This window comes from Anthonomus grandis, unplaced genomic scaffold (assembly GCF_022605725.1).
Source record: "Anthonomus grandis grandis unplaced genomic scaffold, icAntGran1.3 ctg00000507.1, whole genome shotgun sequence".
In the NCBI taxonomy this organism is placed as follows: Eukaryota; Metazoa; Arthropoda; class Insecta; order Coleoptera; family Curculionidae; genus Anthonomus; species Anthonomus grandis.
Genome location: NW_026088521.1, coordinates 1 through 70,143, shown reverse-complemented (window position 1 = coordinate 70,143; position 70,143 = coordinate 1). Strand labels below are relative to the sequence as shown.

At 31.5% G+C, this 70,143-nt stretch overlaps 2 long non-coding RNA genes across 2 annotated transcripts; both read left to right on the top strand.

Annotated features, from left to right (window-relative positions):
* Positions 1 to 800: 800 nt before the first annotated feature.
* Positions 801 to 2,165, top strand: LOC126749708 (uncharacterized). The gene is made up of 3 exons (XR_007665263.1): positions 801 to 1,681; positions 1,842 to 1,979; positions 2,050 to 2,165. It is a non-coding gene; the product is annotated as an uncharacterized LOC126749708 (long non-coding RNA).
* An 18,632-nt stretch (positions 2,166 to 20,797) lies between these two features.
* On the top strand, positions 20,798 to 22,660 carry LOC126749707 (uncharacterized). Its single transcript, XR_007665262.1, has 4 exons — positions 20,798 to 21,237; positions 21,400 to 21,541; positions 21,612 to 21,745; positions 21,802 to 22,660. It is a non-coding gene; the product is annotated as an uncharacterized LOC126749707 (long non-coding RNA).
* Positions 22,661 to 70,143: the final 47,483 nt, after the last annotated feature.

Here is a 70,143-nt window from a genome sequence, read left to right as displayed (position 1 = left end):
ACACATCTCGTGAGAGTATTGTCGGGAACATTACCGTTTAGGCCCCACAGCCGTTTAAGTCCGCGAGGTACCGCGCAAAAAGTTCAAAATTCATTCACAGAAAAATCCGACTTCTAAAGGGTTTATCTTAAAAAGCGCCCTTTGGGAGCAGGTTTCCGTGGAGGTCTTTGATGTCAATGAGTTTCATAAAATTCGGCTCAGTCAATTTTCCCCCACCCGCCAAAGATCCTGTTTTCGCGAAAAAAAGCAGTTTTTTGCCACGCCCGCCCCTTCGGGGCGGCGTGGCCAAAAAAAATGTACACCATCACGTAGCCTCAACCTTCCCACATAAAACGGTGAAAACCAGAAAAAAAAATTCGCCATAGGAGCAAAGTTATTAACGTTTATGTGACGCAGGGTCCGAAAATCCCTCAATTTAGCAGGATGCGTTCTTACAATACGCGAAGCGTATTGTAACAAGTAGACGCTTCGCGTCTACTTTGGTCCGTGGGGACCAGTAGAAATTTTTTAAATTTTTGTCAGTACTACAAAAAAAAATCTCCACAATTATCCAAGGAGTGCCCTAAACACGCAGTGGGGAAGAGACCTGCCGTATCCTCATAAGGCTCTGAGTTCAAATCTTAGCCTCGGCATGGTGCTCTACCCAACTTTTTCTTTTTTTAGTACTTGGAAAACATTAACATCTATAATAAATCCAAAAATCTCATCCATTATTCTCTAAGAGACCAACATACAAAATTGACGAAAAACAAAGAAAAACACAAAGTCACGGTCTCACAACATGTAATTAAACGGGCTACACGTGTTTCGCTCTAGTTAGAGCATCATCAGGCCTTTAGAAGCCATCCACACACTTATGCTGTAACTGATGATGCTCTAACTAGAGCGAAACACGTGTAGCCCGTTTAATTACATGTTGTGAGACCGTGACTTTGTGTTTTTCTTTGTTTTTCGTCAATCTATAGTAAATACAGAGAGAAAAGGAAAGGTCTTATTATATATTATAATCAGAAATAAATTTCATTGAAATATTACTTACTTATTTCTGGGTATCATGCTTCAGAGAACCATGATGTGTTACAATACGCTCCGCTCTTTAATTTTAGTTTAGTAGAAAATATTCTCAAAACCTGCATATATCAAAATTATGTCAAGGTTCTAAAATGAATCGGTAATAAAATCGTAAACCAGATCAACATTGGAAATAATTTAAAAAATTTGCTTTGGTCCGATTGAAAAAAGTACTATACTAGCAAATAGTTACATCTATTCTGTAGCAATAAAAGTTATAAAATTTTGTCTATTATTAATTTTAATCTTATAAAGTGTATCGTTTAACTCTTAGCCATTATTTACAATTTAATTGTTAATTATGCCTAAAAAAAACGAATTAACAACTTTGGTATTGTTTGGAAGGTAAACAGCTTAATTCCTTTATGTAAAGCCACCTTAACATGTTTTTGCATAATTCTGACTCACGTTGGTTGCTATCGGGCTTAAGCCATAAAAATCGAAGAAAAAAAGAAGAAGACGAAGAGACTTTCACTTGTCATTTCAATGTCACTTTCCGGCCCACAAGCATAAACGCCACCGGCAACGGAAGTTCCCAAAATCCAAACAAATGTTGGAAGATATTTTTAAGTCTCCACATCTTTCTTACTTTCCTATATGAAAATAAAATGTAAGTATCACAATTACACACATACAAGTTTTTTTTTTTAATTCAGTTTCATAATTACCAATTTTTAGTGAATAATCCTGAAATTTATGAAAATACATACATTTTAAGGTTATGTCATAATGTTTTGATTGTTATATTTGATTTGTTTTTGTTATTTTAGTGGACTACACCAACAAAGGTTATGTGTTTTGCACCAGATTGAAAGCATCATAGCGAAAAACGGACCTGTCATATCTTTAAATTTTCAAAAGAGCCCCTGGAAAAAGAAAAATGAATATCTTTGCCAAGGAATACTAAGGTATTTTTACTAAATCTTTCATTTTTTTTAATACCTAAATGAGGTAATCTATAAATTTTGTTCCTTGTAGGCAAATGGATAAAAAACCTTCAGTCCATGCATTGGTATGTAATTGTTGACAAAAATACAATGAATGGCCTCACTACTTTTCCACATGCAAAGAGGTTAACCAAGGAGAAATTAAAGGAAATTGTCAAAAACCTAGGTAAGTCTATACTTCCAACTTATCTTTATTTTTTTCAAAGCTTGATTTTTTTTCAAGGTAAATACAGAATTGCTTAGTACAAACATATCTATACCGATTTCAAGTTCGTCCACTTCTTTGGAGCATGGTACTTCAAACAGAGACACTGTCAACAATTTTGTAGAAGGTGAGCCGGTGTCAAATTCCAGTAAGGGACATGATTTCAATTTTGCACCAACAGCAGAGCTAAAATTCATTTTGCCGCAAAAAACTGGAGGATGTGAAAGAAAAAAGTACAGAAGTTAAAATTAAGTTTTTTCATATGAGCACATAAAAAATAATCATGACAAAGTTCAGTTGTATACAGGTTTGACATGTAATAAATATTTTTGTAATCTTATTAAGTTAATTAGTTTTATACATTATTTAAATAATAATTGTATACTTCACATAGAATATGCAGAAATTATATGTACATATATAAATTTTTTTATTAAGATAAGGATAACATGTATTAAAGCATAACACATAATATAGACACACACGTAATATCTTCATTAAAAATTATGATTGTATGTTATGTAGCATTAGAGCCTAAAAACATTAAGGAGAATAAAGGTCGTTATTGGCAAATGACAATATTATTTTCACTATTTCCTACATTTTTGGTGAAGGGAATAGGCTCTGCCCTAAAAAGCCAGGTTAAACCAAGAGCAAAAAAGTTTAGGTCTCATGAGTGTAAGTAAAGTAAACCTTTCTATTAAAAAGGCCATCCAAGATAAAAAAAAATATACTAAAAATATTAATGTTAATTCTTTAGCGACATCTAGGGTGGATATGCTGAATCAACTCATCAATTAATTCACTGTCGTACTGATGAAAGTTATGGCGTATTCACCAAAGTATGCAGATAATCGCTGATTTCAAAATAATTTTATTTGCGTTTTCAAATTATGCTTAAAATTCAAAACTTCTTTTTTTACCTTAAAGGCCATGCAAAACTTAGTAGAAAAGTTTATTAAGTAAATTTTCCACGATTTATACGTGCCACAAGATAAAGGGAAAAGAGGGTCCCATTTATTAGGGTATTGGGATAAGACAACTAGGTTTTTATGTCGATTTTTTTTATTTTCCATTTTTATTTTGAAAAGCAATTGTAATAAAATATAAAAAGAATTAACAGGAAAAGAATCGGTAATAAAAGAAACTATTAACGAATTGAATCGAAGCTATAGAAGCCGAGATATTAGTAAAAATGTGGGAAAAACAAAAGAAAACTGGTTTTTTCCCACGGTACAATTTTTTTTTTTTTTTTAATGATTATTGACAAATTTTAAAGTAAGCCCTAAACTAACAATTTCCAGTAAAAAAACTCAATAAAAAAAAAAATTTTTTTTTTGGTCGAAAATCGAAAGGGGTATACCCACGAAAAATTTCGAAAAAATGATTTTTATTTTTTTCTGAATTAACTGTGAGTCTGAGAACTTTTTGTTTCAAACAAAAGTTCTCGGGAATATTACGAGGTATCCGTATGTCAAAAACGAATCGGTTCTAGCTATCATAGAATCGGAGAAACTTGAAAAAAACTGTAAAACATAAATATCGAATTATCAAGAGCCCTATGGAAAAATATCAATTTTTTATTTTTCTATCCTGCACTACTTCAGAGTACCTTTAAAAAAGGTTATTACCAATTTGACTCTAAAATGAACAGAAACCCTATTTCTTTGCAATTTTCGATTTTCGAACAAAATCCGGGGTCAAAATGACCATTTTTTCAAAATATGCTCTGAATTTAAAATTTCTTTTTTCTGGTTAAAGACCATTCAAAAACTAGTAAAAAAGCTCAATAGCAAAATTTTCCACGATTTAAAGGAGTGCCACAATATAAAGAGAAAGATTAGGTCCCATAAGAATTCATGTTTGGGGATAAGAATACCGGGTTTTTTCGTGGATTTTTTTGATTTTTCAGTTTTATTTTTGAGAGCCAATAGTAATAAAGTATTAAAAGAATTGACAGGAGAAGAATAAGAAATAAAAGAAACCATAAACGAATTGAATCGAAGCTATAGAAGCCGAGATATAAGTAAAAATGTGGGAAAAACAAAAGAAAACGTCCTTTTTCCCATCGTACAATTTTTTTTTCCTAAAATGATTAATGGCAAATTTTAAAGTAAGCCCTAAACTAACAATTTCCAGTAAAAAAACTCAATAAAAAAAAAATTTTTTTTTTGGTCGAAAATCGAAAGGGGTATACCCACGAAAAATTTCGAAAAAATGATTTTTATTTTTTTCTGAATTAACTGTGAGTCTGAGAACTTTTTGTTTCAAACAAAAGTTCTCGGGATTATTACGGGATATCCGTATGTCAAAACGAATCGGTTCTAGCTATCATAGAATCGGAGAAAATTGAAAAAAACTGTAAAACATAAATATCGAATTATCAAGAGCCCTATGGAAAAATATCAATTTTTTATTTTTCTATCCTGCACTACTTCAGAGTACCTTTAAAAAAGATTATTACCGATTTGACTCTAAAATGAACAGAAACCCTATTTCTTCGCAATTTTCGATTTTCGAACAAAATCCGGGGTCAAAATGACCATTTTTTCAAAATATGCTCCGAATTCAAAATTTCCTTTTTCTGGTTAAAGACCATTCAAAAACTAGTAAAAAAGCTTTATGACAAATTTTTCCACGATTCATACGAGTGCCACAATATAAATAGAAATATTAGGTCCCATAAGAATTCATGTTTGGGGATAAGAAAACCGGGTTTTTTCGTGGATTTTTTTGATTTTTCAGTTTTATTTTTGAAAGCCAATAGTAATAAAATATCAAAAGAATTGACAGGAGAAGAATAAGAAATAAAAGAAACCATAAACGAATTGAATCGAAGCTATAGAAGCCGAGATATAAGTAAAAATGTGGGAAAAATAAAAGAAAACTTCCTTTTTCCCACCGTACAATTTTTTTTTCCTAAAATGATTATTGGCAAATTTTTCAAGTAGGCCCTAAACTAACAATTTCCAGTAAAAAAACCCATTAAAAAAATAATTTTTTTTTTGGTCGAAAATCGAAAGGGGTATACTCACGAAAATTTTCGTAAAATGATTTTTATTTTTTCTAAATTAACTGTAACTCTGACAACTTTTTGTTTTAAATAAAAGTTCTCAGGAATATTACGAGGTATCCGTATGTCAAAACGAATCGATTCTAGCTATCATAGAATCGGAGAAAATTGAAAAAAACTGTAAAACATAAATATCGAATTATCAAGAGCCCTATGGAAAAATATCAATTTTTTATTTTTCTATCCTGCACTACTTCAGAGTACCTTTAAAAAGGGTTATTACCAATTTGACTCTAAAATGAACAGAAACCCTATTTCTTCGCAATTTTCGATTTTCGAACAAAATCCGGGGTCAAAATGACCATTTTTTTCAAAATATGCTCCGAATTCAAAATTTCCTTTTTCTGGTTAAAGACCATTCAAAAACTAGTAAAAAAGCTTTATGACAAATTTTTCCACGATTCATACGAGTGCCACAATATAAATAGAAATATTAGGTCCCATAAGAATTCATGTTTGGGGATAAGAAAACCGGGTTTTTTCGTGGATTTTTTTGATTTTTCAGTTTTATTTTTGAAAGCCAATAGTAATAAAATATCAAAAGAATTGACAGGAGAAGAATAAGAAATAAAAGAAACCATAAACGAATTGAATCGAAGCTATAGAAGCCGAGATATAAGTAAAAATGTGGGAAAAATAAAAGAAAACTTCCTTTTTCCCACCGTACAATTTTTTTTTCCTAAAATGATTATTGGCAAATTTTCAAGTAGGCCCTAAACTAACAATTTCCAGTAAAAAAACCCATTAAAAAAATAATTTTTTTTTTGGTCGAAAATCGAAAGGGGTATACTCACGAAAATTTTCGTAAAAATGATTTTTATTTTTTTCTAAATTAACTGTAACTCTGACAACTTTTTGTTTTAAATAAAAGTTCTCAGGAATATTACGAGGTATCCGTATGTCAAAACGAATCGATTCTAGCTATCATAGAATCGGAGAAAATTGAAAAAAACTGTAAAACATAAATATCGAATTATCAAGAGCCCTATGGAAAAATATCAATTTTTTATTTTTCTATCCTGCACTACTTCAGAGTACCTTTAAAAAAGGTTATTACCAATTTGACTCTAAAATGAACAGAAACCCTATTTCTTTGCAATTTTCGATTTTCGAACAAAATCCGGGGTCAAAATGACCATTTTTTCAAAATATGCTTCGAATTCAAAATTTCTTTTTTCTGGTTAAAGACCATTCAAAAACTAGTAAAAAAGCTTTATGATAAATTTTTCCACGATTCATACGAGTGCCACAATATAAATAGAAAGATTAGGTCCCATAAGAAGCAATGTATTAGGATAAGAAAAAGTGGTTTGTTCCTTGTTTTTTTTTTAATTTTTATTTTAAAAGCAATTATAATAAAATAAAAAAAATTTAAAGAAAAGAAAACGAATAAAAAATTTATCAACTTATTGAATTGAAGCTATAAAAGCCGTGATATCAGTAATATAGTAAAATAATACAAAAAATACACCTTTTTTTGACAAAGCATCAATGTCTTTTTTTTCTAAATTGATAAACTATTTATATAAATTTATTACCAATTTAGCAACCCCCACTAAAAGATTCCTAACTAAAATAAAACTATTATTACTATTATTTTTTTTCCAGATATTTATACCTTGTCTTAACCTTTATGCTGCTATTACTATTATTATAAATATTATCTTTCTTGTAAATGTCCTTAAACCTTAAAACACCCTTTATAATACGATTACTATAAATATAAATAATATTTTCCTTATGAAAGCACTAAAACCCTAAAATATGCTGACGATTAATATTACTATTATTATAAATATTATTTTCCTTATAAATGCCTTAAAACCTTAAAACCCCCCGTATAATTCTATTTATATATTATTATTATTATCCTCATAAATGTTCCATAATATCAATACCCTCTGTATATTTCAAATATATATTTATTAATATTTATATTCGTTTTATTTATCCTAGTAATTTATCAAGAAACCGCGTAAAATTGTCCCCATAATACTAATAATATTCATTAATAAAATAACTCATGACGTCACGAGACGAACACGACGCGTTTATAATTGTTGCCAGACATCCTCCATCCTTCTCTCAAACCGCTTTTCCTACTCTAACTCGTAGCGTAAACGGGCCGAATTTGCCGCCACAATACCCCGAAAACCCCGCGCTTACGTCATCAGACCATATGCGGCTCGATAGTGACGTCATCCCTATGCCTTTACATTGGGTCAATTTGGTGCTGGACCGCCAACGTTATTGTACCATGAGCTGGCTCCCTGTGTCTCGAGGGTATGACTGGTTGATTGGAACGGCTTATTTTTGGGGGTTTTTCTTAAATAACAGCGGGCCCCCGGAAAATGGTAACATTTGAAGAAAAACGGTTTTTAGTGGATTATAGCCAGATAGTGTCCGGTGGTTTCAGAAAAAAAATGGTTGTCGTAGGTGTCATAGGTATGCCGGTATTAAGCGACAAAGTTAAAAAAAGGTGTAGAGCAAAAACTACTCTACGTAGAAGGTTGTAGAGTATGTCGAAAAATAGGATTTAAATAGTTCTTAAAACGCTGAAAGTTTGAAGTTTCTAGGTGCCGCCAATAAAGAGTTATTAAGAAAAATAGAAAAAATCGGTCAAAAAAAGGCTCAAAAAGGGGTTTATATTTGTTAACACAGCTCACCCTGTATAATACGTAGCACCATGAATAATACCTCTATTTAATCCTAAAGGATTAAGCTTTCAAACGGTGTTAACAAAAAAAATTAAAAAAATTTTTTAGAAGTAGAAAAAAATTTATTTCTCGAAAAATTCACTTTTTTTTTTTCGAAAAAAAAAATTTTAAGTTTGAGCTCGTTTATCTCGGAAGGAGTTTCTTTTGGAAAAAAATAGTTTTAATAAAAAAGAAAGCTACATTTACGTAGAAAAGGTCTGTTTTGTTCGCATTACCGGGAACTTTACCGTTTAGGCCCCACAGCCGTTTAAGTCCGCGAGGTACCGCGCAAAAAGTTCAAAATTCATTCACAGAAAAATCCGACTTCTAAAGGGTTTATCTTAAAAAGCGCCCTTTAGGAGCTGCTTTATATAAAGGCCTTTAACGTCAATGACTTTCAGAAAAATCGGCCCGGTCAGTTTTCCACAACGACTTAATCAAATTTTTTTCGTCAAAAAACCGTTTTTTGCCACGCCCACCCCTTCGGGGTGGGCGTGGCGAAAAATTTTTTTCACCGTTATATACTCTCATCCTTCCTACATATAACGGTAAAAACCCGAAAGAAAAATTCGCCATAGAAAAAAAGTTATTAGCGTTTTTGTGTCGAAAGTCGGAACCTCCGCCAATTTTTGTCGGTGCGTTCTTACAATACGCGAAGCGTATTGTAACAAGTAGACGCTTCGCGTCTACTTTGGTCCGTGGGGACCAGTTGAAATTTTTAAAATTTTTGTCAGTACTACAAAAAAAAATCTCCACAATTATCCAAGGAGTGCCCTAAACACGCAGTGGGGAAGAGACCTGCTGTATCCTCATAAGGCTCTGAGTTCAAACCTTAGCCTCGGCATGGTGCTCTACCCAACTTTTTCTTTTTTTAGTACTTCGAAAAAATAAACATCTATAGTAAATACAGAGAGAAAAGGGAAGGTCTCATTATCTATTATAATCAGAAATAAATTTTATTGAAATATTACTTACTTATTTCTGGGTATCATGCTTCATTTCTGGGTATCATGCTTCAGAGAACCATGATGTGTTACAATACGCTCCGCTCTCAAGTACTCGTATACCAAAATTCAATGATACCTTCTTAGTTTATTATAATGCGCCATCTATGGTAAATACGCTAAAACAGAGTCCTCAATTATAATACACTGTTGTACTGACGAACGTTATGGCGTATTCGCCATAGTATGCAGATAATTTCATTTACGTTTTTAAATTATGCTCCAAATTCAAAATGTATTTTTTTACCTTAAAGGCCATTCAAAATTAAGTAAAAAAGTTTTATAAATAAATTTTCCACGATTTATCCGTGTCACAAGATAAAGGAAAAAGAGGGTCCCATTTATTAGAGTATTGGAAAAAGACAACCGTGTTTTTATGTCGATTTTTTTTATTTTTCAAATTTATTTTTAAAAGCTTATAGTAAATAAGATATAAAAAGAATTGACATGAGGAGAATAAGGAATAAAAGTAACCAAAAACGAAATGAATCGAAACTATAGAAGCCGAGATATAAGTAAAAATGTGGGAAAAACAAAAGAAAACTGTTTTTTTCCCGCCGTACCATTTTTTTTTCCTTAAATGATTATTGGCAAATTTCAAAGTAAGCCCTAAACTAACAATTTCTATTAAAAAAACCCAATAAAAAAATAATTTTTTTTTTGGTCAAAAATCGAAAGGGGTATACCCACGAAAAATTTCGAAAAAATGGTTTTTATTTTTTTCTAAATTAACTGTAACTCTGACAACTTTTTGTTTCAAATAAAAGTTCTCAGGCATATCACGAGGTATGCGTATGTCAAAATAAATCGGTTGTAGCTATCATAGAATCGGGGAAAATTGAAAAAAACTATAAAACATAAATATTGAATTATCATGAGCCCTATGGAAAAATTTTAATTTTTTATTTTTCTATCCTATACTACTTCAGAGTACCTTTAAAAAAGATTATTACCGATTTGACTCTAAAACGAACGGAAAACCTATTTCTTTGCATTTTTCGATTTTCGAACAAAATCCGGGTCAAAATGAGCATTTTTTCAAAATATGCTCCGAATTCAAAATTTCTTTTTTCTACTTAAAGACGACTTAAAAAGTAGTAAAAAAGCTTTATGATAAATTTTTCCACGATTCATACGAGTGGCACAATATAAATAGAAAGATTAGGTCCCATAAGAATTGATGTTTGGGGATAAGAAAATCGGGTTTTTTCGTGGATTTTTGTAATTTTTTAGTTTTATTTTTGAAAGCCAATACTAATTAAATATGAAAGGAGTAGACAGATGAAGAAAAAGGAGTAAAAAAACCATCAGTGAATTAAGTCGAAGCTATAGAAACCGAGATATTAATAAAAAGGTGGAAAAAACAAAAGAAAACTCGTTTTTTCCCATGGTACCATTTTTTTTTCCTAAAATAATTATTGGCAAATTTTAAAGTAAACCCTAAACTAATAATTTCCAGTAAAAAAACTCAATAAAAAAATAATTTTTTTTTGGTCAAAAATCGAAAGGGGTATACCCACGAAAAATTTCGAAAAAATGGTTTTTATTTTTTTCTAAATTAACTGTAACTCTGACAACTTTTTGTTTCGAATAAAAGTTCTCAGGAATTTTATGAGGTATCCGCATGTCAAAATAAATCGGTTCTAGCTATCATAGAATCGGAGAAAATTGAAAAAAACTGTAAAACATAAATATCGAAATATCAAGAGCCCTATGGAAAAATGTAAATTTTTTATTTTTCTATCCTACACTACTTCAGAGTACCTTTAAAAAAGGTTATTACCAATTTGACTCTAAAATGAACAGAAACCCTATTTCTTTGCAATTTTCGATTTTCGAACCAAATCCGGGGTCAAAATGACTATTTTTTCAAAATATGCTCCGAATTCAAAAATTCTTTTTTCTAGCTAATGTCCATTCAAAAACTAGTGAAAAAGCCTTATGACAAAATTTTCCACGATTTATACGAGTGTCACAATATAAAGAGAAACATTAGGTCCCATAAGAATTCATGTTTGGAAATAAGAAAACCGGGTTTCTTCGTGGATTTTTTTTATTTTTTAGGTTAATTTTTGAAAGTTAATAGTAATAAGATATCAAAAGAATTGACAGAAGAAGAATAAGAAAAAAAAATAAATAATCAACGAATTGAATCGAAGCTATAGAAGCCGAGATATAAGTAAAAATGTGGGAAAAACAAAAGAAAACTGTTTTTTTTTCCCCGTACAATTTTTTTTTCCTAAAATGATTATTGGCCGATTTTAAAGTAAGCCCTAAACTAACAATTTCCAGTAAAAAAACTCAATAAAAAAATAATTTTTTTTTTGGTCAAAAATCGAAAGGGGTATACCCACGAAAAATTTCGAAAAAATGGTTTTTATTTTTTTATAAATAAACTATAACTCTGACAACTTTTTGTAATAAATAAAAGTTCTTGGGTATATTAAGAGGTATTGGCCTGTCAAAACGAATTGGTTCTAGCTATTATAGAATCGGAGAAAATTGAATAAAACTGTAAAACATAAATATCGAATTATCAAGAGTCCTATGGAAAAATGTCAATTTTTTATTTTTCTATCTTGCACTACTCCAGAGTACCTTTAAAAATGGTTATTACCAATTTGACTCTAAAATGAACAGAAACCCTATTTCTTTGCAATTTTCGATTTTCGAACAAAATCCGGGGTCAAAATGACCATTTTTTCAAAATATGCTCCGAATTCAAAATTTCTTTTTTCTGGTTAAAGACCATTCAAAAACTAGTAAAAAAGCTTTATGACAAATTTTTCCACGATCCATACGAGTGCCACAATATAAATAGAAAGATTAGGTCCCATAAGAATTCATGTTTCGGGATAAGAAAACCGGGTTTTTTCGTGGATTTTTTTGATTTTTCAGTTTTATTTTTGAGAACCAATAGTAACTGGATATAAAAAGAATTGACAGGAGAAGAATGAGGAATAAAAGAAACCATAAACGAATTGAATCAAAGCTACAGAACCCGCGATACTATAGTAAAAATGTGGGAAAAACAAAAGAAAACTGGTTTTTTCCCACCGTACAATTTTTTTTCCTAAAACGATTATTGGCAAATTTTAAACTAAGCCCTAAACTAACAATTTCCAGTAAAAAAGCCCAATAAAAAAATAATTTTTTTTTTGGTCGAAAATCGAAAGGGGTATACCCACGAAAAATTTCGAAAAAATGGTTTTTATTTTTTTATAACTAAACTATAACTCTGATAACTTTTTGTATTAAATAAAAGTTCTTGGGTATATTAAGAGGTATTCGCCTGTCAAAACGAATTGGTTCTAGCTATTATAGAATCGGAGAAAATTGAAAAAAACTGTAAAACATAAATATCGAATTATCAAGAGCCCTATGGCAAAATTTTAATTTTTTATTTTCCTATCCTGTACTACTTTAGAGTACCTTTAAAAAAGATTATTACCGATTTGACTCTAAAATGAACGGAAAACCTATTTCTTTGCATTTTTCGATTTTCGAACAAAATCCGGGTCAAAATGACCATTTTTTCAAAATATGCTCCGAATTCAAAATTTCTTTTTTCTGGTTAAAGACCATTCAAAAACTAGTAAAAAAGCTTTATGACAAATTTTTCCACGATTCATACGAGTGTCACAATCTAAAGAGGAAGATCAGGTCCCATAAGAAGCAATGTATTAGGATAGGAAAAAGTGGTTTGTTTCTTGTTTTTTTTTTTTTAATTTTTATTTTAAAAGGCAATTATAATAAAATAAAAAAAATTTAAAGAAAAAAAAAACGAATAAAAAAATTTATCAACTTATTGAATTGAAGCTATGAAAGCCGTGATCTCAATAATATAGTAAAAAAAATATAAAAATACACCTTTTTTTGACACCGCATCAATGTCTTTTTTTTCTAAGTTGATAAACTATTAATATAAATTTATTACCAATTTAGCAACCCCCACTAAAAGAACCCTAACTTAAATAAAACTATTATTACTATTATTTTTTTTCCAGATATTTATACCTTGTCCTAACCTTTATGCTGCTATTACTATTATTATAAATATTATCTTTCTTGTCAATGTCCTTAAACCTTAAAACACCCTTTATAATATGATTAATATAATTATAAGTAATATTTTCCTTATAAATGCCTTAAAACCTTAAAACCCCCCGTATAATTCTATTTCCATACTATTATTATCCTCATAAATGTTCCGTAATATCAATACCCTCTGTATATTTCAAATATATATTTCTTAATATTTATATTCATTTTATTTATCCTAGTAATTTATCAAGAAACCGCGTAAAATTGTCCCCATAATACTAATAATATTCATTAATAAAATAACTCATGACGTCACGAGACGAACACGACGCGTTTATAATTGTTGCCAGACATCCTCCATCCTTCTCTCAAACCGCTTTTCCTACTCTAACTCGTAGCGCAAACGGGGCCGAATTTGCCGCCACAATACCCCGAAAACCCCGCGCTTACGTCATCTGGCCATGTGCGACTCGATAATGACGTCGTCCGTATGCCTTTACATTGGGTCAATTTGGTGCTGGACCGCCACCGTTATTGTACCATGAGCTGGCTCCCTGTGTCTCGAGGGTATGACTGGTTGATTGGAACGGCTTATTTTTGGGGGTTTTTCTTAAATAACAGCGGGCCCCCGGAAAATGGTAACATTTGAAGAAAAACGGTTTTTAGTGGATTATAGCCAGATAGTGTCCGGTGATTTCAGAAAAAAAATGGTTTCCGTAGGTGTCATAGGTATGCCGGTATAAAGCGTCAAAGTTAAAAAAAGGTGTAGAGCAAAAACTGCTCTACGTAGAAGACTGTAGACTATGTCGAAAAATAGGATTTAAAAAGTTCTTAAAATGCTGAAAGTTTGAAATTTCTAGGTGCCGCCAATAAAGAGTTATTAAGAAAAGTAGAAAAAAACGGTCAAAAAAAGGCTCAAAAAGGGGTTTATATTTGTTAACACAGCTCACCCCGTATAATACGTAGCACCATGAATAATACATCTATTTAATTCTAAAGGATTAAGCTTTCAAACGGTGTAAACAAAAAAAATTAAAAAAATTTTTTAGAAGTAGAAAAAAATTTATTTCTCGAAAAATTCACTTTTTTTTTTTTCGAAAAAAAAAAATTTTAAGTTTGAGCTCGTTTATCTCGGAAGGAATTTCTTTTGGAAAAAAATAGTTAAAATAAAAAAGAAAGCTACATTTACGTAGAAAAGGGCTGTTTTATTCGCATTATCGGGAACATTACCGTTTAGGCCCCACGGCCATTTAAGTCCGCGAGGAACCGCGCAAAAAGTTCAAAATTCATTCACAGAAAAATCCGACTTCTAAAGGGTTTATCTTAAAAAGCGCCCTTTAGGAGCTGCTTTATATAAAGGCCTTTAACGTCAATGAGTTTCAGAAAAATCGGCCCGGTCAGTTTTCCACAACGACTTAATCAAATTTTTTTTGTCGAAAAACCGTTTTTTGCCACGCCCACCCCTTCGGGGTGGGCGTGGCGAAAAAATTTTTTCACCGTTATATACTCTCATCCTTCCTACATATAACGGTAAAAACCGGAAAAAAAAATTTGCGATAGAACCAAAGTTATTAGCGTTTATGTGACGCAGGGTCCGAAAATCCCTCAATTTAGCTGGATGCGTTCTTACAATACGCGAAGCGTATTGTAACAAGTAGACGCTTCGCGTCTACTTTGGTCCGTGGGGACCAGTTGAAATTTTTAAAATTTTTGTCAGTACTACAAAAAAAAATCTCCACAATTATCCAAGGAGTGCCCTAAACACGCAGTGGGGAAGAGACCTGCTGTATCCTCATAAGGCTCTGAGTTCAAACCTTAGCCTCGGCATGGTGCTCTACCCAACTTTTTCTTTTTTTAGTACTTCGAAAAAATAAACATCTATAGTAAATACAGAGAGAAAAGGGAAGGTCTCATTATCTATTATAATCAGAAATAAATTTTATTGAAATATTACTTACTTATTTCTGGGTATCATGCTTCATTTCTGGGTATCATGCTTCAGAGAACCATGATGTGTTACAATACGCTCCGCTCTCAAGTACTCGTATACCAAAATTCAATGATACCTTCTTAGTTTATTATAATGCGCCATCTATGGTAAATACGCTAAAACAGAGTCCTCAATTATAATACACTGTTGTACTGACGAACGTTATGGCGTATTCGCCATAGTATGCAGATAATTTCATTTACGTTTTTAAATTATGCTCCAAATTCAAAATGTATTTTTTTACCTTAAAGGCCATTCAAAATTAAGTAAAAAAGTTTTATAAATAAATTTTCCACGATTTATCCGTGTCACAAGATAAAGGAAAAAGAGGGTCCCATTTATTAGAGTATTGGAAAAAGACAACCGTGTTTTTATGTCGATTTTTTTTATTTTTCAAATTTATTTTTAAAAGCTTATAGTAAATAAGATATAAAAAGAATTGACATGAGGAGAATAAGGAATAAAAGTAACCAAAAACGAAATGAATCGAAACTATAGAAGCCGAGATATAAGTAAAAATGTGGGAAAAACAAAAGAAAACTGTTTTTTTCCCGCCGTACCATTTTTTTTTCCTTAAATGATTATTGGCAAATTTCAAAGTAAGCCCTAAACTAACAATTTCTATTAAAAAAACCCAATAAAAAAATAATTTTTTTTTTGGTCAAAAATCGAAAGGGGTATACCCACGAAAAATTTCGAAAAAATGGTTTTTATTTTTTTCTAAATTAACTGTAACTCTGACAACTTTTTGTTTCAAATAAAAGTTCTCAGGCATATCACGAGGTATGCGTATGTCAAAATAAATCGGTTGTAGCTATCATAGAATCGGGGAAAATTGAAAAAAACTATAAAACATAAATATTGAATTATCATGAGCCCTATGGAAAAATTTTAATTTTTTATTTTTCTATCCTATACTACTTCAGAGTACCTTTAAAAAAGATTATTACCGATTTGACTCTAAAACGAACGGAAAACCTATTTCTTTGCATTTTTCGATTTTCGAACAAAATCCGGGTCAAAATGAGCATTTTTTCAAAATATGCTCCGAATTCAAAATTTCTTTTTTCTACTTAAAGACGACTTAAAAAGTAGTAAAAAAGCTTTATGATAAATTTTTCCACGATTCATACGAGTGGCACAATATAAATAGAAAGATTAGGTCCCATAAGAATTGATGTTTGGGGATAAGAAAATCGGGTTTTTTCGTGGATTTTTGTAATTTTTTAGTTTTATTTTTGAAAGCCAATACTAATTAAATATGAAAGGAGTAGACAGATGAAGAAAAAGGAGTAAAAAAACCATCAGTGAATTAAGTCGAAGCTATAGAAACCGAGATATTAATAAAAAGGTGGAAAAAACAAAAGAAAACTCGTTTTTTCCCATGGTACCATTTTTTTTTCCTAAAATAATTATTGGCAAATTTTAAAGTAAACCCTAAACTAATAATTTCCAGTAAAAAAACTCAATAAAAAAATAATTTTTTTTTGGTCAAAAATCGAAAGGGGTATACCCACGAAAAATTTCGAAAAAATGGTTTTTATTTTTTTCTAAATTAACTGTAACTCTGACAACTTTTTGTTTCGAATAAAAGTTCTCAGGAATTTTATGAGGTATCCGCATGTCAAAATAAATCGGTTCTAGCTATCATAGAATCGGAGAAAATTGAAAAAAACTGTAAAACATAAATATCGAAATATCAAGAGCCCTATGGAAAAATGTAAATTTTTTATTTTTCTATCCTACACTACTTCAGAGTACCTTTAAAAAAGGTTATTACCAATTTGACTCTAAAATGAACAGAAACCCTATTTCTTTGCAATTTTCGATTTTCGAACCAAATCCGGGGTCAAAATGACTATTTTTTCAAAATATGCTCCGAATTCAAAAATTCTTTTTTCTAGCTAATGTCCATTCAAAAACTAGTGAAAAAGCCTTATGACAAAATTTTCCACGATTTATACGAGTGTCACAATATAAAGAGAAACATTAGGTCCCATAAGAATTCATGTTTGGAAATAAGAAAACCGGGTTTCTTCGTGGATTTTTTTTATTTTTTAGGTTAATTTTTGAAAGTTAATAGTAATAAGATATCAAAAGAATTGACAGAAGAAGAATAAGAAAAAAAAATAAATAATCAACGAATTGAATCGAAGCTATAGAAGCCGAGATATAAGTAAAAATGTGGGAAAAACAAAAGAAAACTGTTTTTTTTTCCCCGTACAATTTTTTTTTCCTAAAATGATTATTGGCCGATTTTAAAGTAAGCCCTAAACTAACAATTTCCAGTAAAAAAACTCAATAAAAAAATAATTTTTTTTTTGGTCAAAAATCGAAAGGGGTATACCCACGAAAAATTTCGAAAAAATGGTTTTTATTTTTTTATAAATAAACTATAACTCTGACAACTTTTTGTAATAAATAAAAGTTCTTGGGTATATTAAGAGGTATTGGCCTGTCAAAACGAATTGGTTCTAGCTATTATAGAATCGGAGAAAATTGAATAAAACTGTAAAACATAAATATCGAATTATCAAGAGTCCTATGGAAAAATGTCAATTTTTTATTTTTCTATCTTGCACTACTCCAGAGTACCTTTAAAAATGGTTATTACCAATTTGACTCTAAAATGAACAGAAACCCTATTTCTTTGCAATTTTCGATTTTCGAACAAAATCCGGGGTCAAAATGACCATTTTTTCAAAATATGCTCCAAATTCAAAATTTCTTTTTTCTGGTTAAAGACCATTCAAAAACTAGTAAAAAAGCTTTATGACGAATTTTTCCACGATTCATACGAGTGTCACAATCTAAAGAGGAAGATCAGGTCCCATAAGAAGCAATGTATTAGGATAGGAAAAAGTGGTTTGTTTCTTGTTTTTTTTTAAATTTTTATTTTAAAAGGCAATTATAATAAAATAAAAAAAATTTAAGGAAAAAAAAACGAATAAAAAAATTTATCAACTTATTGAATTGAAGCTATGAAAGCCGTGATCTCAATAATATAGTAAAAAAATATAAAAATACAACTTTTTTTGACACCGCATCAATGTCTTTTTTTTCTAAATTGATAAACTATTAATATAAATTTATTATCAATTTAGCAACCCCCACTAAAAGAACCCTACTAAAATAAAACTATTATCACTATTATTTTTTTTCCAGATATTTATACCTTGTCCTAACCTTTATAATACGATTACTATAATTATAAATAATATTTTCCTTATGAAAGCACCAAAACCTCAAAACATGCTGAAGATTAATATTACTTTTATTATAAATAATATTCTACTTATTAATGCACTTAAACTTTAAAACACCCTGTAGATTAATATTACTATTATTATAAATATTATTCTCCTTATAAACGCCTTAAAACCTTAACGCCCCCGGTATATTCCGATTACTATTAAGACAAATAATATTTTCCTTATTTATGCCCTCAACCTTAAAACCCCCCGTATAATTACTATTTTTATACTATTATTATTATCCGCATAAATATCCCGTAATATCAATACCCTCTGTATATTACAAATATATATTTATTCATATTCATTTAATTTATCCTAGTAATTTATCAAGAAACCGCGTAAAATTGTCCCCATAAAACTAATAATATTCATTAATAAAATAACTCATGACGTCACGAGACGAACACGACGCGTTTATAATTGTTGCCAGACATCCTCCATCCTTCTCTCAAACCGCTTTTCCTACTCTAACTCGTAGCGCAAACGGGGCCGAATTTGCCGCCACAATACCGAAAACCCCGCGGTTACGTCATCTGGCCATGTGCGACTCGATAATGACGTCGTCCGTATGCTTTTACATTGGGGCAATTTGGTGCTGGACCGCCAACTATTTTGTACCATGCGTTGGCTCCCGTGGTGTCGACGGTATGATTGGTTGATTGGAACGGCTTATTTTTGGGGGTTTTTCTTAAATAACAGCGCATTGCGGGAAAACGGTAACATTTGAAGAAAAACGGTTTTTAGTGGATTATAGCCAGATAGTGTCCGGTGATTTCAGAAAAAAAATGGTTTTCGTAGGTGTCATAGGTATGCCGGTATAAAGCGTCAAAGTTAAAAAAAGGTGTAGAGCAAAAACTGCTCTACGTAGAAGGTTGTAGAGTACGCCGAAAAATAGGATTTAAAAAGTTCTTAAAACGCTGAAAGTTTGAAGTCTCTAGGTGCCGCCGATAAAGAGTTATTAAGAAAAATAGAAAAAATCGGTCAAAAAAAGGCTCAAAAAGGGGTTTATATTTGTTAACACAGCTCACCCTGTATAATACGTAGCGTCATGAGTAATACCTCTATTTAATCCTAAAGGATTAAGCTTTCAAACGGCGTTACCAAAAAAAATTTAAAAATTTTTTTAGAAGTAGAAAAAAATTAATTTCTCGAAAAATTCACTTTTTTTTTTTTTGAAAAAAAAAATTTTAAGTTTGAGCTCGTTTATCTCGGAAGGAGTTTCTTTTGGAAAAAAATAGTTTTAATAAAAAAGAAAGCTACATTTACGTAGAAAAGGGCTGTTTTATTCGCATTATCGGGAACATTACCTTTTAGGCCCCACAGCCGTTTAAGTCCGCGAGGTACCGCGCAAAAAGTTCAAAATTCATTCACAGAAAAATCCGACTTCTAAAGGGTTTATCTTAAAAAGCGCCCTTTGGGAGCAGGTTTCCGTGGAGGTCTTTGATGTAAATGAGTTTCATAAAATTCGGCTCAGTCAATTTTCCCCCACCCGCCAAAGATCCTGTTTTCGCGAAAAAAGCAGTTTTTTGCCACGCCCGCCCCTTCGGGGCGGCGTGGCCAAAAAAAATTTACATCATCACATAGCTTCAACTTTCCTACATAACACAGTGAAAACCAGAAAAAAAAATACACCATAGAACAAAAGTTATTAGCGTTTATGTGTCGCAAGTCGGAACCTCCACCATTTTTTTCCGGTGCGTTCTTACAATACGCGAAGCGTATTGTAACAAGTAGACGCTTCGCGTCTACTTTGGTCCGTGGGGACCAGTAGAAATTTTTAAAATTTTTGTCAGTACTAAAAAAAAAATCTCGACAATTATCCAAGGAGTGCCCTAAACACGCAGTGGGGAAGAGACCTGCCGTATCCTCATAAGGCTCTGAGTTCAAATCTTTGCCTCGGCATGGTGCTCTACCCAACTTTTTCTTTTTTTAGTACTTCGAAAAAATTAACATCTATAGTAAATCCAAAAATCTCATCCATTATTCTCTAAGAGACCAACATACAAAATTGACGAAAAACAAAGAAAAACACAAAGTCACGGTCTCACAACATGTAATTAAACGGGCTACACGTGTTTCGCTCTAGTTAGAGCATCATCAGGCCTTTAGAAGCCATCCACACACTTATGCTGTAACTGATGATGCTCTAACTAGAGCGAAACACGTGTAGCCCGTTTAATTACATGTTGTGAGACCGTGACTTTGTGTTTTTCTTTGTTTTTCGTCAATCTATAGTAAATACAGAGAGAAAAGGAAAGGTCTTATTATATATTATAATCAGAAATAAATTTCATTGAAATATTACTTACTTATTTCTGGGTATCATGCTTCAGAGAACCATGATGTGTTACAATACGCTCCGCTCTTTAATTTTAGTTTAGTAGAAAATATTCTCAAAACCTGCATATATCAAAATTATGTCAGGGTTCTAAAATGAATCGGTAATAAAATCGTAAACCAGATCAACATTGGAAATAATTTAAAAAATTTGCTTTGGTCCGATTGAAAAAAGTACTATACTACCAAATAGTTACATCTATTCTGTAGCAATAAAAGTTATAAAATTCTGTCTATTATTAATTTTAATATTAAAAAGTGTATCGTTTAACTCTTAGCCATTATTTACAATTTAATTGTTAATTATGCCTAAAAAAACGAATTAACAACTTTGGTATTGTTTGGAAGGTAAACAGCTTAATTCCTTTATGTAAAGCCACCTTAACATGTTTTTGCATAATTCTGACTCACCTTGGTTGCTATCGGGCTTAAGCCATAAAAATCGAAGAAAAAAAGAAGAAGACGAAGAGACTTTCACTTGTCTTATCAATGTCACTTTCCGGCCCACAAGCATAAACGCCACCGGCAACGGAAGTTCCCAAAATCCAAACAAATGTTGGAAGATATTTTTAAGTCTCCGCATCTTTCTTACTTTCCTATATGAAAATAAAATGTAAGTATCACAATTACACACATACAAGTTTTTTTTTTTTAATTCAGTTTCATAATTACCAATTTTTAGTGAATAATCCTGAAATTTATGAAAATACATACATTTTAAGGTTATGTCATAATGTTTTGATTGTTATATTTGATTTTGTTTTTGTTATTTTAGTGGACTACACCAACAAAGGTTATGTGTTTTGCACGAGATTGAAAGCATCATAGCGAAAAACGGACCTGTCATATCTTTAAATTTTCAAAAGAGCCCCTGGAAAAAGAAAAATGAATATCTTTGCCAAGGAATAGGTACTAAGGTATTTTTACTAAATCTTTCATTTTTTTTAATACCTAAATGAGGTAATCTATAAATTTTGTTCCTTGTAGGCAAATGGATAAAAAACCTTCAGTCCATGCATTGGTATGTAATTGTTGACAAAAATACAATGAATGGCCTCACTACTTTTCCACATGCAAAGAGGTTAACCAAGGAGAAATTAAAGAAATTGTCAAAAACCTAGGTAAGTCTATACTTGCAACTTATCTTTATTTATTTCAAAGCTTGATTTTTTTCAAGGTAAATACAGAATTGGGTTCTAGTCGACTTTAGGTATCTCCGAATTTTAACATTTTTGAATATGAAATAGAAAGCTAATCTTCTTTGGACTATTTTAAGCAGAAAAAATTGGAGGATGAATAACATTTTCTTTAATAAAATAATAAAAACAAAAAAAATCATGACAATGTGTACCTATGTACGATATAAACTCGTTTTCGAACATTCGCCGCAAGCGCTTTATGGCTTAATGGTAATGAGAGTGAACTATGAGCCGGTCGGCCTGGGTTCAGATTTCAAGTCTGCCAGTTTTACTTTTTTATTTTTTTTGCTACTAAGAATTTTGTAGTTTTGGAAAAATTATTTAATTTAAATTAAATTATACATAAAACATGACCAAAAAGCCGAAATTGTTTATATAACATAAAAAAAAAAGATTTTACCTTTTATGGTAATTATAAGTCCCTTTATTTTCGTGTAAGAAAACATACCGAAGACACCCATAATGTATTATTTATTGTTTTGGTACTTTTTAGATTTCGATCCTAATTAAAAATAAAATGAAATATAGGCATATTCTATTTAAAATTGAGTCTAAAGAATATTTATTTTTCATATAAATAACAAAAACAAAATTCCCTTCCACCTTCCTTCATTATTCTTTTTTATTGACGTTTCACATAACGCCGCGAGGTGACAGCGTTGCCATACATGTTCTTTGATTAAAGAATTTTTTATTTCTTCTATGATTCTAATGAATGTTTTTAGTGTTTTGGGCTCGGTTGAATTGCATTGGGTTGATTTTGGGTTAGCACACGGGGGGCATAAGCCCCCCGTGTGCCTCGGTGTTGGGTTGGGCTGGGATGAGATGAGATGAGGCGGGTTGGGATGGGATGGGATGGGTTGGGTTGGGTTGGGTTGGGTTGGGTTGGGTTGGGTTGGGTTGGGTTGGGTTAGGTTCGGTTGAGTTGGGATAAATTGTTTTAAGTTAGGATTGATTAAGTTAGGTTGAGCACATGTCGAGCACATGGGGGGCGTAAGCCCCCCATGTGCTCGACATTTACGAGCCCTCTCTGTATTTTTTCATATGAATAGAATCTCAAAATGTTAGAAAATGTGGAGGCTACGAACCTTTGCATAAGGGAATACATTTTTTGCTTGTGTACAAATGTGTGTAAAAATAAAACCCATTCACTATTATAGTGTAAAAACACTGCTATCATTTTGGCAGATAGATTTAGATGTCTTTCATATTTTCTCTTATATAAGATATGCTTTTTAGATGTGCTTGTTGCTTATTACATATATACAAAATTTGGCAACTGCGAGATCATATGTCAAAAGTTTGACAATGTAATTATCAATGGCAACGAGTTTCGATCATCAAATAGAGTAGAGTAGACCTCTTTATTTGACAGAATTTAATATTATTTTTTAGCGTCCTATGTGAATGATCCGCAAATTTTTTTCTCTTAATCTATTCTTTTCAAAGTACTCTTTATGCTCAAATTTTAAAATATTGCAAAATCGGAGATACTTAAAGTCGACAAGACCCCAGAATTGCTTAGTACAAACATATCTATACCCAGTACAAGTTCGTCCACTTCTTTGAAGCATGGTACTTCAAACAGAGAAACTGTCAACAATTCGGTAGAAGGTGAGCCGGTGTCGAATTCCAGTAAGGGACATGATTTCAATTTTGCACCAACAGCAGAGCTAAAATTCATTTTGCCGCAAAAAACTGGAGGATGTGAAAGAAAAAAGTGCAGAAGTTAAAATTAAGTTTTTCATATGAGCACATAAAAAATAATCATGACAAAGTTCAGTTGTATACAGGTTTGACATGTAATAAATATTTTTGTAATCTTATTAAGTTAATTAGTTTTATACATTATTTAAATAATAGTTGTATACTTCACATAGAATATGCAGAAATTATATGTACATATATAAATTTTTTTATTATAGACACACACGTAATATCTTCATTAAAAATTATGATTGTATGTTATGTAGCATTAGAGCCTAAAAACATTAAGGAGAATAAAGGTCGTTATTGGCAAATGACAATATTATTTTCACTATTTCCTACATTTTTGGTGAAGGGAATAGGCTCTGCCCTAAAAAGCCAGGTTAAACCAAGAGCAAAAAAGTTTAGGTCTCATGAGTGTAAGTAAAGTAAACCTTTCTATTAAAAAGGCCATCCAAGATAAAAAAAAATATACTAAAAATATTAATGTTAATTCTTTAGCGACATCTAGGGTGGATATGCTGAATCAACTCATCAATTAATTCACTGTCGTACTGATGAAAGTTATGGCGTATTCACCAAAGTATGCAGATAATCGCTAAATTCAAAATAATTTTATTTGCGTTTTCAAATTATGCTTAAAATTCAAAACTTCTTTTTTTACCTTAAAGGCCATGCAAAACTTAGTAGAAAAGTTTATTAAGTAAATTTTCCACGATTTATACGTGCCACAAGATAAAGGGAAAAGAGGGTCCCATTTATTAGGATATTGGGATAAGACAACCAGGTTTTTATGTCGATTTTTTTTATTTTCCATTTTTATTTTGAAAAGCAATTGTAATAAAATATAAAAAGAATTAACAGGAAAAGAATCGGTAATAAAAGAAACTATTAACGAATTGAATCGAAGCTATAGAAGCCGAGATATTAGTAAAAATGTGGGAAAAACAAAAGAAAACTGGTTTTTTCCCACGGTACAATTTTTTTTTTTTTAAATGATTATTGACAAATTTTAAAGTAAGCCCTAAACTAACAATTTCCAGTAAAAAAACTCAATAAAAAAAAAATTTTTTTTTTGGTCGAAAATCGAAAGGGGTATACCCACGAAAAATTTCGAAAAAATGATTTTATTTTTTTCTGAATTAACTGTGAGTCTGAGAACTTTTTGTTTCAAACAAAAGTTCTCGGGAATATTACGGGATATCCGTATGTCAAAACGAATCGGTTCTAGCTATCATAGAATCGGAGAAACTTGAAAAAAACTGTAAAACATAAATATCGAATTATCAAGAGCCCTATGGAAAAATATCAATTTTTTATTTTTCTATCCTGCACTACTTCAGAGTACCTTTAAAAAAGGTTATTACCAATTTGACTCTAAAATGAACAGAAACCCTATTTCTTTGCAATTTTCGATTTTCGAACAAAATCCGGGGTCAAAATGACCATTTTTTCAAAATATGCTCTGAATTTAAAATTTCTTTTTTCTGGTTAAAGACCATTCAAAAACTAGTAAAAAAGCTTTATGATAAATTTTTCAACGATTCATACGAGTGCCACAATATAAATAGAAAGATTAGGTCCCATAAGAAGCAATGTATTAGGATAAGAAAAAGTGGTTTGTTTCTTGTTTGTTTTTTTTAATTTTTATTTTAAAAGGCAATTATAATAAAATAAAAAAAATTTAAAGAAAAGAAAACGAATAAAAAATTTATCAACTTATTGAATTGAAGCTATAAAAGCCGTGATATCAGTAATATAGTAAAATAATAAAAAAAAATTTTTTTTTTTTGACAACGCATCAATGTCTTTTTTTTCTAAATTGATAAACTATTTATATAAATTTATTACCAATTTAGCAACCCCCACTAAAAGAACCCTAACTAAAATAAAACTATTATTACTATTATTTTTTTCCAGATATTTATACCTTGTCTTAACCTTTATGCTGCTATTACTATTATTATAAATATTATCTTTCTTGTAAATGTCCTTAAACCTTAAAACACCCTTTATAATACGATTACTATAATTATAAATAATATTTTCCTTATGAAAGCACTAAAACCCTAAAATATGCTGACGATTAATATTACTTTTATTATAAATAATATTCTCCTTATTAATGCACTTAAACTTTAAAACACCCTGTAGATTAATATTACTATTATTATAAATATTATTTTCCTTATAAATGCCTTAAAACCTTAAAACCCCCCGTATAATTCTATTTATATACTATTATTATCCTCATAAATGTTCCATAATATCAATACCCTCCGTATATTTCAAATATATATTTATTAATATTTATATTCGTTTTATTTATCCTAATAATTTATCAAGAAACCGCGTAAAATTGTCCCCATAATACTAATAATATTCATTAATAAAATAACTCATGACGTCACGAGACGAACACGACGCGTTTATAATTGTTGCCAGACCTACTCCATCCTTCTCTCAAACCGCTTTTCCTACTCTAACTCGTAGCGCAAACGGGCCGAATTTGCCGCCACAAAACCCCGAAAACCCCGCGCTTACGTCATCAGACCATGTGCGACTCGATAGTGACGTCGTCCGTATGCCTTTACATTGGGTCAATTTGGTGCTGGACCGCCAACGTTATTTTACCATGAGCTGGCTCCCTGTGTCTCGAGGGTATGACTGGTTGATTGGAACGGCTTATTTTTGGGGGTTTTTCTTAAATAACAGCTCGTTGCGGAAAAACGGTAACATTTGAAGAAAAACGGTTTTTAGTGGATTATAGCCAGATAGTGTCCGGTGATTTCAGAAAAAAAATGGTTTTCGTAGGTGTCATAGGTATGCCGGTATAAAGCGTCAAAGTTAAAAAAAGGTGTAGAGCAAAAACCGCTCTACGTAGAAGACTGTAGACTATGTCGAAAAATAGCATTTAAAAAGTTCTTAAAATGCTGAAAGTTTGAAATTTCTAGGTGCTGCCAATAAAGAGTTATTAAGAAAAGAAAAAAAAAACGGTCAAAAAAAGGCTCAAAAAGGGGTTTATATTTGTTAACACAGCTCACCCTGTATAATATGTAGCACCATGAATAATACCTCTATTTAATCCTAAAGGATTAAGCTTTCAAACGGTGTAAACAAAAAAAATTAAAAAAATTTTTTAGAAGTAGATAAAAATTTATTTCTCGAAAAATTCACTTTTTTTTTTTTCGAAAAAAAAAATTTTAAGTTTGAGCTCGTTTATCTCGAAAGGAGTTTCTTTTGGAAAAAAATAGTTTTAATAAAAAAGAAAGCTACATTTACGTAGAAAAGGGCTGTTTTATTCGCATTGTCGGGAACATTACCGTTTAGGCCCCACAGCCGTTTAAGTCCGCGAGGTACCGCGCAAAAAGTTCAAAATTCATTCACAGAAAAATCCGACTTCTAAAGGGTTTATCTTAAAAAGCGCCCTTTGGGAGTTGCTTTGCATAAAGGCCTTTGACGTCAATGAGTTTCAGAAAATTTGGCTCAGTCAGTTTTCCACAAGTTGCTGCACCGACTGTTTTCGCGAAAAAAGCGGTTTTTTTGCCACGCCCGCCCCTTCGGGGCGGCGTGGCCAAAAAAAATTTACATCATCACGTAGCCTTAACCTTCCCACATAAAACGGTGAAAACCAGAAAAAAAAATTCGCCATAGAACAAAAGTTATTAGCGTTTATGTGTCGCAAGTCGGAACCTCCACCATTTTTTTCCGGTGCGTTCTTACAATACGCGAAGCGTATTGTAACAAGTATAGTCGCTTCGCTCCTATACTTTTGGTCCGTGGGGACCAGTTTGGAACCTTTAGGTCTTGTCTGTGAAGGGCTATAAAGGAATTCTTAAAAAAAAAACAAAAATTATCAGCTGTACCAACGTTTATATGCCAAGGAAAGAGATGACCAGTGGTTGGGGTATCATGCTTCAAAGAACCATAATTTGTTATATAGTCGCGTTGTGTGTCAATATACTGTCTTATATTTCAAATATCTGTTAAAATATATTAATTGTATCCTAAATAAAGCCTGAATACCAAATTACAACAGAATCGGACCAATAGCAAAAAAGTTACGGTAGTCACGTGACCTGGGCTGAAACTCAAATGTCAGTTATCTGTCATAATTTATTAGCAAATTCAGAGAGAAGTTCCCATAAGGGTCTATTTATTGAAATAGAACAAACAGGATTTTACGTTGATTTGTTTTAATTTTTCTTTTTATTTTAAAATGTAATAGTTATAAAATATCAAAAGAATTGACAGGAGGAGAATTAGAAATAAAAGAAACCATCAACGAATTGAATCGAAGCTATAGAAGCCGAGATATAAGTAAAAATGTGGGAAAAACAAAAGAAAACTGGTTTTTTCTCACGGTATAATTTTTTTTTCTTAAAATGATAACTGACAAATTATAATGTAAGCCCTAAGTTGGCAATTTCCAGTAAAAAAACCCCAAAAAAAAAAATTTTTTTTTTGCTCCAAAATCGAAAGGGGTATAGCCATGAAAAATTGCGAAAAAATGGTTTTTATTTTTTTATAAATAAACTATAACTCTGACAACTTTTTGTCCTAAACAAAAGTTCTAGGGAATATTACGAGGTATTTAAATGTTAAAACTAATTGATTATAGCTATCACAGATTCGGAGAAAATTGTAAAAAACTATTAATCATAAATATCGAATTATCAAGAGCCCTATGGAAAAATTTCAACTTTTTATTTTTCTATCTTGTACTACTTCAGGATACCTTTCAAAAAGGTTATTATCGATTTGACTCTAAAATGAACAGAAAACCTATTTCTTTGCATTTTTCGATTTTCGAACAAAATCCGGCCCAAAATGAAAATTTTTTCAAAACATGCTCCAAATTCAAAATTTCTTTTTTCTGGCTAAAGACCATTCAAAAAGTAATGAAAAAGCTTAATGACAAAATTTTTCAAAATCTATAATAATGCTACAATATTATGAAAGAAGATAAGTTTCCTTTAAAGCCTATGTATTCGAACAGATGATTTTTTAATTTTTTTTTTGAATAGCAAATTTAAGAAATAATTTAACTAATTAAGATAAAAGGAATAGGGTAATACAAAATATTATCTACAAATATATACATATCATCTAATAGCAAATTTTAATCAAATAGGAAATTTTGATAGTCACGTGACCCTAGAACTTAATATTTTAAAATTTTGTAAGAAATCAATAATTGCATCCTAAATAAACCCCAAATTCCAAATTTGAACCCAATCGGATTAATAGCAAAAAAGTTATGGAAGTCACGTGACTTTAAAATTCAATATGTCAAATTTCTGTCATAATTTATTACTTGCATCCTAAATAAAGCCCAAATACTAAATTTCAACCCAATCGGATCAATAGCAAAAGAATTATGAAAGTCACGTGACTTTAAAATATAATTTGTCAATTATCTGTCAAAATTTATGGATTGTGTCCTAAATAAAGCATAAATACCAAATTTGAACCCAATCGGACTCATAGCAAAAAAGTTACAATAGTCACGTGACCCGGAAGTAAAATGTCAAATATCTGTCAAAAATTAATAATTGCATCCTAAATAAAGCCCAAATACCAAATTTGAACCCAATCGGACTCATAGCAAAAAAGTTACAATAGTCACGTGACCCGGAAGTCAAATGTCAAATATCTGTGAAAAATTAATAATTGCATCCTAAATAAACCCCACATACAAAATTTCAATCAAATCGGACAAATAGGAAGAAAGTTAAGGTAGTCACGTGACCTTAAAACATAGTCATGTCAAATATCTGTAAAAATTTCTTAATCTTATCCGAAATAGGTACTAGGTACCAAATTTCAACCAAATCGCACCAATACCAAAAAAGTTATGATACTCGACTAACCTTAAAAATCAATAATTTCAAAAAATTTTTATTTATATCCCAAAAGCAATGTTTAAGAATTGTTAACATTTATTAATAATAAACTAAATAGTAAAAACTCACCTAATATCTAAATTCTTATTTTAAATTAAGTAGATCATTACGACTGACCCGTGTATATATTCGAATAATTTTAATAAAATAATCGAGCAAATTTCATTTCGTCTCACCCCGGTATAAAACCACTGACATTTCAAAAAAACGGCATTTTTCGAAGACGTCAAAATGTTTGCCGAATTTTCCTGGCCGCAATACACAATTTCCCCAATTGATATGCACAGATTCGGAAAGCCCATTCATTTTCTGATTCGGTGCTTCCTTTCCCTGATCGTTTCCGGTTCATTTTCATTCATAATTTTACAAAAAACCCAACCAAGTCCCGGCCACCTGTCACGAGCAAAAAATTTGTACCCACCATGCGTCAAAGTATTGTTCCCACCAGCCATTTCATCAGAGTTTAGGTTGACACCTCCAATTACCTGCAAAAACGCAAAAAAATGGACTTTTTTCATAAAATCGCTTTTTTCGGGTACTTGTACTATCGCTGGAACCCTGAAATTTTAGTATGTGTTGTAAAACAAAATTTCGGATCCTTTAGATGTTGTTTGATCTTTTCACCATGTACAGGGACGTGGCAAATGAATTAAACGCGAAAATTCGAATTGCTCAGAACCTATTAATGTTGGAAGATTGTAATTTTACATAAATAATGGGGTTATTAAAGTATTTAATGCCTGAGAATATAAATGGTCCAGGTGCCACTACGAAAAAGTTATTAAATAAAATGTGATTTTCGGGTCGGACCTTCATGGGTAAAGTTCATTATTGCTCGCCCTGTATGGCTTACGAAAATTTCGGTTATATGGCATATGAAAGGTAAAGGATGAAGTTATTTTTTGAAAAAAAAAATTTTCCCAAAATAAGTATTGTTTGGCAGAAAATTCCAAAAAACTGAAAATGCCAGAACTCGTAAAATAAATTTTTTACAAAAAAAAGCTCCAAGTATGTTAAATCTCTTATAAAACGAAGTCTTTTCGCCGAAACACTTTTTTTATAAAAATTTTTTTTTAGCCTCTGGAGAAGTTTGAATTTTTTTTTTAGTCACTTTTGTTCGCTTATAACAACTCACCCTGTATACCGATCGGGCCCAAAAAGTATACAGACATGAATTACTATAAAGTCTTTTATGCCTAAAAATTTCAATTTTTTTGACAGCGTTAAAATTGAGATCTCGTGCAAAAATGAATTTTGACCCGTTTTTTTACGAATTTTTGACTTTGAGACAGTACCGCTCCGTTTGGTGGTACCGTAAAAAAAATTCCTTTACGGATCCATCATTCCCAATGTATTGAGAGACCCTATGCCAAATTTCATCGTTTCGCTAGCCATACAGCCAAAGATATGAATTTTTATTTCCAAAAAAACACGATTTTTCGGACCCGAGGTCGCGTGCATAATATAGTCGCAGACGCTCCTATATAACAAGTATAGTCGCTTCGCTCCTATACTTTTGGTCCGTGGGGACCAGTTTGGAACCTTTAAGTCTTGTTTGTGAAGAGCCATATAGAATTTCTTAAAAAAATAAAAAAATATCAGGTGTACTTAAGTCTGGTCAGTCAGGGGGCCAAAGTTTATATGCCAAGGAAAAAGAGGACCAGTTGTTGGGGTATCATGCTTCAAAGAACCATAATGTGTTATATAGTCGCGTTGTATGTCAATATAATGTGTTATATGTGAAATATCTCTCAACGTATATTTATTGCATCCTAAATAAATTCTAAATACAAAATTTCAACCAAATCGGATCAATAGCAAAAGAGTTACGATGTCACGTGACCTAGTCCTCAAATGTCAATTATCTGTCCAAATTTATTAATTGCATCCTAAATCAACCCCAAATACCAAATTTCCTCCCAATCGGATCAATAGCAAAAAAGTTGTTAATTACATAAAAAAGTTTCATTCGAATCATTTGAACATGCCAAGTCTCTGCTCTGTTCCCGGATGTAAATCTAATTACAAAAGTAGTTTAAAAGCAGGGGAGGCAAGTCGTTCTGTTTTTGGCTTCCCCAAAGATGAACAACTTAAAATTAAATGGCTAAAAGCCATACGTAGAGATAATTGGGCTCAATATTCTGTGGTTTGTGCTAAGCATTTTGACCGGAACTATATTATCCGTGAAGATGATTAACTTTTAGTTGATGGCACACTCACTAAGATTAGAGTTAAAGCAAGATTAGTTTGCTCAGCAGTGCCTCAAATTTTTCCAAATTTACCTGCATATTTAACACAAAAAGTGCCACTTCCTAGAGAAAGTCCAGACGAAAGAAATAGTGAACAACAAAAAAGTAATGAACTTGCCAATGAAGCCTTTGGGCAACTTGATTTCATAACAAATTTTGAAGAGCTTCTGAGTTACTATTCCTAAAAAATTCTAATATCTGACCTGTGGAATGTAAAAATTTTTGGGGATACAAAACTATATTTCTATACTTTCAACTTGAATGATGCTTGTATAAATATCATTAATCAAATATCAATAGATAGCGACCTACATGTTAAAATATTTTTAAAAAACAATGAGATGACCTAAATTGGATTTTACCTTTCAAATTGAAATTAAGTAGGTGGTCTCAACTCGAAAATCTCATAACTAGGTATAGGTCTTCTGATTATTGTGAGCTTAGTAAACCATAACCTTCATTTCTAGAGAAGTTTCATCACTTCATTGACTAAAATTCAGATTTCTTAAAACAGGCGTTAAATTTATTGACGAGTTCTGATTCACACAACTTAGAGGATGAAAAAGATAGTGACATTAGCAATCGAGTAATACTTTTAATAGATCAAATACCTTTACTTATTTTAAAGCAAAAACGTTATGGCCCATCAACTATAGTAATGTCTTTTATGTTATATATTATATCACCTTGCGCACATGAATTGCTTAGAGATTATTTTAATCTACCCACCAAGAAGTACCTACAGTATCTTTCTTCTAGCTTTGAAGTCACCAAATTCTGACTTAAAACCGACCAAAAACTAACAACACCATTAATTATTTAAACATTGTATCCACTTCTTTAGCACTGACTGAGAAAGTTGTTGATTTTTCAATTGATTAAATTTATATAAATAAAAGACTACACTATAGGGGAAAAAAGACTAATAATTCATTATTAACGGCGTCTATACATATTTGGAACAATAAATCAATCAAATAAATAAAATATTCTCATGTGTAAATAAAACAAAATCAAAATCGAACGTCCATCTCGACAGAGCCACGCTTTCAAAGCGTAAACGGATCCGAATCTCTCGCGTTGCGCGACGTTGCAACTGTTATTACGTAGCTTGAGTAAAGTCGGCTGTAGACATTATATTGACAGGGAGCACGGACTATTATTGTGGTTGCTGCCAACCGACATATACTGCGTTCTCGATTTGGTTTGCTGAAATGATTGGACTTAGTCTATATGTATTTTATCAGTTTTATATAAATATGTAACTTATATTGTGCAAATATGTATGAGAAAAAACAATTACTTTTCTAAATAAGACTGATAAAAATCTCATAACTTCATTCAAGTTTACATATATCTTGCCTGTGTGAACTTTTGTGTACCTAGAATGATTACACAGTATGATTTGTTTTCATCCTGGTCAACAATTCAAGGGCTGTGGGACCCATTAGTTGTAAACCAGGAGGAATTGCATGTTTTAACTGCTGATTAGTATACCACACAACCAGAAATAAATAAGCTAATTGAAGTATGTTAGGATTCCGCAGAGATCATGAAATGTGTTTGATGGGGCTCAAACCATGTACTTAAGGACATCCATCAAGAAATCATTGAGATTCTACCATATTGATGAAATTGGGAAACCAGGAAGAACTGCCTGTCTTTACTGCTGATTCGACTACACAACCAGAAATAAATAAGTTACATGAAGTATGTTAGGATTCCCCAGAGATCATGAAATGTGTTTGATGGAGTAGGTGCAATCATATGTGGAAGGAAATAAAAATTAGAAGTAAACAGGAATCTAATAACTGAACTGTGACACAAACTGTAGACAATAAACTTCTTTGTTGTGGAACGGAGCAATATTTCAATGAAGTTTCACTTAATACTGGATTTTTTCACCAGAAGTTGGATGCATTTATAATTTATATACTTAATGTTATTTGAATGAAATATACATATGTAATTATATATATTTTATTTGTTTCAAACCTTGAATAGGCAAAAAGGCACGAGAATCTTTCAATTGGAGCTAAAAACCCTATGGTTGGGTAGAAAATAAAACTTATTTCATGTTTATATTCCATAACCCGTTAATTGTTTCATCAACTTTTGTCATACAGTTATTTACTTTCAATAATTAAAGAGAAAAATGATCTATAATAAAGGTTGAGTTTTATTCAAGATTCCATTCCTGAAGGCATAAACCAAATTTGCTTTATATTACTTTGCAGTCATTAGCATACAGTTATTATCCATATCTTTAATTTTCATAAAAATGTCTATAATAAATAGTTTACATTTCAAAACATACAATTAAAATTTACACTTTTTAGGCAAACAATCTTTACTCTCATATAAAGCAGATATTGGGACAGTTTTCTAAGAGCTACTGTTTATATGTGGCGATCAGTTTAAATTTGTACACTTAATGCAAAATATTTCATAGGCAGTATTTATAATACATCTTTTATAATTAAGCAAAAGAATAAGGCAGTTCTTAAGTGTGTAAGAATATTCAGGTATAAATACTGTCTATGAAATATTTTGCATTAAGTGTACAAATTTAAACTGATCGCCACTTATAAACAGTAGCTCTTAGAAAACTGTCTCAATAATATCTGTTAAATCAATGTTTTTAATTTATTTAGAAAGTCTTTTAAGATATGTACTTAGGTCATTAATAAGTTACAATGTCTTGCAGAACAGCAAACATATCTGGTTGTCAAATTGGTATGCTAGCTGAAAAAGAGGACAACAAAAATCCGAGGACTAACCCTTGAAGCACACTTACAATGATCTTTTAGTTTCTCATAATGCTCTCGGTCAAATAAATATGTTAAATCATTTATAATATTTTTGTTACATTAGCTATTTTACAATTTATACTTACCCTTAGAATACTTACCCAATTCTCTTAAATATTTCAAGTTTATGTGTTTCGATGAGTTCACTCATCATTATCAGACTCTAACCCCACATAGCTGTAATGTTTACATGAAAACCCAGTAAGTTTATAGGTTTTTCTGCCCTTCTAACCCAACCCAACCCGCTATATTATTTCAATCTTTAAGGTAGGAAAAATAAATAATGAACACAGTTAAATAATTAAGTAAAATCATCTTTATTTCATGAACTTATGTTACACTTACATATCACTTTATGTGATAGAAAAGAGACATTTTACAAAAACAGCTGTTCTTACACCTAATTTAAACATAAACATAATTTGTTAATGCCATATACACAAAGGTGCTCACATATGTCGCAGAGAAAATCTTTACACTTCTTAATATTATTATTAATCAAAGGATTTAAAGCCTAAAAGTTTTAGATTATAATTACATATATGAGAAATCATCATTTAGAAATTCTTGTATTGAGAAAAAACATTTTTTCAATAGATATTGTTTTATAGTAAATTTATATTGCAATAAAATACTTGGTAGGTAACAGTTTAATGGTAGCAAGGAGAGCATTATAGAGTTTGGGACCATAGAAAGAAACCCAACACTTAACCTTGTGTATCCTATAAAAATTTGTATATATATGTTCTCTATTTCTCGTAAAATGAAAATTGTACAATTTTGTGTGTGGAGTAATCACTAATATGATGTTTAATATGTACTAAACTATATGATATATAAATACTTCTCTGTAAGGAAACTATCTTTGGTATCTAAATAATATAGAATATAGAACAACAACAATAAGATAAAAAAAAGTCTCTCCAGTTTTGGACTGGCTTTTTCTGCTTCTTTTCACCACCATCTTCCACCTTATCATCAACTCAACACTTAAAACATCTAGCTGCCAGAATCTGCATTCCTCCCCTTCGATAGTGCCACAACTGGATGCTATCTACTGCTTCGATTATCCTCTTAGATGTTTTAAAGCCTGGCATCTCGCTGACCTGAGCATTCAGACTAAGTGGCCTGCTGCCAGTCATGAGCAAAACCATTAAGATACCCTTGCATGGGCGTTAATTGTTAGACCATACAGATATCTATTTGTTATTCATATTTGACTAGGGACACATAACTGTAGTTGAATTTCCTTACTCTTTTAAGGTTACACACCTCTTGGGTGAAAACTGATTATATGCTTATATGCAAGGTGTAATATAACATTTACAGCGTTTAGTTAAGCGGAAATTTGCCAATCTTTCACATTTTGGACCTTATTCTAACTAATAAGTTCAATATTTTCTCCTTTTTGGTCTTGTTATTTATTTACATAATACATGTAGAGGTTAGGTTGTCATTGAAGCTCCTCATATTACATTAAGGCCTACCTTTAACGCTTGCGTTTTCTTCACAATTCAAATAATAACAATGATCCACAGTCCAGAGTTAGATTTTGTGTTAAAATAAATAAATAGTAATTAAACTTTCACTCCCGCACCCAAAATGCCATGTATGAGTCCTTCCGTCGCATGAAAACACGGTAAATTCTAAAACTTTACAACTTTGTCGAATGATCACAGCTAAAGGAAGGCGACTTGGTAAAAGATATGCACATAATCGGATTCTCCAGAGTCTCTAGAATTATTCCATACCGATTTCGGGAAATTCTGAGCTAATTTAAGTATTTTATCAACGAAAATAAAAAGCAAGACCGAGACGATTCGTTCACGTTGACGTCATGTCACTGATGTCATCAAAACTGCGGTAAAAGTCTGCATTAAAATCGCCCGTAAACGTCAAAATCGACCATTTTCAGACGATGTTTTAGGGTATAAAAAAAGGTTTTTACCTTATGATTTGTACATGGAAAAATAGTATAAAGCCTTAGGAACAGTTTAACATCAATTCTGGACCGATTCCAATCGGTTTTAGTAATTAAATTTCGATTATAAAAAGGGTCTTATTTTAAGCGGACACGGGCGAACAGCGCAGGTTTCATTGCCTGGGTGACGTGCTTGTTGAGTGCTAGACCACCCGGATTATTGTACCTTGAGAGCCGGTACCGGGGGGGGTACCAATATTCAGCTGACCGATTTTTTGGACTTTTTATGGAAAATTGCATTTTCTTGAAAAATGGTGATATTTGAAACAAAACAGTATTTAGTGGATTATAGCCAGATAAATTCCGCGTGTCTGAAGGTAAAAATGGTCTTCGTACGTTACATAGGTATGCCAGTATTAAGCGTCAAAGTTAAAAAAAGGTGTAGAGCAAAAACTACTCTACGTAGATGACTGTAGACTGCATCAGAAAAAAGCCCTTAAAAAGTATTAAAAATGTTGAAAGTTTGAAATTTCCAAGTGCCACCCTTAAAAAGTTATTAAATAAAATGTGATTTTTTTTTGTCAATTTTTCGGACCTTCATGGAGAAAATTTATTATTGCTCGCCCTGTATGGTTCACAAAAATTTTGTTTATATGGCATTTGAAAGACAAAAGATGAAGCTTTTTTTTGGTATTTGTTTTTTTTTTTTAATAAGTTTCGTTTGGCGGCAAATTCAAAAAAACTGAAAATGCCAGAACTCGTTAAAAAAATTTTTTTGAAAAAAAAGCTCTAAATATGTTATTTCTCTCATAAAACTAAGTCTTTTCGCCGAAAAACTTTTTTTATAAAAATTATCTTTTAGCCTCTGGACCGTTTTGAATTTTTTTTTTACTCAATTTTGATCGCTTATAATAAATCACCCTGTATACGGATCTCGCCCAAAAAGTATACAGATAAGAATCACCCAAGAACCCTTATATCCTGAAAATTTCAGCTCGATTGAAAGCTTTAAACTTGAGATCTCGTGAGCAACTCGATTTGTACCCATTTTTTTACGAATTTTTGACTTCAACTCGGTACCGCTCTCTTTGTGGGTACCGAAAAAAAAAACTGTTTACGGATCCATCATTCTCAATGTATTGGGAGGCCACATGCCAAATTTCATCGTTTCACTAGCCATACAGCCAAAGATATGAATTTTTATTTCCCAAAAAACACGCTTTTTCGGACCCGGGCTCGCGTGCATAATATAGTCGCTGACGCTCCTATATAACAAGTACGAGCTTCGCTCGTACTTTGATCAGTTGGGACCAGTAGAAAAGCTTTTGTTCAGAGGAAACTAATTCAAAAAAGAATTAAATTTATTAGAGATTGTTTAACAGGTGCTGCCCCGGCAACGCTGTGAGCTTAACGACCATTTGTTTTTACGGTTTTTGGGGTATCATGCTTCTAAGAATCATGATGTGATAAGAGCTCCGCTCTACTCCTTCCATTCGGCCCTATTCCTTTAAAGGTTGGCAATCCAAGTGGCAAGCAACTCGTTAAACAGCTGCTCTGAAGATTTTGAATGAGCCATCTGTGTAGATCCTCGAGCAATGAGTTGTGTATTCTCACTATTCACCTTTTCTCTAAATTCTTCCCTTGAAAACCAACCGATGTATTTCATTATAATCTCCTCTTATTCTAGGTCCAATACACCATAATTTGCACTATTTTATTGTTATCATTAGCTTTATCATTAGTTTTCCTGCATTCTATTGAGAGCTTTGGTGTTTCTTATTTTTTCGATTCAGGATATGTGTAGTGTTCTCTTATACATTTCGAAAGCTTTAATGCATTTTTCAAGCAAAAAATTGACAGTCAAATGCAGTCATACAGGAGGATGAAGGTTGGTGAAAACTTCTAGGTCTAGGCCACACCTGATAAAGATGTTTTTTATGGCGATGAGAGTAAGTACGCTGAAATAAATAATAAGACTCTAGCACACACTTTTGCATAATATATCAACCCTTTGTAAAAATTCAATAATTTTACCTAAATAAAACATAAATTTTTGGCAAATCATGTTTCATAAAATCCTGCATTGAAATATTTCAAACTGGTTTTGCCATATATCTTTTCTAATATCCTTTATTTTATATTGGCCTTTATATTAAGGTTAATACAATGAAATATGCAAATGATAATCAGAAACGGAATAAGGAATACAATAAACCATTAACGGATTGAATCGGAGCTACAGAAGCCGAGATATTAATGAAACATTGGAAAAAACAAAAGAAAACTTGTTTTTTCCCACTATATCACTTTCTTTTTCTTAAAATGGCTATTGACTAATTTTAATGTAAGCCCTAAACAGATAATTTCTAGTAAAAAAAACCAAAGAAACACATTTTGTTCGAAAATCGACAGGGAAGGATTAAAAAAGGTTATAACCGATTTGACTCTAAAATGAACAGAAAACCTATTTATTTGCATTTTTCAATTCTCGAAGAAATCCGTGTTCAAGATGAACATTTTTTCAAAATATGCTCCCAATTCAATTTTTTTATTGGTTCAAGATCATTCAAAAAATAGTAAAAAAGCTTATTGACAAATTTTTTTACAATTTATGGGAGTGCCACAATAGAAAAGGAAAAGATTAGACTGTATAATAATCTGTGTATTGGGATTGGATAAAAGAATTTTCACGTCGACTGTTCTATTTTCCATTTTCATTTTGAAAGTCAATTAGGTAAATGGAAAGATCAATAGAAGCTAAAATTAAGCTAGTAAAATAAACCATTGAAATAAAATAACCGTCACTTGCTTTAACAACCCCTGCAATGAAATTTATCTACTAAACGTACCCTATGTCGCCCAAACCCTAAATTCAAAAAAAACAATTAGAACTAGGTATATGAATTTTGCTGCCAAAATATTAAATTATATAATTTATCAAACCGACCGTGAAAAAATAAATTTTAGTGCGCCCATGACATGCCAAGCTCAAACAGCAATGCTCAATGACATCTGAATTTGACAAGTCAGTTAAATTCAGATGTCAATGTCAACCCAATAAAACAATAATATAATTCACCTTGAGAAATTATTATTATTTTTTAACTAATATTTATTGGAAAACTTCAACACAAATTATTTGCTAAATAAAACTGATGAAAATCTCATAACTTCATTCAAGTTCGCATATATTTTGCCTGTGTGGCCTTTGTTTTGTGTACCTAGAATTATTACAAGGTATGATTTGTTTTCATCCTGGTCAACAATTTAACAGCTGTGGGACCCATTTGTTGTAGGAGAAGAATTGCATGTTTTAACTGCTGATTAGACTACACAACCAGAAATAAATAAGCTAAATGAAGTATGTTAGGATACCCCAGAGATCATGAAATGTGTTTGATAGGGCTCAGACCATGCACTTAAGGACATCCGTCAAGAAATCATTGAGATTCTACCATATTGATGAAATTGGGAAACCAGGAAGAACTGCCTGTCTTTACTGTTGGTTAGAGTACACAGCCAGAAATAAATAAGCTACAGGAAGTATGTTAGGATTCCCCAGAGATCATGGAACGTGTTTGAAGGGATATGAATCCGCTTTTTTGTTGTGAGTAAAACAGAGCAATATTTTAATAAAGTTTTACTTATTACTGGATTGTTTCACCAGAAGATAATTTATATACTTTGTGTTGTCTCAATGAAATATGCATATCTAATTATATATACTTTATTTGTTTCAGATCTTGAATAGGCAAAATGGCACGAGAATCTTCCAACTGGACCCAAAGTCTCTATTTTTGGTTAGAAAATAAAACTTATTTAATGTTTATGTTCCATGACCTGTTTATTGTTTTATTAAATTTTGTCATACAGTTATTTAGTTTTAATAATTAAAGAGAAAGTTGTTGTTGTTTTTTTTTTTGAAGATTCCATTCCTTAAGGCATAAACCACATTATGCTCTTCTCTGCAGTTATTACCATATGATTGTTATCCATTTCATACACATGTTTAATTTTAAAATTTCATATAATAAATAGTTTTGACAATCTACCCTCATATAAAGCAGATATTATTGGAACAGTTTTCTATGAGCTACTGTTTATATGTCGCGATCAGTTTAAATTTGTACATACACTTAATCAGAAATATTTCATAGACAGTATTTATACCTGAATGTTCTTACATACTTAACTAAAGGAGTGCTTTATTCTTTTGCTTAATCATAATATATCTTGTTTAATCAATGTTTTTAATTTATTTAGAAAGTCATTTCAGATATGTACTTAGGTCATTAATAAGTTACAATGCCTTGCAGAAAAGCAAACATATCTGGTTTCTAAATTGGTACACTGGCTGAAAGGGAGGACAAGAGAACTCCAAAGACTAACCCTTTCAGCACACTTACAAGTATCTTTTAGTTTCTCATAATGCTCTCGGTCAATTAAATATTTATTTATTCATTTATTCAATCAATATACGGGAAACCCCATTGTACAAAAGATTTGGTTACAATATTAAATAAAGTAAAAGATGTATAATTAACATAATAAAAGTACTTTCACGAACATAATTAGACAGTCTTCAAAACATATACACAAGAAATAAACACAATAAGAAAACAATAAATTAAAATATTTGACCCAGTTGACCAATAAATCCAGAGAGTGAGCTTGCAAATGGATCAAGTTCAGGGTGAGAGTTGAAATAGGCAAGACTAGGACAGATTGGTAAAGCAAACAGTTCATGTCTCCTTAGGGTGCATGCAGGGACCTTTAAATTAAAGCTGTTGATGAGAGCAGGACAATCAATAAGCCCATGAATAACCTTATACATAAAGCTGAGGTCACTTTGAATCCTTCTAGATTCCAACAATTGAAGTCCCAATATTGCCTCCATGTCAAGTAGGTTATCCTGCATATACAACTTGTAGGAACAGTACTGGGTAAACCTCTTTTGGACTCTTTCAGGTTGCATTTTGTGACAATTATAAAAAGGAGACCAAATGATCGAGGCATACTCTAAATGACTTCTAACCAATGAACAATAAAGTATCTTCAAAGTAGATATAGACATGTCACGACAAGTTCCTAAAACAAAACCTAACATCTGAGAGGCCTTCCCCTCCACAAGATCACAGTGTTCCCCAAATTTGAGCTGAGTATCAAAGACTACTCCTAAATTCTTTATTGAGTCAACAGAACTAAGTACTATGTCATCAATAGTGTATATATTAATCATTTTATTTTTAAGTCTAGAGAATCCAATTGAGTAGCACTTATTTACATTTAAAGAGAGATCATTCATATTAGCCCACTTTATAAAAAAATATGTTAAATCATTTATAATATTTTCACTAGATTAGCTATTTTACAGTTTTATTTTCCAGTAGAAGAAGAACATGAATACTCACACAATTCTCTTAAATATTCCAAGTTAAAGGAAAAAACATTCAATATTATTTAAATCTTTTTTTTTTTGTAAGTAGAAGTCCATTGTTGAAGTGGAGTGGCTATAATATAGTGGGTTGGGAAGACTTTTCTCGACAAATGAAAATGCCAATCTTTTGTCAAGAGGTATGCATTTTGATGAGTTGATGTTTGTTGCATCATCATCAGACTCTAACACTACATAGCTGTAATGTTTACATGAAAAACCAGGAAGTTTTTCTGCCCTTCCCAACCCGCTATATTTTAGGTAGGTAAAATAAATGGTGGCCACAGTTAAATAATTAAGTAAAATCATCTTTATTTCAGAAACACTTATGTTACACTTACACATCACTTTATCTGATAGAAAAGAGAGATTTAACAAAAATAGCTGTTCTTTCACCTAATTTAAACATAAACACAATTTATTCATGCCATATACACAAAGGAGCTCACATATGTCACAGAGAAAATCTTTACACTTCTTAATATTATTAATAATCAAAGGATTTAAAGCCTAAAAGTTTTATATTATAATTACATATATGAGAAATCATCGTTTAGAAATTCTTGTATTGAGAAAAAACATTTTTTCAATAAATATTGTTTTATAGTAAATTTAAATTGCAGTAAAAAACTTGGCAGTTTAATGGTAGCAGGGAGAGCATTATAGAGTTTGGGACCATAGAAAGAAACCCCACACATACCCTTGTGTATCCTATAAAGATCTGTATATATATATGTTCTCTATTTCTCGTAAAATGATCATGTACATTTTTGTTTGTGGAGTAATCGCTAATATGTTATTTAATATGTACCAAACTGTGTAATATATAAATACTTCTCTGTAAGGAAACTATCTTTGGTACTGAAGTAATAAAGAATATTAAACAACAATAAAGAACAGATAAAAAAAAGTCTCTCTAGTTTTAGATTGGTTTTTTCTGCTTCTTTTCACCATCTTCCACCTTATCATGAATTCAATACTTGAAACATCTTGCTGCTAGAATCTGCATTCCTCCCATTGGATAGTGCCACAACTGGATGCTATCTACTGCTTTGATTATCCTCTTAGATTTTTAAAGCCTGCCATCTTGCTGACCAGAGCATTCAGACTAATGTGTGACAGTCAGAAGCAAAAATATTAAGATACCCTTGTATGGGCGCTCATTGTTAGATCATACAGATATCTATTTGTTATTCATATTTTACTAGGGACACATAACTGTAGTTGAATTTTCTTACTTTTTTAAGGTTACACGCCTCTTGCTTGAAACGCAAAAAACTGATTATATACTTATATGCAAGGTGTAATATAACATTTACAACGTTTAGTTAAGCGCAAATTTGCCAATCTTTAACATTTTGGACCTTATTCCAACTTATAAGTTCAATATTTTTTCCTTTTTGGTATTATTATTTATTTACATAGTACATGACACTCATGACAGAGGTTAGGTTGTCATTGCATTAAAGCTCACATTACATTAAGGCTTACCTTTAACGCTTGCGTTTTCTTTACAACTTATTCAAATAATAACAATGATCCACAGTTAGATTTTGTGGTAAAATAAATAAATAGTCCACATTAAACCTCCACTCCCGCACCCAAAATGCCATGTATGAGTCCTTTTGTCACATGAAAACACTGTCACAAGAATTATCACGGCTAAAAGAACTTGATTTGATAGAAGATATGCACATAATCGGATTCTACAGAGTCTCTTGAATAATTTCACACCAATTTCAGGAAATTCTGAGCTAATTTAAGCATTTTATCAATAAAAATAAGAAGCAAGTCCGAGCCGATACATCCACGTTGACGTTGACTGCTCACGTTGACGTCATGTCATGTTGTCAAAACCGCCGTAAAACTCGGCATTAAAATCGCGGGTAGACGTCAAAATCGACCATTTTCAGACGATGATTTCGGGTATAAAAAAAGGTTTTTACCTTATGATTTGTACATGGAAAAATAGTATAAAGCCTTAGGAACAGTTTAACATCAATTCTGGACCGATTCCAATCGGTTTTAGTAGTTAAATTTCGATTATAAAAAGGGTCTTATTTTAAGTGAAAACGGGCGAAAATCGCCGGTTTCGCTGCCATGGAGACGCGCACTTGTTGGGTGCTAGACCACATTAGTTTTTATACCCTGATCATCGGGCCCGTAGGGGTACCAATATTCAGCTGACCGATATTTTGGGACCTTTCATGGAAAATTGCATTTTCTTGGAAAATGGTGATATTTGAAACAAAACGGATTTAGTGGATTATAGCCAGATAAATTCCGCGTGTTTGAGGGCAAAAATGGTCTTCGTAGGTGGCATAGCCATTGCGGTATAAGGCGTCAAAGTCAAAAAATAGTGTAGAGCAAAAACTACTCTACGTAGATGATTGTAGAGTGTGTCAAAAAATTGCTTTTAAAAGGTTCTTTAAATGCTCCAATTGAATGAAACCTCTAAGTGCCTCCACTAAAAAGTTATTAATATTTGAAAAAAAAAAGTGTGAAAAAGGGTATTTTCAACTGAGGGCTGCTCACCCTGTATAAACGATAGCGTTAATTTGAATATACCGTTTTATTCAGAAAGGATGCAGGTTTAATTAATCCAAATGACATTTTTTAAAATTTTGAACCATAAAAATTTTACACAGAAAAAATTAAAAAAAAGCATTTTTTTTGGGTTTTTTTGATTTTTCTTCTAAAAAAAACATTTTTTCAAAAAAATTTCTAAATAAAAATTGTAGCACTCGATGAGGCGCACACATCTTCTGTGAGTCACTATTTCCGGAAAGATACCGTTAAACCGTCAGAAGGGCTAGAATATCACAAACGTCTAAAACTTTGACCGTTAAAAAAAAATACTTCCCGTTTGCTGAGAATAACCAAAAAGTATACAGTCCATCTAGAGGTGAGGTCTAATCGACCCGTTAAATTTCATAAAATTCAAAGAACCGTTGCGACCTGTATCGAAACACGTGGAAAAAATCGAACAAAAATTTTTTTTTGAGTTCTAAGGCTTCCCCCTCCTAAACAAAAAAACAAATGAAAAATTGAAGATAATAGAGTTGTAGCCTCATATATCTAGATTATAAAAATATAAAAATCATTCCTCTACCCTAATTAGAAAAAAAGTTATAAGCAGTTTTGTCCGCCGAGTCCCGAGGTCGTGCGAAAACTCCCCAAAAGTAGCGGCCCTCCATTAGAGCTTCGCTCTAATAACAAGTATAGTCGCTTCGCTCCTATACTTTTGGTCCGTGGGGACCAGTTTGGAACCTTTAGGTTTTGTCTGTGAATGGCTATAAAGGAATTCTTAAAAAAAAACAAAAATTTTGAGGTGTACCAACGTTTATATGCCAAGGAAAGAGATGACCAGTGGTTGGGGTATCATGCTTCAAAGAACCATAATTTGTTATATAGTCGCGTTGTGTGTCAATATACTGTCTTATATTTCTAATATCTGTCGAAGTATATTAATTGTATTCTAAAAAAAGCCTGAATACCAAATTCAAACAGAATCGGACCAATAGCAAAAAAGTTACGGTAGTCACGTGACCTAGGCTGAAACTCAAATGTCAGTTATCTGTCATAATTTATTAGTTGTATCCTTAATAAACCATAAATACCAAATTCAGAGAGAAGTTCCCATAAGGGTCTATTTATTGAAATAGAACAAACGGGATTTTCCGTCGATTTGTTTTAATTTTTCTTTTTATTTTAAAATGTAATAGTAATAAAATATCAAAAGAATTGACAGGAGAAGAATAAGAAATAAAAAAAACCATAAATAAATTGAATCGAAGCTATAGAAGCCGAGATATAAGTAAAAAAATGGGGAAGAACAAAAGAAAACTGGTTTTTTCCCACGGTGTCATTTTTTTTCTTAAAATAATTTATGACAAATTTTAGTTTTAGCCCTAAACTTGTAATTTTCACAAAAAAAACCCAAGAAAAAAAAATTTTTTTTTGGTCGAAAATCGAAAGGGGTATACCCACGAAAAATTTCAAAAAAATGGTTTTTATTTTTTTATAAATAAAATATAACTCTGACAACTTTTTGTCTTTAACAAAAGTTTTCGGGAATATTACGAGGTATCCGTGCGTTAAAACGAATCGGTTCTAGCTATTATACAATCGGAGAAAATTGGAAAAAACTATTAAACATAAATATCGAATTATCAAGAGCCCTATGGAAAAATTTCAATTTTTTATTTTTCTATCCTGTACTACTTCAGAGTATCTTTAAAAAAGATTATTACCAATTTGACTCTAAAATGAACGGAAAACCTATTTCTTTGCATTTTTCGATTTTCGAACAAAATCCGGGGTCAAAATGACAATTTTTTCAAAATATGCTCCGAATTCAAAATTTCTTTTTTCTAGTTAAAGACCATTCAAAAACTAGTAAAAAAGCTTTATGCCAAAATTTTCCATGATTTATACGAGTGCCACAATATAAAGAGAAATATTAGGTCCCATAAGAGTCTATGTATTTACGTCGATTTTTAAAATTTTTCAGTTTTATTCCGAACGGCAATTGTAATAAAATATAAAAAGAATTAACAGGAGGAGAATAAAGAATAAATGAAACCATCAACGAATTGAATCGAAGCTATAGAAGTCGAGATATTAGTAAAAATGTAAAAAAAAATAAAAGAAAACTCGTTTTTTCCCACGGTAGAATTTTTTTTTTTTAAATGATAACTGACAACTTATAATGTAAACCCTAAGTTGGCAATTTCCAGTAAAAAAAAACCCAAGAAAAAAAAATTTTTTTTTTGCTCCAAAATCGACAGGGGTATAGCCATGAAAAATTGCGAAAAAATGGTTTTTATTTTTTTCTAAATAAACTATAACTCTGACAACTTTTTCTCTTAAATAAAAGTTCTCGGGAATATTACGAGGAATTCGACTGTTAAAACGAATTGATTATAGCTATCACAGAATCGGAGAAAATTGTAAAAAACTAATAATCATAAATATCGAATTATCAAGAGCCCTATGGAAAAATTTTAACTTTTTATTTTTCTATCTTGTACTACTTCAGGATACCTTTCAAAAAGGTTATTAACGATTTGACTCTAAAATGAACAGAAAACCTATTGATTTGCATTTATCGATTTTCAAACAAAATCCGGCCCAAAATGAAAATTTTTCAGAACATGCTCCAAATTCAAAATTTCTTTTTTCCGGCTAAAGACCATTCAAAAAGTAATGAAAAAGCTTAATGACAAAATTTTTCAAAATCTATAATAATGCTACAATATTATGAAAGAAGATAAATTCCCTTTAAAGCCTATGTATTCGAAGCGATGATTTTTTAATTTTTTTTTTAAAGGCAAATTTAAGAAATAATTTAATTAATTAAGATAAAAGGAATAGGGTAATACAAAATACTATCTATAAATATATACATATCATCTAATAGCAAATTTCAATCGAATAGGAAATGTTGATAGTCACGTGACCCTAGAACTTAATATTTTAAAATTTTGTAAAAAATCAACAATTGCATCCTAAATAAACCCCAAATTCCAAATTTGAACCCAATCAAATCAATAGCGAAAAGTTATGGAAGTCACGTGACTTAAAAAATTCAACATGTCAAATTTCTGTCAAAATTTATTACTTGCATCCTATATAAAGCCCAAATACAAAATTTCAACCCAATCGGAACAATAGCAAAAGAATTATGAAAGTCACGTGACTTTAAAATATAATTTGTCAATTATCTGTTAAAATTTATTAATTGTATCCTAAATAAAGCCCAAATACTAAATTTGAACCCAATCGGACCCATAGCAAAAAATTTACAATAGTCACGTGACCCGGAAGTCAAATGTCAAATATTAGTCAAAAATTAATAATTGCATTCTAAATAAAGCCCAAATACCAAATTTGAACCCAATCAGACCAATAGCAAAAAAGTTACAATAGTCACGTGACCTGGAAGTCAAATGTCAAATATTTGTGAAAAATTAATAATTGCATCCTAACTAAACCCCAAATACCAAATTTCAGTCAAATCGGACAAATAGGAAAAAAGTTAAGGTAGTCACGTGACCTTAAAACATAGTCATGTCAAATATCTGTAAAAAATTATTAATCTTATCCAAAATAGGTACTAGGTACCAAATTTTAACCAAATCGCACCAATACCAAAAAAGTTATGATACTCGACTAACCTTAAAAATCAATAATTTCAAAAATTTTTTATTTATATCCCAAAAGCAATGTTTAAGAATTGTTAACATTTATTAATAATAAACTAAATAGTAAAAACTCACCAAATATCTAAATTTTTATTTTAAATTAAATAGATCATTACGACTGACCCGTGTATATATTCGAATAATTTTAATAAAATAATAGGGCAAATTTCATTTCGTCTCACCCCGGTATAAAACCACTGACTTTTCAAAAAAACGGCATTTTTCGAAGACGTCAAAATGTTTGCCGAATTTTCCTGGCCGCAATACACAATTTCCCCAATTGATATGCACAGATTCGGAAAGCCCATTCATTTTCTGATTCGGTGCTTCCTTTCCCTGATCGTTTCCGGTTCATTTTCATTCATAATTTTACAAAAAACCCAACCAAGTCCCGGCCACCTGTCACGAGCAAAAAATTTGTATCCACCATGCGTCAAAGTATTGTTCCCACTAGCCATTTCATCAGAGTTTAGGTTGACACCTCCAATTACCTGCAAAAACGCAAAAAAATGGACTTTTTTCATAAAATCGCATTTTTCGGGTACTTGTACTATCGCTGGAACCCTGAAATTTTAGTATGTATTGTAAAACAAAATTTCGGATCCTTTAGATGTTGTTTGATCCTTTCACCATGTACAGGGACGTGGCAAATGAATTAAACGCGACAATTCGAATTGCTCAGAACCTATTAAAGTTGGAAGATTGTAATTTTACATAAATAATGAGGTTATTAAAGTATTTAATGCCTGAGAATATAAATGGTCCAAGTGCCACCACTAAAAAGTTATTAAATAAAATGTGATTTTCAGGTCGGACCTTCATGGGTAAAGTTCATTATTGCTCGCCCTGTATGGTTCCCAAAAATTTCGGTTATATGGCATATGAAAGGTAAAGGATGAAGTTATTTTTTGAAAAAAAAAATTTTCCCAAAATAAGTATCGTTTGGCGGAAAATCCCAAAAAACTGAAAATGCCAGAACTCGTAAAATAAATTTTTTACAAAAAAAAGCTCCAAGTATGTCAAATCTCTTATAAAATGAAGTCTTTTCGCCGAAATACTTTTTTTATAAAAATTTTTTTTAGCCTCTGGAGAAGTTTGAATTTTTTTTTTAGTCACTTTTGTTCGCTTATAACAACTCACCCTGTATACCGATCGGGCCCAAAAAGTATACAGACATGAATTACTATAAAGTCTTTTATGCCTAGAATTTTCAATTTTTTTGACAGCGTTAAAATTGAGATCTCGTGCAAAAATGAATTTTGACCGGTTTTTTTACAAATTTTTGACTTTGAGACAGTACCGCTCCGTTTGGTGGTACCGTAAAAAAAATTCGTTTACGGATCCATCATTCCCAATGTATTGAGAGACCCTATGCCAAATTTCATCGTTTCGCTAGCCATACAGCCAAAGATATGAATTTTTATTTCCAAAAAAACACGATTTTTCGGACCCGAGGTCGCGTGCATAATATAGTCGCAGACGCTCCTATATAACAAGTATAGTCGCTTCGCTCCTATACTTTTGGTCCGTGGGGACCAGTTTGGAACCTTTAGGTCTTATTTGTGAAGAGCAATATAGGAATTCTTAAAAAAATCCAAAAATATCAGGTGTACTTAAGTCTGGTCAGTCAGGGGGCCAACGTTTATATGCCAAGGAAAAAGAGGACCAGTTGTTGGGGTATCATGCTTCAAAGAACCATAATGTGTTATATAGTCGCGTTGTATGTCAATATAATGTGTTATATGTGAAATATCTGTCAACGTATATTTATTGCATCCTAAATAAATTCTAAATACCAAATTTCAACCAAATCGGATCAATAGCAAAAGAGTTACGATGTCACGTGACCTAGACCTCAAATGTCAATTATCTGTCCAAATTTATTAATTGCATCCTAAATAAACCCCAAATACCAAATTTCATCCCAATCGGATCAATAGCAAAAAAGTTGTTAATTACATAAAAAAGTTTCATTCGAATCCTTTGAACATGCCAAGTCCCTGCTCTGTTCCTGGATGTAAATCTAATTACAAAAGTAGTTTAAAAGCAGGGGAGGCAAGTCGTTCTGTTTTTGGCTTCCCCAAAGATGAACAACTTAAAATTAAATGGCTAAAAGCCATACCTAGAGATAATTGGGCTCCTACTCAATATTCTGTGGTTTGTGCCAAGCATTTTGATCAGAATGATATTATCCGTGAAAATGATTATCTTTTACCTGATGGCACACTCACTCAGATTAGAGTTAAAGTAAGATTAGTTTGCTCAGCAGTGCCTCAAAATTTTCCAAATTTACCTGCATATTTAACACAAAAAGTGCCACTTCCTAGAGAAAGTCCAGACGAAAGAAATAGTGAACAACAAAAAAGTAATGAACTTGCCAATGAAGCCTTTGGGCAACTTGATTTCATAACAAATTTTTAAGAGCTTATGAGTTATTATTCCCAAAAAATTGTAATATCTGACTTGTGGAATGTAAAAATTTTTGAAGATGAGTTGTCTCAAAACGACCTAAAATGGATTTTACCTTTCCAATTCCATTCCATTCCATTCATTTCCATTCCACTAATTATTTAAACATTAGATCCACTTCTTTAGCACCGTCTGAGAAAGTTCTTAATTTATTAATTGATTAAATTTATATAAGTAAAAGACTACAATATAGGGGGAAAAGTCTAATAATGCATTTATATAATTATTAACGGCGTCTATACATATTTTAAACAATAAATCAATCAGATAAATAAAATATTCTCATTTGTAAATAAAGCAAAATCAAAATTGAACGTCTCGGCAGAGTCGCCCTTTCAAAGCGTAAACGGATCTACCAAAACGCATCCGATACGCAGCTTGAGTAAAGGCGTGTGAAACAGGCATAATATTGATTAAATAACATGGAGCGCGGACTATAATGTTATTGATGACAACCGGCAAATGCTGCGTTCTCGATTTCGGTCGCTCAACACGATCCAAAAAAAACCATAACTTTGCTAAATAAGACTGATAAAAATCTCATAACTTCATTCAAGTTTACATATATCTTGCCTGTGTGAACTTTTGTGTACCTAGAATGATTACACAGTATGATTTGTTTTCACCCTGGTCAACAATTCAAGGGCTGTGGGACCCATTAGTTGTAAACTAGGAGGAATTGCATGTTTTAACTACTGATTAGTATACCACACAACCAGGAATAAATAAGCTAATTGAAGTATGTTAGGATTCCGCAGAGTTCATGAAATGTGTTTGATGGGGCTCAGACCATGTACTTAAGGACATCCATCAAAAAATCATTGAGATTCTACCATATTGATGAAATTGGGAAACCAGGAAGAACTGCCTGTCTTTACTGTTGATTAGACTACACAACCAGAAATAAATAAGCTACATGAAGTATGTTAGGATTCCCCAGAGCTCATGAAATGTGTTTGATGGAGTAGGTGCAATCATATGAGGAAGGAAATAAAAATTAGAAGTAAACAGGAATATAACAACTGAACTGTGACACAAACTGTAGACAATTAACTTTTTTGTTGTCGAACGGAGCAATATTTCAATCAAGTTTCACTTAATACTGGATTTTTTCACCAGAAGTTGGATGCATTTATAATTTATATACTTAATGTTATTTGAATGAAATATACATATGTAATTATATATACTTTATTTGTTTCAAATCTTGAATAGGCAAAAAGGCACGAGAATCTTTCAATTGGAGCTAAAAACCCTATTGTTGGGTAGAAAATAAAACTTATTTCATGTTTATATTCCATAACCTGTTTATTGTTTTATCAACTTTTGTCATACAGTTATTTACTTTCAATAATTAAAGAGAAAAATGATCTATAATAAAGGTTGAGTTTTATTCAAGATTCCATTCCTGAAGGCATAAACCAAATTTGCTTTATATTACTTTGCAGTCATTAGCATACAGTTATTATCCATTTTATACATATCTTTGATTTTCATCAAAATGTCTATAATAAATAATTTACATTTCAAAACATACAATTAAAATTTACACTTTTTAGGCAAACAATCTTTACTCTCATATAAAGCAGATATTATTGAGACAGTTTTCTAAGAGCTACTGTTTATAAGTGGCGATCAGTTTAAATTTGTACACCTAATCCAAAATATTTCATAGACAGTATTTATAATACATCTTTTATAATTAAGCAAAAGAATAAGGCAGTTCTTAAGTGTGTAAGAATATTCAGGTATAAATACTGTCTATGAAATATTTTGCATTAAGTGTACAAATTTAAACTGATCGCCACTTATAAACAGTAGCTCTTAGAAAACTGTCTCAATAATATCTGTTAAATCAATGTTTTTAATTTATTTAGAAAGTCTTTTAAGATATGTACTTAGGTCATTAAAAAGTTACAATGTCTTGAAGAACAGCAAACATATCTGGTTGTCAAATTGGTATGCTAGCTGAAAAAGAGGACAACAAAAATCCGAGGACTAACCCTTGAAGCACACTTACAATTATCTTTTAGTTTCTCATAATGCTCTCGGTCAAATAAATATGTTAAATCATTTATAATATTTTTGTTACATTAGCTATTTTACAATTTATACTTACCCTTAGAATACTTACCCAATTCTCTTAAATATTCCAAGTTTATGTGTTTCGATGAGTTCACTCATCATTATCAGACTCTAACCCCACATAGCTGTAATGTTTACATGAAAACCCAGTAAGTTTATAGGTTTTTCTGCCCTTCTAACCCAACCCGCTATATTATTTCAATCTTTTAGGTAGGAAAAATAAACACAATTAAATAATTAAGTAAAATCATCTTTATTTCATGAACTTATGTTACACTTACATATCACTTTATGTGATAGAAAAGAGAGATTTAACAAAAACAGCTGTTCTTACACCTAATTTAAACATAAACATATACACAAAGGTGCTCACATATGTCGCAGAGAAAATCTTTACACTTCTTAATATTATTATTAATCAAAGGATTTAAAGCCTAAAAGTTTTATATTATAATTACATATATGAGAAATCATCATTTAGAAATTCTTGTATTGAGAAAAAACATTTTTTCAATAGATATTGTTTTAAAGTAAATTTATATTGCAGTAAAAAACTTGGTAGGTAACAGTTTAATGGTAGCAGGGAGAGCATTATAGAGTTTGGGAGCAAAGAAGGAAACCCAACACTTAACCTTGTGTATCCTATAAAAATTTGTATATATATGTTCTCTATTTCTCGTAAAATGAAAATTGTACAATTTTGTGTGTGGAGTAATCACTAATATGATGTTTAATATGTACTAAACTATATGATATATAAATACTTCTCTGTAAGGAAACTATCTTTGGTATCTAAATAATATAGAATATAGAACAACAACAATAAGATAAAAAAAAGTCTCTCCAGTTTTGGACTGGCTTTTTCTGCTTCTTTTCACCACCATCTTCCACCTTATCATCAACTCAACACTTGAAACATCTAGCTGCCAGAATCTGTATTCCTCCCCTTCGATAGTGCCACAACTGGATGCTATCTACTGCTTCGATTATCCTCTTAGATGTTTTAAAGCCTGGCATCTCGCTGACCTGAGCATTCAGACTAAGTGGCCTGCTGCCAGTCATGAGCAAAACCATTAAGATACCCTTGCATGGACGCTAATTGTTAAACCATACAGATATCTATTTGTTATTCATATTTGACTAGGGACACATAACTGTAGTTGAATTTCCTTACTCTTTTAAGGTTACACACCTCTTGGGTGAAAACTGATTATATGCTTATATGCAAGGTGTAATATAACATTTACAGCGTTTAGTTAAGCGGAAATTTGCCAATCTTTCACATTTTGGGCCTTATTCTAACTAATAAGTTCAATATTTTCTCCTTTTTGGTCTTGTTATTTATTTACATAATACATGTAGAGGTTAGGTTGTCATTGAAGCTCCTCATATTACATTAAGGCCTACCTTTAACGCTTGCGTTTTCTTCACAATTCAAATAATAACAATGATCCACAGTCCAGAGTTAGATTTTGTGTTAAAATAAATAAATAGTAATTAAACTTTCACTCCCGCACCCAAAATGCCATGTATGAGTCCTTCCGTCGCATGAAAACACGGTAAACTCTAAAACTTTACAACTTTGTCGAATGATCACAGCTAAAGAAAGGCGACTTGGTAAAAGATATGCACATAATCGGATTCTCCAGAGTCTCTAGAATTATTCCATACCGATTTCGGAAAATTCTGACCTAATTTAAGTATTTTATAAATGAAAATAAGAAGCAACACCGAGCCGATTCATTCACGTTGACGTCATGTCACTGATGTCATCAAAACTGCGGTAAAAGTCGGCATTAAAATCGCCCGTAGACGTCAAAATCGACCATTTTCAGACGATGTTTTAGGGTATAAAAAAAGGTTTTTACCTTATGATTTGTACATGGAAAAATAGTATAAAGCCTTAGGAACAGTTTAACATCAATTCTGGACCGATTCCAATCGGTTTTAGTAGTTAAATTTTGATTATAAAAAGGGTCTTATTTTAAGCGGACACGGGCGAACAGCGCAGGTTTCATTGCCTGGGTGACGTGCTTGTTGAGTGCTAGACCACCCGGATTATTGTACCTTGAGAGCCGGTACCGGGGGGGTACCAATATTCAGCTGACCGATTTTTTGGACTTTTTATGGAAAATTGCATTTTCTTGAAAAATGGTGATATTTGAAACAAAACGGTATTTAGTGGATTATAGCCAGATAAATTCCGCGTGTCTGAAGGCAAAAATGGTCTTCGTACGTTACATAGGTATGCCAGTATTAAGCGTCAAAGTTAAAAAAAGGTGTAGAGCAAAAACTACTCTACGTAGATGACTGTAGACTGCATCAGAAAAAAGCCCTTAAAAAGTATTATAAATGTTGAAAGTTTGAAATTTCCAAGTGCCACCCTTAAAAAGTTATTAAATAAAATGTGATTTTTTTTTGTCAATTTTTCGGACCTTCATGGAGAAAATTTATTATTGCTCGCCCTGTATGGTTCACAAAAATTTTGTTTATATGGCATTTGAAAGACAAAAGATGAAGCTTTTTTTTGGTATTTTTTTTTTTTTTTTAAAAAGTTCCGTTTGGCGGCAAATTCAAAAAAACTGAAAATGCCAGAACTCGTTAAAAAAATTTTTTAGAAAAAAAGGCTCTAAATATGTTGTTTCTCTCATAAAACTAAGTCTTTTCGCCGAAAAACTTTTTTTATAAAAATTATCTTTTAGCCTCTGGAACATTTTGAATTTTTTTTTTACTGAACTTTGATCGCTTATAATAAATCACCCTGTATACGGATATGGCCCAAAAAGTATACAGCTCTTAAGCTCCCACCGACCCTTATGTCCTAAAAATTTCAAGTCATTTAAGGGCTTTAAAATTGAGTTCTAGCGAGAGAAAGGAATTTGACCGGCTTTTTTACCATTTTTTGACTTCAACTCGCAACCGCTTCCGTCGCGGGTGTCGGAAAAAAAAACTGTTTACATATCCATTATTCCCAATGTATTAAGAGGCCACATACCAAATTTCATCGTTTCACTAGCCATACAGCCAAAGTTATGAATTTTTATATCCCAAAAAACACGATCGCGCGAGGTCTAGGTGACGCTCATAATATAGTCGCTGACGCTCCTATATAACAAGTATAGTCGCTTCGCTCCTATACTTTTGGTCCGTGGGGACCAGTTTGGAACCTTTAGGTCTTGTTTGTGAAAAGCCATAAGGGAATTAAAAAAAAAAATCAAAAATTATCAGGTGTACTTAGGTGAGTCGGGGAGGCTAACGTTTACCTGCCAAGGTAAGAGAGGACCAGTTGTTGGGGTATCATGCTTCAAAGAACCATAATTTGTTATATAGTCGCGTTGTGTGTCAATATACTGTCTTATATTTCAAATATCTCTCAAAGTATATTAATTGTATCCTAAATATAGCCTGAATACCAAATTCGAACAGAATCGGACCAATAGCAAAAAAGTTACGGTAGTCACGTGACCTAGGCTGAACCTTAAATGTCAGTTATCTGTCATAATTTATTAGTTGTATCCTAAATAAACCATAAATACCAAATTCAGAGAGAAGTTCCCATAAAGGTCTATTTCTTGAAATAGAACAAACAGGGATTTTACGTCGATTTGTTTTAATTTTTCTTTTTATTTTGAAAAGTAATAGTAATAAAATATCAAAAGAATTGACAGGAGGAGAATAAGAAATAAAAGAAACCATCAACAAATTGAATCGAAGCTATAGAAGCCGAGATATTAGAAAAAATGTGGGAAAAACAAAAGAAAACTGGTTTTTTCCCACGGTATCATTTTTTTTTCTTAAAATAATTATTGACAAATTATAATGTAAGCCCTAAGTTGGCAATTTCAAGTAAAAAAAACCCAAGAAAAAAAAAATTTTTTTTTGGTCGAAAATCGAAAGGGGTATAGCCATGAAAAATTGCGAAAAAATGGTTTTTATTTTTTTAAAAATAAAATATAACTCTGACAACTTTTTGTCTTAAACAAAAGTTTTCGGGAATATTACGAGGTATCCGTGCGTTAAAACGAATCGGTTCTAGCTATTATACAATCGGAGAAAATTGGAAAAAACTATTAAACATAAATATCGAATTATCAAGAGCCCTATGGAAAAATTTCAATTTTTTATTTTTCTAACCTGTACTACTTCAGAGTATCTTTAAAAAAGATTATTACCAATTTGACTCTAAAATGAACGGAAACCTATTTCTTTGCATTTTTCGATTTTCGAACAAAATCCGGGGTCAAAATGACCATTTTTCCAAAATATGCTCCAAATTCAAAATTTCTTTTTTCTGGTTAAAGACCATTCAAAAACTAATAAAAAAGCTTTATGACAAAATTTTCCACGATTTATACGAGTGCCATAATATAAAGGGAAAAATTAGGTTCCATAAGAGCCTATGTACAGGGATAAGACAACCGGGCTTTTACGTCGATTTTTTAAATTTTTCAGTTTTATTTCGAAAGGCAATTGTAATAAAATATAAAAAGAATTAACTGGAGGAGAATAAGGAATAATAGAAACTATCAACGAATTGAATCGAAGCTATACAAGTCGAGATATTAGTAAAAATGTGAAAAAAAATAAAAGAAAACTCGTTTTTTCCCACGGTACCATTTTTTTTCTTAAAATTATAATCGACAAATTATAATGTAAGCCCTAAGTTGGCAATTTCCAGTAAAAAAAACCCAAGAAAAAAAAATTTTTTTTTTGCTCCAAAATCGAAAGGGGTATAGCCATGAAAAATTGTGAAAAAATGGTTTTTATTTTTTTCTAAATAAACTATAACTCTGACAACTTTTTGTCTTAAACAAAAGTTCTAGGGAATGTTACGAGGTATTCGAATGTTAAAACTAATTGATTATAGCTATCACAGATTCGGAGAAAATTGTAAATAACTATAAATCATAAATATCGAATTATCAAGAGCCCTATGGAAAAATTTCAATTTTTTATTTTTCTATCTTGTACTACTTCAGGATACCTTTCAAAAAGGTTATTATCGATTTGACTCTAAAATGAACAGAAAACCTATTTATTTGCATTTATCGATTTTCGAACAAAATCGGGCCCAAAATGAAAATTTTTTCAAAACATGCTCCAAATTCAAAATTTCTTTTTTCTGGCGAAAGACCACTCAAAAAGTAATAAAAAAGCTTTATGACAACATTTTTAAAAATCTATAATAATGCCACAATATTACGAGAGAACATAAGTTCCCTTTAAAGCCTATGTATTCGAACCGATGATTTCTTAATTTTTTTTTTAAAGGCAAATTTAAGAAATAATTTAACAAAATAAGATAAAAGGAATAGAATCATACAAAATATTATCTACAAATATATACATATCATTTAATAGCCAATTTCAATCAAATAGGAAATTTTGATAGTCACGTGACCCTAGAACTCAATATTTTAAAATTTTGTAAAAAATCAACAATTGCATCCTAAATAAACCCCAAATTCCAAATTTGAACCCAATCGGATCAATAGCAAAAAAGTTATGGAAGTCACGTGACTTTAAAATTCAATCTGTCAAATTTCTGTCAAAATGTATTACTGGCATCCTAAATAAAGCTCAAATACTAAATTTCAACCCAATCGGATCAATAGCAAAAGAATTATGAAAGTCACGTGACTTTAAAATATAATTTGTCAATTATCTGTTAAAATTTATTAATTGTATCCTAAATAAAGCATAAATACCAAATTTGAACCCAATCGGACTCATAGCAAAAAAGTTACAATAGTCACGTGACCCGGAAGTCAAATGTCAAATATCTGTCAAAAATTAATAATTGCATTTTAAATAAAGCCCAAATACCAAATTTGAACCCAATCAGACCAATAGCAAAAAAGTTACAATAGTCACGTGACCTGGAAGTCAAATGTCAAATATCTGTGAAAAATTAATAATTGCATCCTAAATAAACCCCAAATACCAAATTTCAATCAAATCGGACAAATAGGAAGAAAGTTTTGATAATCACGTGACCTTAAAACATAGTCATGTCAAATATCTGTAAAAATTTATTAATCTTATCCGAAATAGGTACTAGGTACCAAATTTCAACCAAATCGCACCAATACCAAAAAAGTTATGATACTCGACTAACCTTAAAAATCAATAATTTCAAAAAATTTTTATTTATATCCCAAAAGCAATGTTTAAGAATTGTTAACATTTATTAATAATAAACTAAATAGTAAAAACTCACCTAATATCGAAATTTTTATTTTAAATTAAGTAGATCATTACGACTGACCCGTGTATATATTCGAATAATTTTAATAAAATAATCGGGCAAATTTCATTTCGTCTCACCCCGGTATAAAGACACTGACATTTCAAAAAAACGGCATTTTTCGAAGACGTCAAAATGTTTGCCGAATTTTCCTGGCCGCAATACACAATTTCCCCTATTGATATGCACAGATTCGGAAAGCCCATTCATTTTCTGATTCGGTGCTTCCTTTCCCTGATCGTTTCCGGTTCATTTTCATTCATAATTTTACAAAAAACCCAACCAAGTCCCGGCCACCTGTCACGAGCAAAAAATTTGTATCCACCATGCGTCAAAGTATTGTTCCCACCAGCCATTTCATCAGAGTTTAGGTTGACACCTCCAATTACCTGCAAAAACGCAAAAAAATGGACTTTTTTCATAAAATCGCATTTTTCGGGTACTTGTACTATCGCTGGAACCCTGAAATTTTAGTATGTGTTGTAAAACAAAATTTCGGATCCTTTAGATGTTGTTTGATCTTTTCACCATGTACAGGGACGCCGCAAATGAATTAAACGCGAAAATTCGAATTGCTCAGAACCTATTAAAGTTGGAAGATTGTAATTTTACACAAATACTGGGGTTATTAAAGTATTTAATCCCTGAGAATATAAATGGTCCAGGTGCCACCACTAAAAAGTTATTAAATAAAATGTGATTTTTAGGTCGGACCTTCATGGGTAAAGTTCATTATTGCTCGCCCTGTATGGCTTACGAAAATTTCGGTTATATAGCATATGAAAGGTAAAGGATGAAGTTATTTTTTGAAAAAAAAAAATTTTCCAAAATAAGTATCGTTTGGCAGAAAATTCCAAAAAACTGAAAATGCCAGAACTCGTAAAATAAATTTTTTACAAAAAAAAGCTCCAAGTATGTTAAATCTCTTATAAAACGAAGTCTTTTCGCCGAAACACTTTTTTTATAAAAATTTTTTTTTAGCCTCTGGAGAAGTTTGAATTTTTTTTTTAGTCACTTTTGTTCGCTTATAACAACTCACCCTGTATACCGATCTGGCCCAAAAAGTATACAGTTCTTAAGCCCCCACCGACCCTCATGTCCTAAAAATTTAAAGTCTCTTAAAGGCTTTTTATTTGAGTTCTCGCGTCTGAAAGGAATTTGACCCATTTTTTTACGAATTTTTGACTTTGAGACAGTACCGCTCCGTTTGGTGGTACCGGAAAAAAAAATCGTTTACGGATCCATTATTCTCAATGTATTGAGAGACCCTATGCCAAATTTCATCGTTTCGCTAACCATACAGCCAAAGATATGAATTTTTATTTCCAAAAAAACACGATTTTTCGGGCCCGGGCTCGCGTGCATAATATAGTCGCAGACGCTCCTATATAACAAGTATAGTCGCTTCGCTCCTATACTTTTGGTCCGTGGGGACCAGTTTGGAACCTCTAAGTCCTGTCAGTGATGGGCCTTAGAGGATTTCTTAAAAAAAACAAAAATTATCAGGTGTACTTAGGTCTGGTCAGTCGGGGGGACTAACGTTTATCTGCCAAGAGAGGACCAATTGTTGGGGTATCATGCTTCAAAGAACCATAATGTGTTATATAGTCGCGTTGTGTGTCAATAAAATGTGTTATTATGTGTTACATATGTCAAATATCTGTCAACGTATATTAATTGCATCCTTAATAAACTCTAAATAGCAAGTTTCAACCCAATCGGATCAGTAGCAAAAGAGTTACGGTGTCACGTGACCTGAACTACAAATTTGAATTATCTGTCAAAATTTATTATTTGCATCCTAAATAAACTCCAAATACCAAATTTCATCCCAATCGGATCAATAGCAAAAAAGTTGTTAATTACATAAAAAAGTTTCATTAGAATCCTTTGAACATGCCAAGTTCCTGCAGTGTTCCTGGATATAAATCTAATTACAAAAGTAGTTTAAAAGCAGGGGAGGCAAGTATTTCTGTTTTTGGCTTCCCCAAAGATGAACAACTTAAAATTAAATGTTTAAAAGCCATACCTAAAGATAATTGGACTCCTACTCAATATTCTGTGGTGTGTGCCAAGCATTTTTATCAGAATGATATTATCCGTGAAGATGATTATCTTTTACCTGATGGCACACTCACTAAGATTAGAGTTAAAGCAAGATTAGTTTGCTCAGCAGTGCCTCAAATTTTTCACAACACAAAAAGTGCAACTTCCTAGAGAAAGTCCAGACGAAAGAAATAGTGAACAACAAAAAAGTAATGAACTTGCCAATGAAGCCTTTGGGCAACTTGATTTCATAACAAATTTTTAAGAGCTTATGAGTTATTATTCCCAAAAAATTCTAATATCTGACTTGTGGAATGTAAACATTTTTGAAGATGAGTTGCCTCAAAACGACCTAAAATGGATTTTACCTTTCCAATTCCATTCCATTCATTTCCATTCCACTAATTATTTAAACATTGGATCCACTTCTTTGCACCGACTGAGAAAGTTGTTAATTTATTAATTGATTAAATTTATATAAGTAAAAGACTACAATATAGGGGGAAAAGTCTAATAATGCATTTATATAATTATTAACGGCGTCTATACATATTTTAAACATTAAATCAATCACATAAATAAAATATTCACATTTGTAAATAAATCAAAATTGAACGTCTCGGCAGAGTCGCCCTTTCAAAGCGTAAACGGATCTACCAAAACGCATCCGATACGCAGCTTGAGTAAAGGCGTGTGAAACAGGCATTATATTGATTAAATAACATGGGGCGCGGACTATAATGTTGTTGCTGACAACCGGCATATGCTGCGTTCTCGATTCCGGTCGCTAAAACAATCGGACGTAGCGATTGTGTATGAAGATGCATACCTATATGTATTTTATAAGTTTTATATTAATATTTATACTCAACTTATATTGTGCCAATATGTATGAAAAAAACCATAACTTTGCTAAATAAGACTGATAAAAATCTCATAACTTCATTCAAGTTTACATATATCTTGTCTGTGTGAACTTTTGTGTACCTAGAATGATTACACCAGTATGATTTGTTTTCATCCTGGTCAACAATTCAAGGGCTGTGGGACCCATTAGTTGTAAACCAGTAGGAATTGCATGTTTTAACTGCTGATTAGTATACCACACAACCAGGAAGAAATAAGCTAATTGAAGTATGTTAGGATTCCGCAGAGTTCATGAAATGTGTTTGATGGGGCTCAGACCATGTACTTAAGAACATCCATCAAGAAATCATTGAGATTCTACCATATTGATGAACTTGGGAAACCAGAAAGAACTGCCTGTCTTTACTGTTGATTAGACTACACAACTAGAAATAAATAAGTTACATGAAGTATGTTAGGATTCCCCAGAGATCATGAAATGTGTTTGATGGAGTAGGTGCAATCATATGAGGAAGGAAATAAAAATTAGAAGTAAACAGGAATATAACAACTGAACTGTGACACAAACTGTAGACAATCAACTTTTTTGTTGTGGAACGGAGCAATATTTCAATGAAGTTTCACTTAATACTGGATTTTTCACCAGAAGTTGGATGCATTTATAATTTATATACTTAATGTTATTTGAATGAAATATACATATGTAATTATATATACTTTATTTGTTTCGAATCTTGAATAGGCAAAAAGGCATGAGAATTTTTCAGCTGGACCTAAAAACCCTATTGTTGGGTAGAAAATAAAACTTATTTCATGTTTATATTCCATAACCTGTTTATTGTTTTATCAACTTTTGTCATACAGTTATTTGTTTTTAATAATTAAAGAGAAAAATGATCTATAATAAAGGTTGAGTTTTATTCAAGATTCCATTCCTGAAGGCATAAACCAAATTTGCTTTATATTACTTTGCAGTCATTAGCATACAGTTATTATCCATTTTATACATATCTTTAATTTTCATCAAAATGTCTATAATAAATAGTTTACATTTCAAAACATACAATTAAAATGTACACTTTTTAGGCAAACAATCTTTACTCTCATATAAAGCAGATATTATTAGAACAGTTTTCTAAGAGCTACTGTTTATATGTGGCGAGCAGTTTAAATTTGTACATACAGTTAATCTGAAATATTTCATAGACAGTCCTATTTATACCTGAATATTCTTACATACTTAACTTAAGAACTGGTTTATTCTTTTGCTTAATCATAATACATCTTGTTAAATCAAAGTTTTTAATTTATTTAGAAAGTCTTTTAAGATATGTACTTAGGTCATTAAAAAGTTACAATGTCTTGCAGAACAGCAAACATATCTGGTTGTCAAATTGGTATGCTAGCTGAAAAAGAGGACAACAAAAATCCGAGGACTAACCCTTGAAGCACACTTACAATGATCTTTTAGTTTCTCATAATGCTCTCGGTCAAATAAATATGTTAAATCATTTATAATATTTTTGTTACATTAGCTATTTTACAATTTTATTTTCCTGTAGAAAAAGAACATGAATACTTACCCAATTCTCTTAAATATTCCTAGTTTATGTGTTTCGATGAGATCACTCATCATTATCAGACTCTAACCCCACAAAGCTGTAATGTTTACATGAAAACCCAGTAAGTTTATAGGTGTTTCTGCCCTTCTAACCCAACCCAACCCGCTATATTATTTCAATCTTTTAGGTAGGAAAAATAAATGGTGAACACAGTTAAATAATTAAGTAAAATCATCTTTATTTCATAAACTTATGTTACACTTACATATCACTTTATGTGATAGAAAAGAGACATTTTACAAAAACAGCTGTTCTTACACCTAATTTAAACATAAACATAATTTGTTAATGCCATATACACAAAGGTGCTCACATATGTCGCAGAGAAAATCTTTACACTTCTTAATATTATTATTAATCAAAGGATTTAAAGCCTAAAAGTTTTAGATTATAATTACATATATGAGAAATTATCATTTAGAAATTCTTGTATTGAGAAAAAACATTTTTTCAATAGATATTGTTTTATAGTAAATTTATATTGCAGTAAAAAACTTGGTAGGTAACAGTTTAATGGTAGCAGGGAGAGCATTATAGAGTTTGGGAGCAAAGAAGGAAACCTAACACTTAACCTTGTGTATCCTATAAAAATTTGTATATATGTGTTCTCTAGTTCTCGTAATATGAAAATTGTACAATTTTGTGTGTGGAGTAATCACTAATATGATGTTTAATATGTACTAAGCTATATGATATATAAATACTTCTCTGTAAGGAAACTATCTTTGGTATCTAAATAATATAGAATATAGAACAACAACAATAAGATAAAAAAAAGTCTCTCCAGTTTTGGACTGACTTTTTCTGCTTCTTTTCACCACCATCTTCCACCTTATCATCAACTCAACACTTGAAACATCTAGCTGCCAGAATCTGCATTCCTCCCCTTCGATAGTGCCACAACTGGATGCTATCTACTGCTTCGGTTATCCTCTTAGATGTTTTAAAGCCTGGCATCTCGCTGACCTGAGCATTCATACTAAGTGGCCTGCTGCCAGTCATGAGCAAAACCATTAAGATACCCTTGCATGGACGCTAATTATTAGACCATACAGATATCTATTTGTTATTCATATTTGACTAGGGACACATAACTTTAGTTGAATTTCCTTACTCTTTTGAGGTTACACACCTCTTGTGTGAAAACTGATTATATGCTTATATGCAAGGTGTAATATAACATTTACAGCGTTTAGTTAAGCGGAAATTTGCCAATCTTTCACATTTTGGGCCTTATTCTAACTAATAAGTTCAATATTTTCTCCTTTTTGGTCTTGTTATTTATTTACATAATACATGTAGAGGTTAGGTTGTCATTGAAGCTCCTCATATTACATTAAGGCCTACCTTTAACGCTTGCGTTTTCTTCACAATTCAAATAATAACAATGATGCACAGTCCACAGTTAGATTTTGTGTTAAAATAAATAAATAGTAATTAAACTTTCACTCCCGCACCCAAAATGCCATGTATGAGTCCTTCCGTCGCATGAAAACACGGTAAATTCTAAAACTTTACAACTTTGTCGAATGATCACAGCTAAAGGAAGGGGACTTGGTAAAAGATATGCACATAATCGGATTCTCCAGAGTCTCTAGAATTATTCCATACCGATTTCGGGAAATTCTGAGCTAAATTAAGTATTTTATCAACGAAAATAAGAAGCAAGACCGAGACGATTCGTTCACGTTGACGTCATGTCACTGATGTCATCAAAACTGCGGTAAAAGTCTGCATTAAAATCGCCCGTAAACGTCAAAATCGACCATTTTCAGACGATGTTTTAGGGTATAAAAAAAGCTTTTTACCTTATGATTTGTACATGGAAAAATAGTATAAAGCCTTAGGAACAGTTTAACATCAATTCTGGACCGATTCCAGGTGGTTTTAGTAGTCAAATTTCGATTATAAAAAGGGTCTTATTTTCGAACGGAAACGGTCGAAAAGCGCAGGTTTCATTGCCTGGGTGACGTGCTTGTTGGGTGCTAGACCACTTACTTATTGTACCCTGATAGCCCCGCACCGGGGGTGTTCAGCATTCCACTGACTGATTTTTGGCACTTTTTATAGAAAATTGAATTTTCTTGGAAAATTGTTTTATTTGAAACAAAACGGTATTTAGTGGGTTATAGCCAGATAAATTCCGCGTGTCTGAAGGCAAAAATAGTCTTCGTACGTTGCATAGGTATTCCAGTATTAAGCGTCAAAGTTAAAAAAAGGTGTAGAGCAAAAACTACTCTACGTAGATGACTGTAGAGTATATCAGAAAAAAGCTCTTAAAAAGTATTATAAATGTTGAAAGTTTGAAATTTCCAAGTGCCACCCTTAAAAAGTTATTAAATAAAATGTAATTTTTTTTTTTCAATTTTTTGGACCTTCATGGAAAAATTTTTTTATTGCTCGCCCTGTATGGTTTACAAGAATTTCGGTTATATGGCATTTGAAACATAAAAGATGAAGCTTTTTTTTGAAAATTTTTTTTTTCCCGAAATAGGTTTGGTTTGGCGGCAAATTCAAAAAAACTGAAAATGCCAGAACTCGGTAAAAAAATTTTTTTGAAAAAAAATCTCTAAGTATGTTATTTCTCTTATAAAACTAAGTCTTTTCGCCGAAAAACTTTTTTTATAAAAGTTATGTTTTAGCCTCTGGACCATTTTGAATTTTTTTTTTACTCAACTTTGATCGCTTATAATAAATCACCCTGTATACGGATCTGGCTCAAAAAGTATACAGACATGAACCACCCAAGACCCCTTATGTCTTGAAAATTTCAGGTCGATTAAAGGCTTTAAATTTGAGTTATCGCGTCTGACTCGATTTTGACCGGCTTTTTTACCATTTTTTGACTTTAACTCGCAACCGCTCCCGTCGCGGGTGTCGGAAAAAAAAATTGTTTACATATCCATCATTCCCAATGTATTGAGAGGCCACATGCCAAATTTCATCGTTTCACTAGCCATACAGCCAAAGTTATGAATTTTTTTATCCCAAAAAACGCGGTCGCGCGAGGTCTAGGTGACGTGCATAATATAGTCGCTGACGCTCCTATATAACAAGTATAGTCGCTTCGCTCCTATACTTTTGGTCCGTGGGGACCAGTTTGGAACCTTTAGGTCTTGTCTGTGAAAAGCCATAAGGGAATTTAAAAAAACAATCAAAAATTATCAGGTGTACTTAGGTGAGTCAGGGAGGCTAACGTCTACCTGCCAAGGAAAGAGAGGACCAGTTGTTGGGGTATCATGCTTCAAAGAACCATAATTTGTTATATAGTCGCGTTGTGTGTCAATATACTGTCTTATATTTCAAATATCTGTGAAAGTATATTAATTGTATTTTAAATAAAGCCTGAATACCAAATTCGAACAGAATCGGACCAATAGCAAAAAAGTTACGGTAGTCACGTGACCTAGGCTGAAACTTAAATGTCAGTTATCTGTCATAATTTATTGTATCCTAAATAAACCATAAATACCAAATTCAGAGAGAAGTTCCCATAAGGGTCTATTTATTGAAATAGAACAAACGGGATTTTACGTCGATTTGTTTTAATTTTTCTTTTTATTTTAAAATGTAATAGTAATAAAATATTAAAAGAATTGACAGGAGAAGAATAAGAAATAAAAAAAACCATAAATAAATTGAATCGAAGCTATAGAAGCCGAGATATAAGTAAAAAAATGGGGAAGAACAAAAGAAAACTGGTTTTTTTCCCACGGTATCATTTTTTTTCTTAAAATAATTTATGACAAATTTTAGTTTTAGCCCTAAACTTGTAATTTTCACAAAAAAAACCCAAGAAAAAAAAATTTTTTTTTGGTCGAAAATCGAAAGGGGTATACCCACGAAAAATTTCAAAAAAATGGTTTTTATTTTTTTATAAATAAAATATAACTCTGACAACTTTTTGTCTTATACAAAAGTTTTCGGGAATATTACGAGGTATCCGTGCGTTAAAACGAATCGGTTCTAGCTATTATACAATCGGAGAAAATTGGAAAAAACTATTAAACATAAATATCGAATTATCAAGAGCCCTATGGAAAAATTCCAATTTTTTATTTTTCTATCCTGTACTACTTCAGAGTATCTTTAAAAAAGATTATTACCAATTTGACTCTAAAATGAACGGAAAACCTATTTCTTTGCATTTTTCGATTTTCGAACAAAATCCGGGGTCAAAATGACAATTTTTTCAAAATATGCTCCGAATTCAAAATTTCTTTTTTCTAGTTAAAAACCATTCAAAAACTAGTAAAAAAGCTTAATGCCAAAATTTTTCAAAATCTATAATAATGCTACAATATTATGAAAGAAGATAAATTCCCTTTAAAGCCTATGTATTCGAAGCGACGATTTTTTAATTTTTTTTTTTAAAGGCAAATTTAAGAAATAATTTAATTAATTAAGATAAAAGGAATAGGGTAATACAAAATACTATCTATAAATATATACATATCATCTAATAGCAAATTTCAATCGAATAGGAAATGTTGATAGTCACGTGACCCTAGAACTTAATATTTTAAAATTTTGTAAAAAATCAACAATTGCATCCTAAATAAACCCCAAATTCCAAATTTGAACCCAATCAAATCAATAGCAAAAAGTTATGGAAGTCACGTGACTTAAAAAATTCAACATGTCAAATTTCTGTCAAAATTTAATACTTGCATCCTATATAAAGCCCAAATACAAAATTTCAACCCAATCGGAACAATAGCATAATAATTATGAAAGTCACGTGACTTTAAAATATAATTTGTCAATTATCTGTTAAAATTTATTAATTGTGTCCTAAATAAAGCATAAATACCAAATTTGAACCCAATCGGACTCATAGCAAAAAAGTTACAATAGTCACGTGACCCGGAAGTCAAATGTCAAATATCTGTCAAAAATTAATAATTGCATCCTAAATAAAGCCCAAATACCAAATTTGAACCCAATCAGACCAATAGCAAAAAAGTTACAATAGTCACGTGACCTGGAAGTCAAATGTCAAATATCTGTGAAAAAGTCATAATTGCATCCTAAATAAACCCCAAATACCAAATTTCAATCAAATCGGACAAATAGGAAGAAAGTTAAGGTAGTCACGTGACCCTAAAACATAGTCATGTCAAATATCTGTAAAAATTTATTAATCTTATCCGAAATAGGTACTAGGTACCAAATTTCAACCAAATCGCACCAATACCAAAAAAGTTATGATACTCGACTAACCTTAAAAATCAATAATTACAAAAAAAATTTATTTATATCCCAAAAGCAATGTTTAAGAATTGTTAACATTTATTAATAATAAACTAAATAGTAAAAACTCACCTAATATCAAAATTCTTATTTTAAATTAAGTAGATCATTACGACTGACCCGTGTATATATTCGAATAATTTTAATAAAATAATCGGGCAAATTTCATTTCGTCTCACCCCGGTATGAAACCACTGACTTTTCAAAAAAACGGCATTTTTCGAAGACGTCAAAATGTTTGCCGAATTTTCCTGGCCGCAATACACAATTTCCCCAAATGATATGCACAGATTCGGAAAGCCCATTCATTTTCTGATTCGGTGCTTCCTTTCCCTGATCGTTTCCGGTTCATTTTCATTCATAATTTTACAAAAAACCAAACCAAGTCCCGGCCACCTGTCACGAGCAAAAAATTTGTATCCACCATGCGTCAAAGTATTGTTCCCACTAGCCATTTCATCAGAGTTTAGGTTGACACCTCCAATTACCTGCAAAAACGCAAAAAAATGGACTTTTTTCATAAAATCGCATTTTTCGGGTACTTGTACTATCACTGGAACCCTGAAATTTTAGTATGTGTTGTAAAACAAAATTTCGGATCTTTTAGATGATGTCTGATCTTTTCACCATGTACAGGGACGTGGCAAATGAATTAAACGCGAAAATTCGAATTGCTCAAAACCTATTAAAGTTGGAAGATTGTAATTTTACACAAATAATGGGGTTATTAAAGTATTTAATGCCTGAGAATATAAATTGTCCAGGTGCAACCACTAAAAAGTTATTAAATAAAATGTGATTTTCGGGTCGGACCTTCATGGGTAAAGTTCATTATTGCTCGCCCTGTATGGTTCCCAAAAATTTCGGTTATATGGCATATGAAATGTAAAGGATGAAGTTATTTTTTGAAAAAAAAAATTTTCCCAAAATAAGTATCGTTTGGCGGAAAATCCCAAAAAACTGAAAATGCCAGAACTCGTAAAATAAATTTTTTACAAAAAAAAGCTCCAAGTATGTCAAATCTCTTATAAAATAAAGTCTTTTCGCCGAAACAATTTTTTTATAAAAATTTTTTTTTAGCCTCTGGAGAAGTTTGAATTTTTTTTTTAGTCACTTTTGTTCGCTTATAACAACTCACCCTGTATACCGATCGGGCCCAAAAAGTATACAGACATGAATTACTATAAAGTCTTTTATGCCTAAAAATTTCAATTTTTTTGACAGCGTTAAAATTGAGATCTCGTGCAAAAATGAATTTTGACCGGTTTTTTTACGAATTTTTGACTTTGAGACAGTACCACTCCGTTTGGTGGTACCGGAAAAAAAATTCGTTTACGGATCCATCATTCCCAATGTATTGAGAGACCCTATGCCAAATTTCATCGTTTCGCTAGCCATACAGCCAAAGATATGAATTTTTATTTCCAAAAAAACACGATTTTTCGGACCCGAGGTCGCGTGCATAATATAGTCGCAGACGCTCCTATATAACAAGAAT